This window comes from Fringilla coelebs (genome assembly GCF_963513975.1).
Source record: "Fringilla coelebs genome assembly, chromosome: 2".
Taxonomy (NCBI): Eukaryota; Metazoa; Chordata; class Aves; order Passeriformes; family Fringillidae; genus Fringilla; species Fringilla coelebs.
The window spans coordinates 89,679,379-89,748,155 of NC_140029.1; the positions used below are offsets into that span (position 1 = coordinate 89,679,379).

General features: G+C 51.1%; 4 protein-coding genes across 6 annotated transcripts; 1 reads left to right on the top strand and 3 right to left on the bottom strand.

Annotated features, from left to right (window-relative positions):
* Positions 1-14,061: 14,061 nt before the first annotated feature.
* On the bottom strand, positions 14,062-19,262 carry LAG3 (lymphocyte activating 3; the record flags this gene model as incomplete). Its single annotated transcript, XM_084226754.1, has 7 exons — positions 14,062-14,169; positions 16,639-16,754; positions 17,017-17,307; positions 17,630-17,923; positions 18,075-18,332; positions 18,599-18,825; positions 19,021-19,262. 7 exons carry the CDS (start codon positions 19,260-19,262, stop codon positions 14,062-14,064), a joined length of 1,536 nt encoding a protein of 511 aa, XP_084082880.1.
* Positions 19,263-35,771: 16,509 nt separating this feature from the next.
* Positions 35,772-39,711, bottom strand: PTMS (parathymosin). 2 transcript variants are annotated; one of them, XM_084226395.1, is made up of 5 exons: positions 39,207-39,711; positions 38,342-38,413; positions 37,543-37,624; positions 37,335-37,399; positions 36,522-36,716 (listed from the first exon to the last, which is right to left on the bottom strand). In XM_084226395.1, the coding sequence occupies exons 1-5, from the start codon at positions 39,252-39,254 to the stop codon at positions 36,666-36,668; spliced, it is 318 nt and encodes a 105-aa protein (XP_084082521.1). In that variant the 5' UTR covers positions 39,255-39,711; the 3' UTR covers positions 36,522-36,665. The 2 variants fall into 2 exon arrangements, with proteins under 2 accessions (XP_084082522.1, XP_084082521.1); XM_084226396.1 differs by lacking the exons at positions 38,342-38,413; positions 39,207-39,711 and having other exon boundaries at positions 35,772-36,716; positions 37,543-37,611.
* A 6,865-nt stretch (positions 39,712-46,576) lies between these two features.
* MLF2 (myeloid leukemia factor 2) lies at positions 46,577-53,265 on the top strand. The gene is made up of 9 exons (XM_084223802.1): positions 46,577-46,690; positions 46,874-46,947; positions 48,668-48,794; positions 49,265-49,300; positions 50,736-50,789; positions 51,188-51,313; positions 51,650-51,809; positions 51,893-52,133; positions 52,683-53,265. The coding sequence occupies exons 2-8, from the start codon at positions 46,898-46,900 to the stop codon at positions 52,069-52,071; spliced, it is 732 nt and encodes a 243-aa protein (XP_084079928.1). The 5' UTR covers positions 46,577-46,690; positions 46,874-46,897; the 3' UTR covers positions 52,072-52,133; positions 52,683-53,265.
* A 10,858-nt stretch (positions 53,266-64,123) lies between these two features.
* On the bottom strand, positions 64,124-67,259 carry COPS7A (COP9 signalosome subunit 7A). Of its 2 annotated transcripts, none has more exons than XM_084226800.1 (8): positions 66,998-67,259; positions 66,843-66,918; positions 66,245-66,333; positions 65,968-66,170; positions 65,441-65,546; positions 64,936-65,087; positions 64,739-64,804; positions 64,124-64,460 (listed from the first exon to the last, which is right to left on the bottom strand). In XM_084226800.1, the coding sequence occupies exons 1-7, from the start codon at positions 67,157-67,159 to the stop codon at positions 64,765-64,767; spliced, it is 828 nt and encodes a 275-aa protein (XP_084082926.1). In that variant the 5' UTR covers positions 67,160-67,259; the 3' UTR covers positions 64,124-64,460; positions 64,739-64,764. The 2 variants fall into 2 exon arrangements, with proteins under 2 accessions (XP_084082926.1, XP_084082925.1); XM_084226799.1 differs by having other exon boundaries at positions 64,130-64,598.
* Between the last annotated feature and the right edge of the window lie 1,518 nt (positions 67,260-68,777).

Below are 68,777 nucleotides of genomic sequence, written 5' to 3' on the forward strand. Positions count from 1 at the left end.
ATGGGGAGAAGGGAGGAATGAGGTCCAAAAGAAGAAGTCGTGTTAATGGTAGCAAAACCTTAAGTGGGAACTGGAAGCTAATGGTCATGCTAAGGTGAGTTACCAAATCAGATGCAGTTTCTGAGTGTAGCAAAGACCAAGTGCTGCTGACAGCTGCAGCTGGGTTGGGGGACAAGGTGAAAGGGACCATGGCTGCTGGTGCAAGGACACTACTGAGCTCTCCATCCCTAAACCAAGGCATGTACCACAGAAGGGAAGCCAAGCAGCTTAAATGCCCTGGGGAGTGAGCAAGCCAGTGAGGTGACCTCACTTCTCTGAAAGCAGGCAGTCCCCATGTCAGGTGTGTGACAGACTGAAGGCTGGAGCCTTAATGGGATTAAACTCAAAAGAAATGCATGAATAATTTTCCACAGTATTTATATGTATGATGTGCAATATTCAGTGTAATATATTCTATTAGAGGATAATTTAATACTGAAATTAATTTAATGATCAGAGCATGTGAAGTTAGTGAAGAGTAGATGAAAACATCAGCACTACATTTAAATGGAGATCAGGTCAGCACAACATCTGACATCCAGACTGATGTACAGACATGCACAGATGAAAAATATGTGTGCAAGAACAAGACAGCACCCATATGCACCATCAGAAGAGAAACAGGTGGCAAAGACACAGTCAGAGGAGACTTGTGGCTTGCCTCGTGCAAAACAAAAAACCCACCCCAGGCCAGGAAACATTTGCATGAGCTGTTTTCTGTGAAAATTGTAAAACAAAGGAGCAAGTGTGGATGATTGGAGATCACTCCTAACAAGATGCAGAGGCAGTGATGAAGCATTTTGCTGGGTGAAGCTACAGAATAAAGAAAGGGGCACTAACAAGGCATCTGTATGCATCTCACTCCAAAGGAACATCGATAACTGAGAACTGGCACAGGGCCCTGAGTAAGATCCATTCCTGAGGTGGCAGGAGAAACCTCATCCCTGCTGTGAAATCTCACATCACCTGTTCCTGTGGGATGAAAAAGTCAGCCCCCACTCTAAAGTAATATCTGTGAATTAACAGTTCAGTGATGGCTTTCAAATTTTTTAAGTCATTAAACTTCATATAAAACTTGAAGGTAATGGAACAAGTAAAAATTAATGAAATCGCTGAGTCACACCTCATAATTTTGTTTTGACTGGGAATCTCTATTCTCCTGTCATATGGCTTCAGTTTATTCATTGTCTTCTTGCTTCCTGGTTATTGAGCAAAACCACACAACCAGAGCACTGTGGGACTGGTGAACTGCTGACCTTGTGCATCTTGGTAGATGCAGATTGATGCATCTTTGTTCTTCTGTTTCTTCTCTTGGTTTCACCTCTTCTGCATTCCCACTTTGTTCACACTAATCTTTGTATTTCTGTGGCAGATCTCCACAGTGTGATGTTACCACCCACATGCTACTAATCAGTGGGGAAAATGGGTTGCCTTCAGCTAGGATTTCTTTTACACACTTTCCTTCTCTCCCCGCTTATTTCTGCTTCTCATGCATGCCACTTCCTATTCCCCCCTGCCTTTCGATCTCCTTCTGCATCCCTCCAGGCCAGATCCCAGGCAAGGCTGCTCCGGAGTTTACAGATCTCAGAGAGCCAAGGCTCCGCTGTGTTAGCCGAGCAAGCTGCTCTCATTAGCGGATGCTTGTAGCAGACCCACAGCCTCCTTACAGGCAGCCCAGCTGCATCTTACGGTGGTACTCATAAATTAAGCGGTGTCACAGAATGTCCCCAGGCACTGGAACATACTCATCAGTCCTGTTAAATTGCTAGTACATTTCCTGACACATTTTTGGCCGGGGACAACTCTCCCTCTCCCGAGCAACTCTTGGGATGCATTTAGGTGTTAGCATGGGCCAGGGACCTCTCCCATTAGGTGGCTGGCATGTGGCCAGTTCATTTTGGAGGTTAAGTGAGTTTAATAGCCCAGACCATCTCATGCCAGCTGGCCTCTGTGCCAGAAACAGTCCAGGCATACTTGATTTATTAGCACATCTAGCAACGGAGGAGCAGGGCTCCCTCCCAAGTGAACATTGATTTCCTTTTCATTTTAACTTCCCCCTCTTATTAAACTGGTTTAATTTCCTTCTTGACTTATTTTAATGATCCTTGCCTCTCTGAGGGATAGGAAAAGGAGAGCTGAGGTAGTGAGTGGGCTTGCTTCAGAGAATGATGCCTGCAGGACCAAGTCACGCCTGGAGAACATCTGCTAGAGAGCAGGGCCGGCAGCCCCTCGGTCCCTCCAGTACGGAACCCCAGTGGCTGATGGCTACAGAGACCTCTCCACAGGCTGCCACTGGCATGACACAGGAGGAAACTTGAATTAAAAAAACCCCAACAAATAAAAACTGAGCAACCGCTCCTGATGCAGAGCAGGCCATCTCCTTTTCTCAGTGTTTTCCTGAGCCTCTTTCTTGCAGTGTGGTTTTGGTTTCTCCTCTCGCTCTTGTTTGTGGCTGTGCTTTTGATCTGCCAGCAGCTCGTTCCGTCAGGGTGGGGGGCCCCCCAGCCCTTCCTCCCCACTGGGGCTCCACACCTCAGCTTCCGCTGCGGCATTTCCCCTTGCGCTGCCTGCCGGGCCGGGGCTCAGGGACGCAGCTGCATCTTGCCCAGCTCGAGAGTTGGGCTCAGCTGTGGGGCTCTGGGCTAAAGGGCTTCACCTCTCTTCTTCTCGGTTTAAAAATCTGAAACAAAGCTGACTTGGCTCTTTTACCAAATAGTGGTTTCTTTGAATTCACTCCTTAATGTTAAAGCAAATGTCAGGCGAGCAGCGGGCAGGGTAAGAGACGAAGTGCAATGAAAATAGCCAGCAGAGAGCAAAGTTATGACAGCAGTGAAGGTCATTTCATGGTCCCTACTGTCCCCCTGGACTGTTTGACCCTCCCTCCATTTCCTCCTGAGCATCTCTGCTCATCCAAGAGCAGACGCCACCGTCCCACTGGAGCGCCTGGGAGGGGGTGGAACTGGAGCAGGATCCATAGGGTCACACGGGTGAAACCAGCTGATCCTCCCCGGGAGAGGTCCCACCAGCAGGACAAGGAGGGTGTCACTGTGTCAGCACCAGCTTACTGCCCTCAGCCATGAAGTACCCCAATGCCAGTGACATGCCTGGAACCACGTAGAGGACACAAGAAGTGGCTCCATCTCTGCAGCCCAGGCTGCTCCCTTCTGGCCAGAGGGAAGCTGAGACCTGCCTTTCTAAAGCCACCAGAGGCTGTGACTAATCAAGGCACCGTGATACACTCTGAAATCAGCTCCTTCATCAGCCTTCCAAGCACTCTATGTGCTTGGGATGACATTTGGGTATCATCCCTCCTTAATTTTGCTCTGGTGAATAGAGGGTCCCCACGAGAGGCTGTGGCAGATCAGGCGGGCACCGTCCCCGGGTGCTCAAGAACCTCTAGTGGGGATGAGGTGGATGCTCAGTTTGGATGAGCCAAGCCCTGCTGTGCTGCAGGCAGACATGTTTGTGAGACACTGGGGAGGACAAAGGAAAAGCCAGGGAGACCTCATCACAGCCTTTCAGTACTTAAAGGGATCTTAGAAAAAAGAGGAAGAGCGACGTTGTAGATGGTCAGATAGTGATAAGAGAAGGAGGAACGGTTTTAAACTGAAAGGGGGTTAGTTTAGATCAAATGGTCAAATATGTTAGGAAGAAATCTCTTACTCAGAGACTGATGAGGCACTGGAGCAGGTTGCCCAGAGAAGCTGTGGCTGCTCCATCCCTGGAAGTGTTCAAGGCCAGGCTGGAAGGGGCTTAGAGTGACCTGGTCTAGTGGAAGGCCTGCGGCAGGGGTGTTGGAATGACATGTTTTCTAAAGGTCCCTTCCAACACAAGCCATCCTGTGATCCTGTGATTCTAACCTGCACCAGGGAGTGTTGAGTTCACTGAGCAGTAACCTGAGCTCAACCCTCATGTGGAGGAATGAGCTGATGGAGGCTGAGCAGGATATGCCACCTGAAAGTTGAAAAATTCAACCAGAAATGAAACTCCTGCTTTCAACAGCACAGCAGCCCGTGTAAGAGGAAAACAAATCCCTTTTCTGTTGTCCTGAAATTGCAAGAATCCCTCTTTTTCCAAGAAATCCTGCTCACTCAGCCCTGAGCTAATGGATCAGGCTGCATTGGCAGCTAGTGTCAGGCACTGAGCCAGTCAGCCTGGATTAGCAGAACAGACCCCTCCAGTCTCAGCACGTACAGATGTAAGTAGACATCCTTACTTAGCTAGAGACTGGCATCTTCTTATTTTTGCAGGCTTTTTTTAGAATAAAGTTCCCCTTCCTGCAGGGTACGTGGAGAAGGTGATAGCAAGTGGCAGCTGGTAGAGGGCTGCTTCCCAATGCATTTGCAGCCCTTGGGGATATGCAGTCACCAGTGACAGGTCCTCATATGGGACACATTTCCCTATATATGGGTTTAAAAGATCCATGAGATCCCCAGGCTCCGAGCTTTTCGTAACTCCCTTTTTTTATGCCCCTTTCAGCGAAAATTCCAGGGAGTCAAACAGTTTTTAGTTAAAATTAAAAGGCCTTGGAGAATTGCACAGCCAGAAGTATTACCAAGTCAAAGGTTTAAGATGGTTTTACAACAGACCTTTAAGTGGGGCAAAACCAATCCATCCGTGCCGAAACAGTGACTTGAGCAGAGTAATAAAGTTCATGGCATTAAAAAACCCGAAAACAGGCTGGCCTCTTAGCAGAAGAAAGAGTTTCCTTACCTCTTTTCTCTCAGCCTCTGTGTTTCTGTCTCCTTGTGTTTGTCACCTGCCGTAGTTGATCTCACCCAACTACAGCTGAAACAAAAGAGGAGCGAAGTTGATGTTCAGCGAGCAGATGTAGGGCTGGCCTTGATGTCTCCTCCTCTCCAGCCGGAGCGACAGCAGGAAGGACTTGCTGCCTGTCCAGGCTCTGCTGACATCCGCTGACTTCTCTGGGCAGAAGGTGGTTTTCCAAAGGCACGTGATTTCCACTCTGGGTGTGGGCAGAAATGGACCTGAGCGGAAGGCGAGCGATGGCAGCGGCGGGGAGAATGAGTATGCGGAACAGAGAGAGCCTGTTGGCCACAGGGCACCTGATGGAGGCCCTGACGGGGCTAGAACTTCCTCATGGACGGCTGGGAGCTGGTTCTGCTCCGCTGAGGAGGAGAGCTGACGAACAACAGGTTAGCTGAGCAGATCCACACCCAGCCCATGCCTCTCGCACTCCGTAAGAGCAATCTGAGCTCCATTTCCCGGCCTGTCTCCCGCACCTCCACTAAGAGCAGGCACCTCTGAGCGCTGACCCCAGCCCCAGCTGTCTGTGCAGTTTGTCTGAGATTTAGGGTGAGATGAGAGAATATTTTCTTTATAGCAGTGGTGGCTTTTCCATGGCTGTCGGCCAGCACCCACCCAGCTGCTCTTTCATTCCCCCTCCTCAGCAGGGCAGGGGGAGAAGATGTGAAAAACCCTCTCAGGTCAGGATAAGGACAAGGAGATCTCCCCCCAGCTACTGTCATGGGCAAAACTGACTTAACTTGGGGAAAGGTTAATTTAATTTATGGCAAATTAAAAACAAACAAATAGATAACATAGTGATAAATTTTAAAAAAACCCAACAACTTTAAAAAGCTTCTCCCACCTCTCTTTTCTCCTCAGGCTGAACTTCACCCTGACTCTTCAACCCCCCCTTCCTCCCACAAAGTGTCACAGGGGACAGGTCATAGGAGTCGTGGTCGGTCCATAGCACTTCATCTCTGCTGCTTCTTCCTGATTATGCTGTTCCTCTGCTGCACTGTGGGGTCCTTCAAGAAATGCTCTGATGTGGATTCCTCCCATGGACTGCAGTTCTTCATGTTGACCTTGACATTAGAAAGACCTTTTTTACAGTGAAAACAATCAGTCACCAGAACAACCTCCCCAGGGATGTGGCAGAGTTGCCATTGCTGAAGGCTTTCAAGGTGTGATTGGGCAGGGTGCTAGATAATCTCATCCAGGACCCCAGTGTGGGTCCCCCATAGGCCACAGCTCCTGCCAGCAAACCCACTCCAGTGCAGACTCTCCCTGGGCTGCAGGGGAATCTCGGCTTGGCACCTGGAGTACCTCATGCCCCTCCTTCTCCCGTCATCTTGGTGTCTGCAGGGCTGTTTCTCCCACGTATTGTCCTTCCTGTCTCCCACAGCTGCTGTGCACAGCTTTTTACCCTTTGTTAAACACACTGTCACAAAGGTGCCACCAGCCTTGAGCTCGGCCTTGGTCTGCAGTGGGTCTGCTCTGGGGCTGTCTGGAGGTGGCTCTGACTGACATGGGGACAGCTCCTTGTCACACCTCACAGAAGCCATGGATGCAGCCCCTCCAGTACCAAAACCTTGCCCTGTAAAGCCAGTCTAAGGTTACTCTTCAGTACCATGTACAACCTGCACCACTACTGAATCTCAGCTGTTTCCCTTCTCTGTAGGGTGGAGGAGGGGGCTTTTGTGGTTTCCCACCCACATTTGGTCTCTCTCTCTCTCTCTCTGAATCCCAGCCTCAGCCAAGGTGGCGGAAACCCACTGAGCCCCAGACATGGCTGAGATTTCATCTCTGCGCCACCCACTCTCCTCCTTTTGGCAGTGCCTTGCCCCTTTGTGTGAGGATGGGGCTGTGAGGTGCAACCAGGCTTTGGGGGCAGCAGGGACAGACAGCCACAGCAGCGAGGCTCACAACGTGCCACCAGCTGTGACAGGAGCAGCCGTGATCGGGCCTGCAGCACAAGGGCTTCTCCATTGATTGGGACTTGGGAGAAAGATGATGTCCTGCTCCAGAGAGGAAGCCACCAGCACGAGACAGGAGCTTCCCAGTGTGGGACACAAACTGGGATGGGATGGGATGGGATGGGATGGGATGGGATGGGATGGGATGGGATGGGACGGGCATTCTGCCAGTGTCCAGAATTTGGGAAAGCTCTTTTCTGAGACACAGCTCTCTGGCAAGAACCTGACATATGCCATCAGCATCTTCCAAACTCTCTCGCACGTGTCAAATAGAAATGTCCTTTTGGTCCCCAGCTGCCAGAGAGGGGATGTCCTGGGGGAAAAAAAACAGCATTAAGAAAACTCAGGTTGGGATTGTAAGGCTTTGGCATTTCAGTGCTTGGGGATCCGAGGCACTGAGCTGATGCTTCAGTTTGTACAGATTCTGGCTCGCGTTTTGTCTCCCCAGCACGCTGTAATGCAGAAACACTGGCTTGTTTTTAAACAGTTGGTTTATGTCACTGCAAATATCTACCAGAAATAGCATTCCCTGAAGGGGTAAAGCTTGCAAAATGCACTTGAACTTGCTGCAGAGTTGCAAGGAGAAACAGGACTGTGGTCTGAGGTGACAGAGCCTCAGGCTTGTCACGTTGTGAGAATGCCTGTTGTGGATCCACTGTCACCCTAGGGTGGGGATCCATCTCTTGGAGCTGCTGCAGTTGTGCGGGGAACAGGTGCCTCTGGGACCAAGGGTCACAGCGTGCAGTGACGTGTTTGTATCTCTTTCATCCAAGCATCTCAAAGCACTTTGCAAGCATTAATTAAACATCAGAATCCAGAAGGGATGAATAATATTAGCCAGTCAGTCTCTCTTCTGAATGTAATATTCCTCATAAATATTTAACTGGTTTTTAGGTTCCTGGCAAGTCTGGTTCTCACCTCACTGGGGCAGTTGCTGTACAGTTGCACCTCTGGGGAACGGGGGCTCATCCAGCATCACACAGTGACCCCACGGCACAGAGAGAACAGCCTGAGCACTGCACACAGCTCTGCCCCCAGAAATCAGTGGCTGTCATGTTTCCCTGCTTTATCCCCTGCAGAGACACTCTGCGCTGTCTCTCTTTGCTCTAATCCCATCACCAGCAATATTTTTGCGTGTTTGAGAAAAACAGAATCCTCTCAGAGGAGAGAAGAAGCTTCCAGGCTGTGCTGGATGATGGTCACAGTCTGCACTGCACTGAGTGTCCCCAAGCAAGTGAGAGATAAAGGGAGAAAAGGGCCTCAGAAATCAGATGTTGAGAAAGACCTTTTAACTGGCTTCACTGGAAAGCCAAGATGCCTCCAGAGATCATCTCCTTAAAACCAAGTTCCCTGCACACCAGTGGGGGCTCTCAGGGCGCCTCTGTAGACTGAAAGATGAAAGATACCCAGATGTGTTGGAAAATTAGCGATTGCCAAGTGGCATTGGAGAGAAGGAAGGACAAGTGTTTGATGCAGCATAAAAAACAGATCTTCAGGCACCTGACTGTCAGCAGCTTCAAAGGCCAGGAGCGTTCTCTTTGCAACAGAACAGCTGACACCTGGTGAGCCTCTCGAGGGGCATTTATGGTGCCTGATGTGGGAGCTAGAAACAACAAGCTGGCTGCTGAGGGGGCCCAGTGATTCGCCCCAGCACAGCTGTGTTCCTCAGAAATGGGGAGAACTGGGGAGAGATACCTCTCTGCAGGAACTTGGAAGCCGAACTGGGAAGAAAAGGCTCTCTAAGCAGATATCATAAAGGTTCATTCGCCGATCACAGTGGAAAAACAGGAACCCTCCAGAGAGGTCCTTCCTGAGCAAGGGGTCCCCTGTCTTTAGTCAGGAGGGGTGGAGCCTGATGGAGCAAGACATGCCGGGTGTGCTGGGAAATCAGGGACTGCTTGGAGGGCGCTGGACAGAGGAGTCAAGAACCACTACCTGCAGAAGCGTGTCACCAAAGTGACAGGGGGTAAAGCGAGCCTCACCAAAAGCAAGCCCATGTTAAGGACGTGTGAGAAATGCAAGAGGCAGGAGGGAAGTGGCTGGAGGAGTTTTCAGGAACCTATATAGGATGCATATTGCTTTACTATCTCACTACTGCTGGCCTCGGCAAAAGCTAGGGGGAGAAGCTGGCGACAGGGCTGGTTTTGACGCGCAGCTGGAGGCGTGTCAGCAGCTCAGAGTGCCGCCGCACCGTGCGCTAGATGGCGGCATCGGCTCGGCACAAGGAGCTGGGAGGGACCGCGGAGCAGAGCTCTGCCGGCCGTGCGAGCCCGGGGCATCACAGAGGGGTTTGTGTCGGGAGGAAGATCATCCACTCCGACATCCTGCCGTGGGCAGCATCAGCTTCCAACAGACCAGGATCCAACCCGGCCTTGAACAATGCCGGGGATGGGGCATCCAGGGCTTCTCTGGGTAACCCGTGCCAGTGCCTCACCATCCTCACAGTACAGAATTTCTTCCTAATATCTCGTTTGGGATTTTGGAGGGCTGGGGAGTGCCTGAGCAGAGGGTCCTAACTGAGCTCCTGATAGCCGCCAAAGCCTGTTAGGGAGTTTGCTGGTGTGTCCTCCTTGGTCCAAAACCTGTGTCATTTTACATACAAAAGGGGGAATGCTGACCTGGTGACAAGAAAGAAGACACACAGTGCTTGTAAAAGAAGAGGAACCTCAGTAAGAATGAGAATTACCAAATCCTTGCAAAATCTGCCCTCGTGTGTGACTTCCTGTGTTTCTGGGCTCCAGGAGAGTCCCATGTCCTCCTGCCAGGGACCCTCTGAGACCCCTCCGTTCAGGTGGGAGTGACACCCTTTTCAGAGCACGTCATATGAGGGAGTGGCATTGAACCGGCAGGCCAGAGGGATGGAAACCCAGGAGAGAAACTCTTGGGCATGATGGAACCCAGAACTATGAAAAGACTGTCCCAGATGCTTTGGAGCTTAGTGGGAGGCACAAGATGCGCTACCCACAACAACAGCATTCCCGTAAGGAGCTTGGTTGGACACTTTTGCCTTTAGAAGGCAAAAGTAAAACCCTGCATATTTTGAGTTTATTCACCAAAGTGTTCAAACAACAGAAGCAGAGTACTAAGTGGTGGGATTTTTTGCAGGATTGGTGCTGATATTGTTCCCATAAATTTGCCAAGCAAATCTAAAACTCAGTGTGCCTGAGTAGCTTCCATAATTTGATATCTTTTTTAAAACATTTTATTGTTTTTAAAAGGCTGTGCAGAATGCACAAAGACCACAATAGATCTATTTTTATTGTTGCTCTTTTGTCAGATTATGCTATTTGCTAGAATTTAGCCTCTCACTGTAAATCCCTCAGAAGTCTGAGTTGCAGAACATCTGGACCTAGTTATGATTTTTTCTAATGATGCTGATCTTTCTTACTGAAAAAGATTAGTTTGGGATTAAAGGTTGTCTTCCTATTCCTTTTGGAGGAGTCCTACGCAAAGGAATTTGCATGCATAACATTTTCTTTGCATTCCTTAAGCCCTCCTCTCTGCTGAAAGGGAATCCACTGGATTTCCTTGGGTTTTTTAAAAGTTTCCATCCACTGTGCAATGAGTTTTCATGGCAAGGTTTAGATAGCTGGGAAGCTACAGAGTTGGCTTCTGAGAGAAGCTGCCAGAAGCTTCCCCCATATCTGATACAGCCAAAGCCAGCTGGCTCCAAGACACTGATGGCCGAGGCTGAGCCACCAGTGATGGTGGTAGAGCCTCCGGGACACTGTTAAGTGGGATGAAAAGAATATGAACAACTGCAGCCAGAGAGAGGAGTGAGGATCTGTGGTAGGAACAGCCCTGCAGACACCAAGGTCAGTGCAGAAGGAAGGGCAGGAGGTGCTCCAGGTGCCAGAGCACAGACTGCCCTGCAGCCCCGTGCTGCAGACCATGCTGAGGCAGGACACTCTCCTGCAGCCCATGAGGTCCATGGTGTAGCAGAGATGCCCCTGCAGCCCATGGAGAATCTCACGCTGAAGCAGGTGGATGCCTGATGGAGTCTGTGACCCCATGGGAAGCCCATGCTGGAGCAGAGTCCTGGAAGGACCTGTGGCCCCTTGGAGAGAGAAGTCCACACTGGAGCAGGTTTGCTGGTGGGACTGGTGACCCCAGAGGGTACCCATGCTGGAGCAGTTTGTGAAAAACTGCAGCCTATGGGATGGACTCAAATTTGAGAAGTTCGTGGAGGGCTCTCTCCTGTGGGAGGACCCCCACACTGGAGCAGGGGAGAGTGTGAGAAGTCCTTCCTCTGAGGAGGAAGGAGTGGCAGAGATAACCCATGATGAACTGACTGCAACCCCCATTCTCTGTCCCCCTGTGCTGCTGTGGGGAAGAAGGTACAGAAAATTGGGAGTGAAGTTAAGCCTTGGAAGAATGGAGTGGTGGGATGGAGGTCTTTTAAGATTTGAGTTTATTTTCTCAATATCCTGCTTTGATTTGATTTGATTTGATTTGATTGGTAATAAATTCAGATAATTTCCCCATGGTGAGTCTGTTTTGATATGATGATAATCAGTAAGAGATCTCTCCCTGCCCTTATCTGGACCAATGAGCCTCTTGTTATACTTTCTGTCTCCCATCCAGTTAGAGAAAGGAGTGATGGACCCAGCCAGGGTCAAACCACCACATTCTGGTATATTGAAAATATTTGAGTTTTGCACCTGTAGCTGTATCCTTATGGAAAAGCATCAGGTCTCTCTCCTTCATATGTCATTTGCTTTATTTCCTCTTTCTGTTTATTGACTCCACTTGAAACAGGTTCCCAGATTTGTTTGCTTTACTGTGCAGACTCTTGGTCCTTCCACCTCAACTCCACCAACTTGCCTTGTGCCATCTTGATTTGGAAATATTTTCCTACATGCAGAAATAGTTTCTAGGAAGGAAAATCTAAAGTGCATAAACACTTCCAGGCTTTTGCTCACTGTAACTGCACCATGTCAGGCATCTGCCTGTCACGACAGGCACAGTGAACAGCTGGGTACCAGCTCGGTGTTGTTGAACTTCTTTCAGAGAGGCAGACAAAACACGGAAAGCCTGGATGGAAATGGTGCAGAGAAAGGCTCTGTGTCTCCATGTAAACCAGCACTGCTCCCCTGCTGGGCTGCTGCCTCCTCTTCCAGAGCAAAGGGCCTGAGCAGAGCTGACCATGCACAGAGATGAGCCTGTCCAAACTGCCAGAGAGAATGTCCCAAAATCTGGGATTTGTACCTGAAAGGCAGTGGGTCAGGAGGGGATGGGGAAATAACAAAAAAGGGGATGTGATAAAACCTGGTAAAATAATGGTCATCCAAGGTATGATAGATTTGGGAGTCCCTCTTTTCCCAGCCTTTGTGATGGGAGAAAAGAAAACAGTGAAAGTGGAAAGCTTTTAGTTCAAAACTGAGAGAGGAACCATTTTCAAACAGCGAATAAGCAGATCCGAGGACGGATTGCTAGAGGAAGTCGGAGAGTACAAGGAAACAGGGAGGTTTAAAGACAGACCAGGCACACATCTGAGCAATGAGAACATCCAGGCTGGCAACAGGCAGTGCTGCAAGTGTTACCCACCGGAGGAGAGAGCATCCCACTGTGTGTGAGAAGAGAGAGCAAACCACTGTCAGGCACTAAGGGAATATTATGTGATCCTGGTGGATATTGGATTGCCCCTCAGCCCCATGGGGGTTAACCAGCCTTTTCTCTACCTCCAAAGCATCTGGCAGAGAGAGGTCATTGAGCTAGATGGATCACTCCCACCTGAAAAAAAATGGCAGCATTATCATTTGCCTAGGAAGATGCTGGTACCATGCTGGACTGTCTGGCCTTAGTTCTGCTCTAGGCTCTGCCTGAAATTGCACAGGGTGCTTGAAGCAGACCAGTCTACCTCCCAGCTCTGCTGCACTTCTCTAGGATTCAGTGGAGAAAGAGGTGTCATTTTCAGTAAAATACACGGACAGCTGAGTGGCTAAAGAGCTGTGGAGCCCAGATGTGCTCCCTGGAGTGGGCTAGTTGTGACTTTTGGGTGTTGCTGTGCTACCTGCAGTCTAAGGATACCTGAGTGCACTCACTACTTAATTGCTGAACCTTTTGGGGAGGGAAGGTGGGAGCTGCACAGTCAGAAGGTCTGTTCATGTGCCTGCTGAAATAATAAAAAGCTGTTCTGGCCGTGGTGACCTTCTCTCAAGTCAAGAGAATCTTCCATCCTGAACAGGGAGCAGCCTCAGCGTGGGGACCCATCTGGGAGAAATCCCATGTGTGACTCTCATTACCAAGTGTTTCTTCTGGGGCTGCATTCAGTGCCTGCTCAAGAGCAGCACCACAGTCCTCCATGGCTGTTCAGAGGGGACGTGAAGAGCATTCTCTGACTGCATGAAACCTAAACACACTGAAGGTCTTGAGAGGTGGGGCCTGGCAGGCTCGTGCTTACATTGCTAAGTACATCCTTAAAAGAGCCATAATGCATCTTGTGGATCTTTCAGGAAAATGTGAGGACTAAAGGAATAAATGAATGAATGAACAAGGACAGTCAGATGGGAGGAAAAAAAAAAAAAAATAAGGCTCTGAAATGCATCAAAAAGAAAGACCGAATCTGTGATTCTTCCTTCTCTAGTGGCATTTAATTTCCCCTTCCTCACTGTGAAAATGTCAGAAATGAACAGGCAACTTCAGTAAAACAGAACTGAAAGAGAAAGAGAAGGCAGCAAGAGCCTTAGAAATGGCTTCACACAGGCAGAGGTGCAGAGACCCAGCTCTGTCAAATAGGCACACTCCTCCACAAGCACACACAGGGGTCAGTGGGCTTTTTCATCACGTGTGTTTATTTTAAGTTCTAAAATGAGTTTCTAATAAGTTAAAATGCTCAAAATGTGCAACAGGGCAGTGAGCAGGGCAGTGCAGGGAGAGGGAGAGGAGAGGAGGGTGAGCATGGGGGGGAAACATTGTCAGACTGCAGGGGAGATGGATTCCAGCCATGTCCTGCATCCAAGTGTCCCGCCAGGGAAAGCCTGAGAGAGAGGCCGTGAAGGAGGGGCAAAGAGTGGCACAGGGATGTGGCACTGAAGCAGGCAGTGGCTCCTGGCTCAAATACTCCCAACAGCTCCAAAGCATCTCTGCTGCTGGCCACCTGACTGCAGTGGTGAGTCCGCCTTGCCCTGGCTGAAGCTTCCAGCCCCTCTGCAGGTACAGAGCTCCCGAGGTCCCCTGCACTGCTCGTGCCATGCCTGGCCCCTCCTGCAGAGAGAGGTCTGCACGGCGCCCATCTCTCTCTCTGTGGCACACAGAGTTTCATCCTGCCATGCAGACCAGCCCCATGCCCCTGCTTCCATCAGCACTCCATTTGCTGGATCTTCCCTTTCTGCTTCTCCTCCATGGACTTCCACGGCACAGTGGCTGCAAACATCCCTTCCAGTGCTGGGAAGGCAGGAGCCCGTGCCTGAAAGGGAAGCAAGAGGCTACATCAGACACGGGAGAGAGACTGAAGGGCACGAGTCTGGGCTTCTCCCTGCCATGGAAGACAGTCCTCCTGCTTGCAACCACAAGGCTCCCGTTCCCTGCCAGAGCCAGGGAAGAAGACACTCTCTGCGACATGCAATTTCTTCTGGGGAAGGCTGGCTCAGCACAATCCTCTGTGGTGTGATGGACATAAGGAATGACAAAGACAGGACCTGGCTAAGGGAGAGCAATCACCGATCTGGGCAATGGTCAGGCCACTGTCAGGTTTGATGTGTGTCAGATGGTACAACACCTTTTTGGAGAGATACTAAAGGCATGAAGGCTTGCAAACTGAGATAAGAACAAATTAAAGACAGAACCACTACCACAAGTGATTTTCTAGGCAGTGAAAAAGAGGTGGATCTCAGGGCTCCTGATAGCAGTATAGGGTTACACACAGGCAGTACAGCAAGAAGGATGAGATTAGTTAGAGAATGGCATGGTAGGTGTGATCTCAGCTAAGAGGAAGGGACTGGGGTTTGCTGACAGGTTTCTGCCAGGCTGAAGGGAAATGAAAAGCACAAGTCTTCAAAGACCAGTCATTATTGGCGCAGAGAGTGTGAAAGTGCTAATGAGTTAGGCAGCTGATAAAGTTGAGGAGCCTCATTTGGAAGAAAGAGGATGAAAATATCATGCAAGACACAGATATTTTAGGGGAAGGCAGCACTAACCTGAGTGACAGGATCAATGAAATGCAACAGTACCGATCAGACATTGATAGGATCAGGGGATTGGAATGGGAATTCCTAATGTGTGGGCAACAGCCCCTCGGGTGTGTACGATACACCACGGGGAGCATCCAGTTTCCAATGGGCGCAGGAACAGCAAATGCAGTCTCAGAGGATGCCAGCAGAGAGAGAGAGAGAACCAGAGAAGAGCTGATATCTCCGCTCCAGGCACCACCTCATCTGCGCTCCCAGGGAGGGCGAGCCCAGCGGGAGCCTGTGCAGAGACGGGTGTGAATCACAGAACCAGAGGGTGGGTGGGGTTGGAAGGACCTCTGGAGATGATCCAGTCCTGCTAAATCAGGGCCATCCAGAGCCGGTCGAGGAATACCCATGGATAGAGGAGCCGTGGCTTGCTCAGTACAGCAGGGCCTTGGGGGCATATGCAAATGCTTTGGGGCGCTGAATATCCTGGTGGGATGAGAGCTGTTTAAGCAAACAGCTGGACAGGCATTTCCTGCTAGCTGAGGCTTTACAGGTACACTGTCAAGGGGTTCCAGTGCAAGGATTTGGGCCAGAGAGGTTGGTTCTGATCACCTTGCACACTTTAGAGAGTCTCACAGAAAGCGTAAATTTCTGCCTCATATTATCCTTTACCATCAGTGCTGATTAAGGACGGATGACGAAGAACCTTTCACGAGCTGCTCTTGCACTACCCACAGTGGTTTCTTTAAAATTTCCACCTTGCTTCTTTTATGATGCTGTCTGCCTTCAGTCTCCAGCCACTGGGACTAGCTAAGACTTTTCATCAATTTTGTCACATCCCTCATCCTCAGCTCGAGGCAGTTTCAAGGCTCCCAGCTCTTTCACCAGGGTAAGCTCTTCCAAACTTATCTCGCTCTGATCGCTCAGCCCCTTCCCCACTAGAATTGTCATCATGGGCCCTTTCCATGAGGCTAAGTAGGAGGCAGCTGCATCACAGCTACTCCCAAAAGGTGGCCCTTGTCTGCAAAAGGAAACCCTGAAAGATGATTTTGCCACGTTATTAATTTGCAGAGTAATAATATGAAAACTTCAGAGAAACGGTCTGACTTGTTTGCACAGTTTTTTCCACTGACGTGCTGGGGAAGCATTAGTCCTGGTCTGGTCTTGGGGGATGATAAAGGCGAGGTACAAGGCATAGTTTTCAGAGGACAAGATACTGGAGGAAGCTGAGCAAATAAGGGCATTAAGTTGCAGGAAGCTGAGAGCTGAGGTGTGAGGGCTGAGCCAGAAACAGCAGCCCTGCGTCAATATCGGTGTCTGGGCACCAGCAGGCATTGGTACAGGACAGGAGATGGTTACATGAAAACATCCAGCTAAGGAATGAGAGAGAGCACATCTACAAAAGCCTGGCAGCTAGCTCTCCTCTACTGCAGCATGGCTTCATCTCTGGGGGGATAAACACGAAGATTTTCAAGGCTGTGATTGTGCCTTTGGAGGTTTTCTTCCTTCTCTGAGGTGTCTGACCTGCCCCTGAGGAATGCCATGGTTAGCCAGACCTGCCAGTGCCCAGGTCCCATGTGCCAATGCCACAGCTTTCCCTGTGTGTCTGTGACACCGCCAGCAGGCTGCTCCAGCCTCAAACCTCCTCTGGCCGCTGTGTCCCCAGGACCTCTCACCGCTGTCTCTGGAGTAATCTGGGGAAGGTCAAATCAGGGTGGATGTACAGGAGAAATAACAGAAGTGGGGTGATGGACACTTACCCTTTTTTGTAGGGCCAGAGCCACAGCACAAATGGCAAGCAGGAAGAAGAGGGTGAGTGTGAGCCCAAATGTAACCTGCCCACTTAAGATAGAGGGAGCGCTGGAGACCTGGGCACCTGTGAGGAGGAACCACAGTTAGGAAGGAAGGGATGGCTGATTCTGCACCGAGGAAAGGGTGGGACTGCACAGCAACAGGCAAAGCTGGAAAGAGGTAGGCATGGAAGGAGCAGCATGAGGAACTGGTGATAGCTAAGAAGATGGGATCCAAGTGGTCCAAGGGGAGAAGGACAGGATGAGGTTGAGAGAGGAAAGGGCACCAGAGTGCTAAGTAGGAGGAGGAGAAGAAGAGATTGCTTGCAGAGCCATGGGGGACAGTACCTACGATCTGCAGGTGATACTCCACTGCTCCCAGTCTGCCTTCTGGGCCATGCACGCTGCATTCCCAGGTGCCCGTGTCCTTTTGTGACACCTGGGGTATTTCCAAGGTCTGTCCCATTCGGGAGCTGTGGCCCTCCAAGCCACGGGGAGCAGCCACAGCCAGCTTGCTCTTAGTGGGGGCTGAGTCCAGGTGTGTCCACTGGAAACGCTCATGGCCCTGGGAGTGAGTGAGGCTGCAGATGAGCAGCAAACGAGTCCCCTCAGAAACTGGTCCTTGGATGCTCGGAGTCACTGCGGCAAAGGGAGAAAAGTAACCTCAGGAAAGCCTCCAGGCGTGCCCACACCTCTTCCTCGTCCACCCTTCTGCTATTACATCTTTTCTTTATTACTTCCTCTACATTGTTTTCTTTGTCTTTCTCATTATTAAGAGGAATAATCAAGTCACCCAGGAGCACCCCTGATTCCAGCAGAGTCTAATGCTGTACAATGCCCTGAACAGAGATCTTGCTTCCTGCCCCGGGGTGGAAACCCATGACCAGGAGCTACCCGTGCCCATGGCACAGACACATGGGGATGTTTATCTGCAGCGAGGCACCCCAGGCTCTCCTCTCACCTGTGACCACGGCCAAGGTCACGTCCCTGCTGATTGTCCTGTGTCCCACCGAGACAGCGCAGCGGTACTGCCCTGCATCACCCGGCCCCACCACGGGGAGATGCAGGGGGAAGCTTCTGCTGCTCAGGCTCTGGGAGATGCGCCTCTCTTCCAAATGTCCTCCTGCAAGACGGCTCCAGTGGGCTGCCACCACCCTCATCCCAAAGGCTCTGGGAAGGTAGCTCAGACTGCACGGTAGATCGGCTGCAGAGCCCGCTGCCGCATAGACCACAGGGCTGGTTGGGCCATCAAAACCTGAGCCGGGGAAAGAAGGCAATGTGGGGTGGTGCCTGGAAAGAGCTCTGCAGGGACGTGACTGACCTGGGAAGTGAGGACAAGGTGGGAGCTGGGGCCGTGGGGGTAGTCAGTCACATCAAGGGATCAGCCTGGAGATGCTGGAGCTCACCTAGAATTTTCAGGTTGAACGTGGCAGAGATGATCTCCTTATCAGAGTACCGAAGCTGGCAGCGCCAGGAGCCCGTGTCCCTCATGGCTGGATGGAGGATGGAGAGAGTCCCAGACGAGGAGCAGAAGGTCCTGGAGGTGGGGCCCAGGTGCTCGTGGTGGAACCAGCATGTCTCCACAAGGCTGGCCCGGTGGCTGGAGTTGCAGCTCATCAAGAGCAGCTCACTTTCTATCACAGGATTGGGTGGACTGAGGGTGACTGCAAAAAGAAGGGTTTGGGTTGGGGGAGAGCTAAAGTCATAGGGGAGCTACCAAAGCAGCCCTTTGTGTCTGCACTGCCCTAACTTTATCTCCCAGGCAGCTCTCCCTTCAGAGCTGAGGGCAGACAGCAGGAAACTGCATTTCCAGAGGGTGCTGCCCGTGCTCTCACCTGCCCTGCCAAACACGGCATCCCCACCCTATGCCACCTTCACAACCTCCCCAGCCCTAAAACCACCATTCCCCAGGTTTTCCATCCTCTCCTACCTGTGATCACCCCCAGCTCCAGGTGGCAGCTGTGCACCTCTGTCTTGTATTCCACCTGAGCCTCGTACAGCCCAGCGTCCTCGCTCCGGACGGGGGCGATCCGCAGGGAGAAGTTGCCGTTGCGTAAGGCGGAGTCCTGCAGCGACACCCGGGGCTTCATCAGCTGTGCTGTCTTCTGCAGGCCCGAGTACCCCACTTCCAGCACCACGTGGGGCTCCTGGTGCAAGCTGGAAGCAGGACAAGTGAGCAGCTCGTGCCAGAGGCAAACATGAGATCAAGGGAGGGGGGCAGGAAGAAGGGAATATGGGGAAGGAAGTAATATGGGGAAGGAGGGAACATGGGGAAGGAGAAAAGGGGCTCAAAGGGGCTCCAACCCCCCCATTCCCCCAGAAGGACTCGTATCTCTTGTGGCCCTGGCATACCTTCCCCCATGCCTCTTCCACAGCACAGATATCTTGTCAGGCAGCTGCTTTGAGCTCTCCCTTGTCTTTCTGGGGCTCAAGTGGCAGGGCAGCACGGCTGAACTCCCCTCTCTGACCCACACTTTCTTCTCCCTGCTTCTCCTCTCCAATAATCTTGATAGGATGTGTCCAGCTGTAAGAAGATGGAGAGTTGAGCAGAGAGTGGGATGCAGTATTATCCCACTCTGGGGTGGGGATGCCATCTTTGCCAGGCTGGGTTAGGATACAGCAGGATATCTGGCCACCTTCTGTGGAGCTGGAAGGGCAGAAATTCTCCCTTCCAGCCTTCCCAAGGATCAAGGAACACCCAGACTCAGATTTCTGATCTGCTCTGCCCTCCCCAGTGTGTTCAGCCCCTCTTACCAGTGAAAGGCAGCAGAGTGAAGACGAGGAACAGCACCAGGGACACTGGCCTCATGGTGGCATCCAGGAGAGGGGCTGCTCCTCACTCAGCTCTGTGCTCAAGGAGTTCCAAAGCTTGAAGAGATCAGCAAAAATGAGGCATGGGCAAAGAAGGCTGTCAGAAGGGGTGGGTGAGCGCAGAGGGGTCAGTGGCACGTGCTTGCTGTCATGCTCTCCTCTCTGCCTCCGATCAAAGCATTTCCCTCAATGCCTTTATAGTGCAGGTGGGCAGCCAGTTTCCTCATATCACTAAGAGGATGCGTCACGACCAAGAAACCAGCAGGAGCCCGAGGCACGTGAGGGCAGAGGAGGGAGGGACCAGAGACACTGCTCTAAGCATCTTTTAGTGGAAATTCTTTGGGTCGCTGTTGTTTTTCTTACACGTTTCGCTTCTATACAGCCAGTGGAAAAAGTGTAGAAGACACTTCCCAGCAAGTACCCTTCATGTTTTTCTTTCATCTCTTGCCTTTTTTGGTTTGATCTTCCCGTCTCTTACAGATTCTCTCTAATTCTTTCAGGGCTTTTGAGAACATGTTGGTCTTTTTTTTCTGCGGTTCTTTCTTTTGTTGGTTTTCTTATTATTATAATTTTTTTTCCCCTTCTTTAATCTTTCAAATGTGCTGACTCCTTGGCTTTTTCTCATTGGTCAGTTCACAGGCACCATGAGGAAAGGCTAATGCCCCATGCTAAGCTCCAGCCAGGACACATGTGACTCATCAATCTAGAGTCCAGCGATAGTATGGGACACACCTGAGGTGATCCAAGGAGACAGAGGGGAGCATCCAGAGGGAAAAAATGAGCACTGAAAAGATGATCTGCGTGCTGTGGCACTCTGAGGAGTGTGAGGAAGGAAGCCTTCTGCTCCAGCAGCTCTGGGGGAAACCCACTCGAGCTCATGTGCTGAGGGGGCTCATTCTAGCCCCCGTGCAGCTGCTGATACATTTCCATCCACCTGCCTCATCCTGGGCCCACTTTTTGTCTCAGAGAACCCCCACTGTTGTGGTTCACAGTTTCCAGCTACCCACTGACTCTTTCAGATTATCAGCCCTTTGTGATGAGTGTCAGACACCCAAGCCCCTCGGTGGCTCATCCACCAAGGACTTGGGCTTTTTCTGAGGCTGAGGGAAGGGAGGTGACTCATAGTGGCTGCTTCTTGACTGTAGAAGGAATTCTTATTTGCTCTCTAGTTTTCCTCAGCTGTGTGGTGGAGGTGGAGGATAAAAGAGAGCCAGTGCTTTGCTTCTCCTCAGCAGAGCTCTGTTGTAGGGACAGCTCTCAGGTCTTTCATCCCACGTGGCTCCTCAGCCTCCTGAGAAGTGGGACTGGTGTTCAGGTGTAGCCTTGTGTGCCTCCATGTCCCTGAGGGGCTGCTCTGCAGTGGCCCTTCGTGCCCTCTGGTGTGACACAGCCCAGGGGACTGCACGAGAGGAGACAAGTGAAGATGGGGGAGAACTTGTGACAGTTGTCAGGAGGTGTTTTTTTCCTCCTGTTCAAGAAAAACAGTTTGTGGTGACCAGTTCAAGCAGAAAACATCAAGCTCTCTTTCCCTTGAATCAGCAGCGCAAGAATGGTGTGAGTGTGTGGGTGCAGACGAGAAAGAGAGAGAGAGAGAGAGAGAGAGAAGGGAGGGAACTGTGGTGGGGAGACATGCAGGGCTCCACAGTCCAGCACCCCCTGCTCCCCTTCTCCTGGCTTTTCTCAGGGGACACACCGAGCTGGCTGCTCTCCCCCTTCATTTCCACCCTCCCTTCACTCCTAGCCTCGGCGCCCTGGCCCTGTCCCCCTCTCGCCCCCCAGACCATCCCTAGTGGGATCTGTACCCTGGGAAAAGCTCGTCTCTCGTAAGGAGCGGCAAAGGACAGGATGCGCTTCCATCCTCTGGGGGAAGCGGCAGTCCCGAGGGACTGACGGACAGCCCTGGGAAGTGACGGGCACTGCCTGGCACCGGGGGGACATCTGGGGCTCATTGTGCTGAGCGAGCACCTTGTGAAATGAAGGTTTGGAGGCGCCGTTTTACTCAGCACCGGGCTATCTTTAGCAAAGACACGGTGACGTTTCTGCCCGACGACCCACTTTAAATGCTGACTCCTCGGGCGGCATTGTCGTCATCTCCCAGAACAGGACCCCGGCGCAGAGATAACAGTGACCGGAGGGAGATCAGCATGGGAACCTCTTCCCAGAAGCGCCCGTGTGCGTCCCCTGGGCGGAGAGGCTGCCAGGCACCTGTGGGACTGCGGCAGAGCCGTGGGAAATGACAGGCAGGCCACACGGGAGTGGCCGGGGCAGGGGACAGGAGCCCAGCTCACCAAATGCTCCTTGGTCTGTGCCAGGCCTTAGGAGCTCCAGCCGGGTTCCAGACGCAGCCACAGCACCTCTCCCGACTCTAGCTGGTCAGAGTGACCTCGAGATGAGTTAGAAAATCTCTTTTCCCTGCCCAGCGGTGGAAGAAGGAGTCAGAACTCTTCAGTTCTCGGTCTCAAGGTTGTTGATTGTGTTTTATCTATAAAATTCTTTCTCCTGTCCAGCTGAGGTCTGCTGAGCAAGACAGTCAGAGGCACTCTGGCCGCCCCCGGGGCAATGTTATCTTTACACACTAAAAACTACGAGTACAATATTTACCATAACTTTCCAATACCTATCACCTGTGTTAGACAGTGAGCTTCTACTTTAAACCATCTAAAAGTGCCACCATCACAGCAGAAGATGGAGGCCAAGAAGAAGAAGGAGAAAGGCTGGACACAGCGAGATTCCTCCATCTTGTCCCCTGAACCCCCATTCTAAAAACCCCAAAAATCTATTTTTCACCCCATGACAAACTAATTATTATTCTACATAGACTTTTGTGGCTTGCAGATCTTCATATAAGGTTGGTAATTTGCTCCATGGGTCATAATCAGAGTCACAAAGGCATCCTGGGCTCTGTGCCAGGGTCTCTGAGCCCCCTGGCAGGGGTCTTGGCAGTCCAGGACAGCCAGAGGGATGTCCTGAATTCTGACAAGCAGACACCTTGTGCACAACCTTAATACATGGCTTTTCTTGTCTGTCTTGGCATGTCTTACAGATGCAAACCACCCTGACCAAGAAAAATAGGAGCAGAAAACACTGTTCTGCAGTACCATAGAGTTAGTGTCGCTGAAGGGACTTTTGGTTGTGTTTCCAGATTGCTGTGATACCATATTTTCCTCTGAGACATTCCACTTTCTCATTTTGGTCCTTGCAGCATCAAGTGTGAAGCTGGTCACAATATTCTGCTTTATGCTGACTTTCTGAGGCGCTGCAGAATTTATTTGCAGACTATAGCTGATCTAAGGAACCACGCCGTGGCTCGTAGCCTGGCTTATCAGCTGGTCTGGGTGTTCCTGAGATAGAGAGCTCCACAGAAGGACCTCATGTAAAACATCCTGACTGCTGTTTGCCCAGCACAAAAGCAAACACAGCGAGCAAAAACAAGTTACTCACTAATAAGAGATAACTAATAACTCCATGGCAAGGGACTGTAAACAAAAAGCAGCCACACCTGGGGAAACAGAAGGGAAAGTCTGGCAGGGATGTGGGGTGAGCAAGAGCTGCTGGGCAGGTTGGTACTCAACAGGCGCCTGGATCAGGCTGGGATTAACTGCAAGACTTCTGGCACCAGCTGGAAGTTTAGGGAGCTAAAAGACACCTAAGGCCAGCTGCAGAGAGGAAGGAGTGGGGCTGCCCCTCTCTGGGCACGTGGGACAGAGGCAGTGGTCCCCAAGCCACAGTGCAGCAGGGCCAGACAGCAGAACACTGAAGGAGAAAGAGGAGAAAGAGACTTTGCAGTGGCCACGTCTTTGTGTGAAATGCAGAGCGGGGAAACACCTCAAGACAGCAGCCCTGGGGTAGAGGAGCATCGAAATAGCAGCCCTGGGTAGAGGGATGCAAGCCCTCTATCCACACAGAGAGCCACGGTGGTTTCTGCCAAGGCACCAAGCCAAGATGCATTCTGTGTATGAAATTAAGCTGAGGGTGGGCACAGACTTCCTTTTTTGAGGGAGGAAGTGGCTGCTCCTGTCTTCTTTCTGTCCCTCCGTGATGGCTGGAAGCAGCAAATTATCCCCCTAGGGGCGGGATATACCGCATGTCAGAGGGACCCATTCACCCGAGGTGAGGGGCCCAAAAAGGATTGGAAAGGAGAAAGTTCACATCACTCAGCAGATCTGGGTGAAACCAAAATGTGCCCCTGCAAAAGTTCTTGGAGTAGGAAGAGTGACTGGATGCCTGACTGGGAGGCTTTTCTGAAAAGGGTTTTTCCCCCAGGTTTTTAGGGGTTTTTAGAGGGTTTGCTGGATGGGCAGTGCCTGAGTCAACACAGCTCTCTGATATGGTGCTGCAGAGAGTCTAGCAGTGGCCTGCTTCCCAGAATCCCATAGGAACACCTTTAGGAAAGCATAGCTTTATGGGGCTTTGGGGCAAATCTGCAGCCTCCTTCTACAGTGCTATAAGGCAAACACCCTTTGCATGACAATCCTCAGCAGAATATCCCAGAGAAACCTGAATTAGAAAGTCAGGAACAGCACTGGGAGGTGCTGGCTGAAGCCGTGGGCTGCATTTCTGCTAAAAAAAAAACCAAACCTGGTGATTTAATAACTAAAGAGAATCTGCAGCATTCATGGGCATGTTTGGCAGCTGGCAACTTGTATCTGGGCAGCATTCGCTGTGGAGAAGTGTGAAACTATTCTCTTCCAAAAGACCCTTCCTGCAGGAAAGATGGGGTGCTGCAGGATCCCTCCAGCTGTCCAAAATTACCTGTGGAGATGGCAATGGCTCATCAGTACCTTGGCCAGTATCTAGTTAAGTGATGTCTTTGATGCCACAGCCCCTGTGTTTTGCAACACAGAGGGTGAGGTGGATTAACTACAAAAATCCATGCAGCAGGCTGGGTTACATTTTGACTCATCTGTCATTGCAGCATTCATGCTTTTAATGCAATGGAAAAACATGCAATAGCCTCCCAAACACCCCAGGGCTGCAGTGGGTTTTCTCAAGGGCAAAGAGGTACCCAGGAGCTCAGCACGTGGTGGCAAGGTGGTGTCAGGACAGGCTCTGAGGATGATGCTGGACATGCAGGGAAACCAGGGCACCCAGGTTCCCCCAGCAGACTGCAAAAAAGTCCCTTCTTAGGTGTGGCTCCTTTGGTTTTCAGTCTCTTCACAGTTTTGCAGGGAGACTGCACGACTGCTTTTCCTGGAGATTTTTTGGCCTGTGGGACCTCCAGAACAGATGTGGGTTGTGTCTGCTGGTCTTAAGACCCAGCAGCAGATCTGGGGGACCGATAATATTTCTCGTGATGCCAAGAGAGAAGGTTTGATCCACATATTTCCGGCTCATATCGCCACTGCTGCTGTTTCTCTCAACTGAGAGTATAGACTTCCCTCAGAGAAAAATCACCACAAAAGGATGTGCCTTCTGCTCCTGGGGCCCAAATCCTTTCTGTGCCCTACTCTGGGCAGTACCATGGGTCTCTCCAACAGAGAAGAGGCACCTTGGTCACGTCAGGGCACAGAGGGGTCTGGCTCTAGGCTTAGTTGCATGTGTCCAGAGGAGCTGTGAAAAGCAGCTGTGATCCATTTGCTGTGTTTTCATGGTGCATGGTGGCAGGAGAACGGGAGCCCATGTCTCACGGTGCACTGCATCTCTGGAAGCTGCAGGCAAGCACTTTGTAAATAGTGCATGGGTTGTTTCTTTCTTAGTGGGAAAGCTAGATATGGAAAATGTAGGGTAACTAAAGGAGCATGTGATGCTATGAGAAATCATTTGCAGAAGAGCACAGCCACAGGGAAGGTTGCTGTGGGTGATGGCACAGCAAGGAAGAGCGCAGCGGTGCTCCAGAATAGTCCTGAAGAGAACAAAGTCTCTGATTTGGTGATCCCCAGCCATTTGGCTCTGAACAAAAAATTGCTAGGGAAGGAGATGGTGCATTTTTAAACTCAAAGGGTTCATTGTAAATCAAAATGGATTTATTCCTTTATAGTTTAGTTTTCAGCTGGATCAATTCTCCGCTGCTCATCAGTGTTGACAAAAGAGAGGCAGCAGGAGAGATGAAAGGGAGGATGGGATTGCCCCTCTCTGCAACACTACACGTTTGTGCTGGGTTAACAGGATTGTGTGCCAGACTGCAATTCAGAGGGTGCTGGCAGCTGAGCTGTTCTTTCAGTTTCCTCTCCACTCGGCACCTCATGGCAGGTAGCACCCTGCAGACTTCTGTAAGAGGTCTCCTACTGCCCCACTAAGAAAAAGGCCCACAAAACCAAACAAACCCTCTTGCTTGTTAGTCTCAGCATCCCAGGAAGGTTCAGGTGGGAAGGCACCTCTGGGTCTCTGCTCCACCCCTCTGCTCCAGCAGGGGATTCTCAGACCAGACTGGGTTGCTCAGGGCCTGGCCCAGGTGAATCCTGAGCACTCCAATTGTGGATAATCACTGCTTGCTGAGCTCTTGCCCTTAGCACTGCAAAGAGACCTGGCTGGCTCTGAGTACCCTGCTGTCATCACGCTGGGAGAGGACTGGCACCTACAACAGGCTTTCCTGGTGCAGGGGCTGGCCCTTACTCACCCTCAGAGGAGGCTGGGACCAAAGAGGGGGAACTATGAATGGACTTCAGAATTCCCAGGGAGGAGTGGGGACTCCTGTGTCACTTTGGGGGCTGGGCTGCCAAAATGGAGAGCAAACTAAATATTAGAAAGTTGGTCACTGGGGTGTAACTGGGGCGACAGGGACTAAACATGGGTTTAAGCTTGATTTCTTTTTTTTTTTTTTTTGGTGCCATTTATAATTTTCCTGGTTCTAAGAAGTTTCTGTTTGCAAACATCAGATGCCATTCTCCAGGAGGAGCACGCTCTGAGCAGCAGCTCTCTCCCCTGTGACAGGTTTCTTTGCCAGATTTTCCTCTGAAAGCCACAAAAGACCCGAGGACTCTCTTTAGCTGCACAGCGTGTGAGAGAGGAGAAGATAAAACAGCTAATGCTTTTGTGGCCTGTGTAAATACTTCAGACCCTTTGCTGAGGAGATGAAAGTGTCCTGGAAATTCAGACTATGTGAGCTTCCAGTGCTAGGCTGCCACAGGATTTGTTCAACATCCAAACGCCCATGGATGTCTTATACTGCCAAGAGATGGTTGGGAGGCTCCAGAGCTCTGCAGGTGTGACTGTCTCTCCTGGCAGGGTGCATCTATTTGGCAAGGTTCATGTGAAGCCACTGCCTCCCAAGACCCCTGGAAAAGTCACACTTGGAATTCAAACATAAGGTTCTGTGTTGGGGAACAAAGTATGTGGATCACACTTCCAGAACAGAATACAGTATCCTGGGAAGACAAGACTCCGGGGAGGGAGATGGATGATACATGCCGTATAAAATGGGATCTCAAAGAGTGAACAGATTGTGTTACCTCTGTTTACAGCACAAGTTACTGGAATGTGTCCATATATCGAAAAAGGATGTGGAAAAATGGAATAGGATTTAGAAGATTGGTAGGGAAAAAAAATCTCACTTGAGAGCCTGGGGATCTTGCTTTGAAATGAATGAACTTGAGGTGTTTGATTTCTTCCAGCTAATCTGAAGAAAACCGTGGTGAACTCAGGCAGCAGCTTTACTGCAAGCAAAAGAAAATTCATTTTATGTGTCACAAAGACTGTATAATTCTTGTTAGAGGATGATGTGGAGGCCAGGAGTACAAATGAGTTCAAATCCAGATTGGGTTTTTGGGGAGGATCAGTTCCTCTCTGGCTTTCAAATGTGCTGACCTGGTATGAGTGGCAGCTTAGGATGTCCCTGACTCTTGCACAATCCATCTTTGATATTTTTTTCCCATGAGCAGAAGATGTGAGCTAGAGGCAGGCCCTCCACTCCAACAGAGGAGCACACAGATGACCAGGGACTCTAAATTAAACCCACAATCTGTCTGGAAAGGAGGTGCACGCTTCTCACAGAAAAGGACTAACATGGGAAGAACTCCTGTCACCACCTGCAGACTGCTCACATGAAACGTGGTCGATGGCATCCCCTTGCTCAGCCCCAGGATGTGGGACTCTGCAGGATTAAGGAAATTGAGCCAGACAATCACCACCACAAGAACAAAACAGCATCTACTCAGATTTCTCCAGGATTTTCCCTTACTCACAGCCCTGACTGGAAGGGCTCCCAGAGAGTTGGTGTGTGCCCTTTTCAAGACTCAGAAGTAAAAGCCAGCTTGTCTTGCTCTGCAAGAAAACCCCAGTGGAGGGAAGCCATGGATGAGCACGACTGCTGAGCTGAGGCACACAGGCCACAGGGAAAAGGAAGGAAAAAGCTCCTGGACTCAAATGAAGTGAGGTGCTGGTGGCATGTGGGTGTGGGGACTTTCCCCTGAGTTTGGCAGGGCCTGCCTGTTTTTTCCCTACCTACAGGTGCTCAGAGGGCTCATTTGTTCCAGCCCTGAAGGAGATACAGGGGTTTCTATGTTTTTTTTTTTTTTTTTTTTTTCAATTGCTATAATTTTCTTCAGTGTGTTGCTTATTAAGTCAAAATAAAAGTCACTCTGAAGGACTGCTAACCCCAAGGGCTCTGGGTGTCCCCTGTCTGAACTGTAAAACCAGATCAGCTTGTGCAGAGGAGGAAATACAGGCAAAACGGTCCAGCCATGAGCCAAGGTAAAGCTCAGAAGCCTTAATAATGGAAAAGGAGGCTACAGTCATAGTGGCACAAGAGTATTTATTCAAAATAGGGGAAAAAAAATTAAACCAAGCCAAGAGCAACAGCATTTCCTCGTCTGTGAAAAACAAAGGTTTGGGGTCAATATAAAAAACCAGAAGTTCTCAGAGTGAAGTGGCATGCTCGTTCAATGGTCAGAAGATGATCTGGAAACCTTCCCAGGTTCTTGAGGGTGGGATTCCACCTTACAGCTGTTTTCATGAGGAAACAGATCCAAGAGATGCTCTTTCAAGCTTGCCTTCCTGTCTCAATGCCACAGGGAGTGACAGCCCCTGGCTACATACTCACTGCCACTGGCACGATTTCTGATCATTTGGTCCTTCATGGGCTTCTTAGAGAGACCAATGTAAAATTTTGGTTTAAAAGGAGGAGGAGAAGGAAAAAATGTGAATGTGTAACTAGAATAGGGAATAACTAAAAAGACTTCCATGGCATGTTCCTACAGACTGGACACAGCTGAGTGGATGATAAACTGTGCTGAGAATGGAAAGGACAGAAAAATTTAAAAATGTTATTGCTGCCATGTAGAACTGAAGCTGTGGACAGTGAGAAAAACGAGCCCTACCTCCTAAGGGTGGGACAGTCAGACTCCAGTGCTCTAGCCAGGGGATCCAGTAAGGGAAGGAACACTTCTGGGAAAGGGTCCAAAATCCACATGTGTCTTTCTAGTGGAGGTCCCTTGGGCTTGCCTCGGACTGTCTAGGCAAAGGACTGTGCCTCCCGAAGCCAGAGAGACACCTGTGTGCATTCAAACCATCCTGTGCACAGCAGCCAAGACCAATCTGACCTCTCAGCTCTCCGGCATCACCGCTGGTGAGCGAGCAGAGCCATTCCCAGCTCCAGCCTGCCCTGTGCCCCGCATTTTGGGCACAGGGACACTGGGAGGAAGCCTGCTCCAGGGGTGTGCTCAGGGACACGTCGGGCTGGGTGCCGCCAGGGGGCCCTTGGCAGGCGGGAAAGCTGCGCTCCCAGGGCTCCAGCCGTGCCTCTCCCTGGGATAAATCTGTCCCAGAGGATCAAGAAAAGCAACATAAGGTGCGCCCTCCGCGCTGAGAGGTGCCGCTCTGAGGCACGTCTGGTTGTGCTGCCTGCTCTACCAGGGTGCTGCTCTGTTTCAGCGTGGTATAAATGAGAAGCTTGACTGGGCCAATATTCCAACAGTAATCAATTTATTAATTAATATGGTAAAGTGTGAGCAACACAGCGCTGGGTGCAGTGGGGGAAGTTTTCCCTTCAACTGCACACCGATGGTTGGGGCTTACAGGTATTTCTAGGGGTACTCATAAGCTTTCTCAGCAGTTTCTATTCCCAATTTTTACTCATCAGCAGTTTCTATTCCCAACTTTTACGTCACAATTCTATACACTCTTGTGATTTAGTTTTTATCAGGATGTATCCCAGAAAAGGAGTATCCCAGATGGTGGGGGTCTAGCTTCTGAAAGAAGGAAGAAGTCTCCCAGCTGGTGAAGTCCAGATTCCAGATGTGGGTCCACCTTTTAATTGCAAGGACTATAAATCTCATAACAGTGATGTCCAGCTTCCCTTGGTCGAACCTATTAGTCCTTGAGTTGATGTCCATCTTCCTTTCTCAAGCTGCATGTTTCCTTTTTATATAATCTAAAGCTATAGTTTCAAAGATCCTTACTACAAGCAATATTCTAAAATTATGCTTCAAAAGGTTATTATTGCAAAACTCTTTAAGGCTTAGCTACAAGCAGAAAGTTCCTGTCAAAAAGCAACATCCTTAAAGCTTTCATTCAAATGCTCCTAAATCAACTTAAGGCTTATAAAGGTTAATTGCAAACAAAGGATAGGTTCAAAGGCCTTCTTCCATGCTTTACTTTCCTCAGTTATTATTAGAATTCATCTTTATAACTGTCCCATGGTCGGTCTCCACACATATCACAATCACAAATACACACCTTGCCTGTATGTACCTGACATGAAACACAGCTCTGTATTTCACAAGCACACACAGAGGGCTTGGGAAAAGAGACTGGGGCTCAGCCTTTGTGCCCTGAGTTGAGGCAGGAGGACTTGGTCCTGCTGGAGGTCACCCCGGAGTCCTCAGGGACAAGCACATGGGCAGCACTGAGTGTCGGGCTGTGCAGCAGCTGGGACACCACAGGTGTCCCCACAGGTGTCCCCACAGGTGTCACCACTCCGTCCCAACTCCGTGACACCCCATCCTCCTTCCTGTCCGCAGTCTGCAATCCCATCTGCAGGCTTTTCACACTTGGAAGTAAAAGCATAAACAGCCCTGGGGGATACTGAGGACACCTATAGGGATCCTGCCACAGATGGGAGATTTCATCTGGAGTCAGGATTTGATCTGAAAGTCTTTTAAAGCATAGAGAAACTGAGGCAGAACAGGATCCTCTCCCAGCGAGGAACTAGAGCCAGCAAGGCACACCATTAGCAATGCCATACCGGAATGCTTATTTCCACAGCTATGGAAAGGGATTCACAGACCCTGAAGCAGTCTGTATTTCTTTAGTTATGAGAAAAACCTCCTGACTCATTTGAATTACAAGGCTGGCTTTTCCAAACATCCCCACTGAATCTTCTGTGAAATTTACCTTGTGAAGAAACATCAAATTCCCAGCTCAAAGCTGGGTCCATATTTACCATGCTGCTGTCCTGGAAGCTCAGGAGGTTTGTTGGAGCCATATTCAACAGCTTCAGCTCTTTTCAAAACTGGATCTGACACAGGAAAATATTTATAAGTACCAAGAAACCTCCCAAAAGAGAACAGCAACCAGCTATAAGTTTTCTGGTGTGCTTATGGACAAGCCTACCTGGGGTCGTGCTGGGCTTATGCTGGGAAGTGCTGTCCAGCAAAGACCTTTTGTGCTGCCGAAGGATGCTTCAGGCAAGGGGCTTTGAAAGTTTTCATTACAAACCGTGCAGCCTAGTAAATGCATCCTAAAATGATGCATGAATTGTTGTAAGACCAGGGAAAGTCTAAGCCATGACTCTACCTGAGCTGCCAGCGAGGTATTGGCAGACACAGGTAGTCACAGGGCTCTGGAAACCGGCTATTTTTGATTCATCCTACACCTTTTACCGGCTGCAGGATCTTCTGTCTTGGATGCAGGGAGCCCTGGTAACATTTTGTACTTAGGGACAGGATCCTTCACTGCAGGGCATGTAGCCAAACACCCTGCTGACATGACACCACTGCGTGGCTGGAGGGACTGAACTGAGAATGAAGCACCTTGTACCCAGACAGGACACTGGAAAAGCTGACCTGGATGCTTTGAGGTGCAGAGTTTAAGATACCTGGTAGAGAAAGGGAGCAATAAACATCATTTCAAAAACCACCAGAGGTCTGCAGAATGTGCAGCTCTTACAGCCCCCTGGTGACAAGCAGCATCAGTCAGATGTCACCCACAGCACAGACAGGAGTTGTGTGCCCTTCTGAGAGAGTGAAGCCCCTTCTCCTGTGTCTAACAGGATCTGCCTCCCCTGAGAGCAAAGCTGTGCTTGGTGGCACCACGCTGGCCCGTGAGCCACGCTCTGTGGCTGAGACCCTTGAACATTTAAGAGACCTCAGGTCTCTCCTCACCCCTGTGACTGTCCAGGCTTTGCTAAAACCATAAAAGCTCACCAGGAAATAGTACTGGGTTTGCATGGTGAGGTTTTAGTCACAGAGGGGCTTCAGGGGTGGTTTCTGTGAGAAATTGTGTGTGATGAACTGGCTGTAAATCCCTGCACTGCTGGAGGGGAGGAGACAGAAAATTGGGAGTTAAAGCGAGCCCAGGAAGAAAGGAGGGGTGAGAGGAAGGTCTTTTAAGATTTGGCTTTATTTTCTCATTATCTTGTTCTGATCTGATTATTAATAAATTAAATTAAATTTTCCCTAAGTCAGGTCTGGTTTGCCTGTGACAGTAATTGGTGAATGATCTCTCCCTATTGTTATCTTGACCCATGAACCTTTCTTGACATGAGCCTTTACTGTATTTTCTCTCCCCCACCCTGCTGAGAAGGGGATAATTAGAGCAGCTTTGGTGGAATTCTGGGGCCCAGCTGGGGTCAGCTGAGCACAGAAGGAAACCCCTGATGAGGCGTCCCGTCCATCTGCAATCTGTCCTGAGCCTGAGCCCACACATGTAAGCACAGACTCCTTCCCTGAGACAGCAGACTGGAGCAGCCACGAGCACGGCTGTCTTTGACTCCGTGTCTGAAATAAGGGAGAGAGGTGGGAGGGAAAAGTACACGGGCTTCCTAAGGATCTGGGAAGGCGAGTGCTTTCAGTTTCCCATATGGCATAAGGGACCTGGCAGAGCAATGTGTCTCCTAGCCAGAGGCACTAAAGAAGCCCTGATCCCAGGGGGAGAGGAGGAATAATCGGTCTCCACTGTTTTTTTTTAAAGCTAGTGCAACAAGGTGATTATGGACTTTCCTGAAGCAAGAAGGGGTTTCCTCCCAGACCAGCAGTGGCTGGAGAGCTCACTTTTTCCAGGTCTGAAGGAGGATTCAAACCCATGTGGTGGTTTTGATTATTCCAGTCTTGTATCATCTATTGAGATAAAACTGTTGTGAAAGACAAGAAGCTGGGCAGAGGGGATCATTTGCCTAAGGGGAAATGAGAAAGTGGCAGCTATAAGATACAAAGAGCATTCATTTCTGGGCTCGGCACATCAAAATATCTTCGGACTCAGCTCACATTTTCAATGGCAAGCCTCTATTTCTTCATATATTGCAGAAATTGGTAGGTGGAAAGGGACATCTCAAGATCCCTACCCAACTCTCTTGGTCACATCAGAGCTGATTTCAGAGCTACATCTGGTTTTATTCACCCAACAAGGCAGAGTTGTTGGTCACCTGCAGCAGCCAGAGCTGTCCCCAGAGGTCTGGCACCCCTTTCACAGCCACAGCCCTGAGGAGGTTTGCTCATCACCCTGGTGGGCCCAGGTCCCACCTGTCCAGTGACCCCTGCCAAGGAGCAAGGCTCATCCAAGCTAGGACAGGGACCCAGCTCAGACCTCACAGGTGGCTCTACCTGCTCTCTGCACTGCGGTCAGCATTCGCTTTTCCAGACCACACAAAAGCAGAAATTGTCAGTCTGGAGGGAAGTTTAGCAGAGCCTGCAAGAGCACGACTGCAACACCTCCACAATTCCCTCAAAGCAAGCAGACCTGGAGGAGGAGGAGAAAGAAGGAAATCTCCAGCGCTGCTTGGCTGGCAGGAGCAGATCTGCTGTGAGCTCGCAGCAGGTTCCATGGGAAGCAAGGAGGGACAGCTGAGGGAGTTCTGCCCCCAGCTGATGAGGTTAACAGATGGCCACAGGAATTAAATGAAATGAGCAGAGAATTAGCACAGAGACGAGGAAGGCGAATAAGGCCTCGAAAAGGCATCCTCATTTCTGAGGAATCACTGGTGAACACAGGCTTTGTTCTTACCCTAATGACACCAGCACGACACGACTGATCTCATTGTGGGAGAAGACTTAGGCTGGAAGATGGATAAACCTGCAGGCTCGGACACAAACCTAGCACACAGGCAGGCTCAAAATGAGGCGCAGTGCAAAGCCTTGCATCCTCAACTTTTTCTGGAAACCTATGCCACTACTTGCTGAGCTCACCCTGTCAGTCAAAATACCACTGGATTCAGCATGGAGCTTCATAGATCTACAGGAAAGGAAGAAACGGTGTGATTTTCTATTGTGTCATCTGTAGCCCTCACCTCAAGTCAGAGATGATGCCCTGCAGGTCACCAACGTGGAAAAAAACCCAAAGCAGATATTTTTCTATTTCTGTATCTCTAGCTGTATCTTCTAACTATCCACAGACAATGACAAAGGTGTTCAATAAAAATGAGTTAGGCAGAAGAAATAGTAGAAACTGGGGGATCAAGGGGCCCATAGAGACATGGAGAAACTGTCTGGCAGCCCTTTGTCACTTCCCTCTGTCCTGCATTATTTCCCTCAGAGGAAAGGAAGGGTGGCTGCTCACATTTCTAGTGCTGGCCTAACAATCAGCTGCTGCCCCACTTCCTTCTGGATGACTGCCTGCATAGAGCCAGTGGTACTGCTGCTGCATCCACATAAGAAGCAGAGATGGAATTATGCTTCTATAACTTCTCATTAGCAAACACACTTCTCACTACCCCCAGCCAGGCACTGCACGGGTGGGGAGGAAGTATGAAAACTCTAATCTGCCTGTGCAGAGATGGTATCATCTGCTGATAATTCGTCTTCAGTACCGAGCAGTAAAAGCTGGCTGCCAAGCAGAAAGTTTGGGGAAATCCTGAGGACTTGCCCAAATCAGGAGCAGAGACTACAATCTGTAATTTTTTTTTTTTTTTTTTTTTAATGGAGGAACGCTGGGCATACCAAATGGCACCAGCGCGGCTCCGAGGTACGAGTGGGCTGGAGCAGCCATCGATCCCAGGCGGGAGCAGGCGGGGGCGGTGCGGGTCGCTCCTGGGCTGGAGCAGCCCACTGATCCCGGCAGGAGCAGGCAGGGGCGGTGCGGGTCGCTCCTGGGCTGGAGCAGCCCACTGATCCCGGCAGGAGCAGGCAGGGGCGGTGCGGGTCGCTCCTGGGCTGGAGCAGCCCACTGATCCCGGCAGGAGCAGGCAGGGGCGGTGCGGGTCATTCCTGGGCTGGAGCAGCCCACTGATCCCGGGGGGAGCAGGCAGGGGCGGTGCGGGTCATTCCTGGGCTGGAGAAGCCCACTGATCCCGGCAGGAGCAGGCAGGGGCGGTGCGGGTCACTGCAGGCAGCAGGACCGGCTCTCGGACCGCGGCTCCCGGGGCAAGGATCCCCCGCTGGCTGCGGCTCCAGCTGCCGGCAGCTCCGCCAGGAACGGGGCGAGGTGCGGCGTGACCCCGCCCGGGAGGCACCGCGGGCAGCGGGGGCTTGGCAGCAGCTTTGTCCCTGTGCGCAGCCCCGCAGCGCGACACCGGCACCGGCAGAGAATGCCAGCGGATGCTTTGCCCCTCTGGAGACGAGTAATTGTTGGCGCTTCCAGAGGCCGATACGCCGCTGCAGCCGGAGCAGCACAAAGCCGCTGACGCTCACACAAAAGTTGGTATTATTTACAGCTCCCGGTGGCTCCTTGCGCGGCTGCCAAAGCACGAGTTCAAAAAGAAGAAACACGAACGGCAGCTTTAAAGGTCTGCTCAGATAAAAAGACAAACGCTTGACAGCTCTCCCCAAGGCAGCTGGTGGGACAAAGAACCGAAGCTCCTGCCTCTCCGAGCGCTCGCCGGTCGCTGCCACTGGAGCCGTGTGAGTCACGCCTGAAGGCGGCCAGGGCAGGGGCCACGGGGCAGCAACGCCGGGCTGCAGCCAGCAGCTACAGCTTGCTTTCCCTTCCCAAACCCCTTCTGCCCAACAGCAGTTTCAAGAGACTCAGGACAGCCCTGGAGCTTCGTCCTGCGTTTGTGCCGTGCCCTCGCCGTCACCGCAGCGTGACAGGGCGAGCAGGAGCCGAACACGCGGCCGCAAGAGGCCCCTAAATACCCAACCCGTGCCCTTTGATCAACCTCCGGCTCCCCTCTCCACCCACTGCCGGGCAGGCCACCCCCTCTGCCCACAACTCCTACCGACCCCTGCAGGATGTCAAGACACAGCCATCCACACCGGCGGTTTGAAACATTTTTAAACGCTTTTATTTACAGTGCTTGTTGAAAACAATATATATATTTATATCTATCATCCTCGTGATGTCTGTGCCATAGAAAACGCTGTGGCTATATTGCCTTTAATTTACAAAAAATGGTCACAAGAAAATCTGAAGGGAAAAAATGGAAATCAAAGTTTGGTCCCCAATTGTGTCTCTCTTGATTTGTTTTAAAAAAGCCTCCAAATTAAAAAAATACACAGCTCAGATGAAATTCATATATAAAAGCAACCCTTATCTTCCGAAAAATTCACGAGGGCCAGCTTGCTGTCATGTAAACTTGGAAAAAAAAAAATGAAAAGCTTAAAATAAATCCTGTCTCCGTGTGTCGCTTAATAGAACCATTATTTGCTTGTAATATTCTTTGTCTCTCAGGGTTCAGCGGGAAAGCTGCAGGATGAGAAGAGGCCTGGGACTGGGGAACGCACCATGAGATCTGTGCCCGCACCTCCTGGCTCAGGGAGGAGCTCTGGCAGCAGGGCTGGGGAGCGGGAACTCTCAAGAATCTCACACCAGTGACAAAAACAGGCGGGCAGGTGACAAGGGGACGGGAGGTGCTTTGCCACGTGAAGCGCCTGGCCAGGTTGTGTGCCGAGGAAACCATGAGATTCTTGAGGGAAGAGGAGCACTGGGAAGTGGGGCGCAGTGAAGGGATGCAGGGACAGGGAAAATTTCAGCTGGGGCATGATGTCATGGAAGGGCTAGGTCTTTGGGTGAGAAGGGAACTGCTGTCTTCCCTGTTTGAGAGCATTTCTAATGTTTCCTCATCTGAGATTGTGTGAAGCCAGAGGCTAACGGGCAGTGCAAGCACAGGCTGGAATGGAGGAGGAGAGATGGACGGAACAGGGGAGATGGGAGGGGAGGACTCAAGCTGAAGAGCCGTTTTCTGTCTTCTGTCTCTTTGGATCCACTTCATCCTGCATCAGCCATGGGGAGGAAAAAGAAGGAGTTGCCATCAAACAGTCACCACCCTGAGGTACATAATTTCTCCACAAAATTCTTAACTGCTGCTCTTTCCTCCATATGGAAATCTCTGTTAGGCCCACCCCAAATCCACTCCCCTCTAAAGCACCCTGGAGTGCCTGACACAAGATGCAGACAGTTCCATCCAGAGGGACACCACACCCATGCTGTTACTTCCAGGACATATAAGAAGCCAAGCCTCACACCACTCCAGACAGACATCAGGGTCTGCCCTTAATGTCAAATATCAGACCCTTCAATCACCACACCATTACAAGTCCACCTCCTGGCCTGAAGCCCAGAAGACACAGGTAGTTCAGAGGTGATTGCCACCTCGACTCTCTCTCACCTAGCACCACAACTGCTGGTCGAAGGACCTGGATCCCACAAGGAGCATCCAGTGATTTACAATCCCCTCACCACATCAGATTTATCTATCTGTCTGCTCCTGAAGCAGTGAGACGCGAGGCCTACTGGAGATTCTCAGCAGCAGTATCCACATGGATTTGATCAACAAACAGCAAGCAGCCCCCATTCCCTCTCCCCTCCATTATTCTCACACTACTACTCACCTCCTCCTCCTCTGCAGATCGTTTCTCTGCGTGGCCATCCTGCTCCTGCCCGTTCTCATCTGCTTCTAAGCACAAGCAAGAAGGGAAAATCACAGGTTAAACTGAAGCCACGTTTAAGGGAATGTAATCTCAGTCAAGAGGGATCAAAGAGCTTCCCTCCACAATCCTCTATTCCTCTGCAGCTTCCTATTCCTTTAATTTTCCCTACCTTCATCCTCATCACCACCTTCTTCTTCATCCACATCATCAGGATTCTCTTCATCATCCTCGTCAGCTCCATTCTCCTCATCCTGAATGAAACAAACCAGTCAGAGCAGAAATTGGTGCCAGGATGTCATTTCCACGTGCTCTTTGCTACAAGCACAAGTTCCAGAGCTCCAGCCACTCCAGGTATGCATTTGAGTGTATTGTTACTCCGACACCGTTATTCCCACCGCCCCTGCTGCACACTCCTCCCAACCAGCCCTCCTTCACAAAGCCCATCCTTCCAGTCCATCCCCAACAACACGAAGCTCCTCATCTCCCACGAGCTTACGTCCTGATGAGCTGCTGCCATCCCTCCCAACAACCACAGCATCTCTCTGATTACAGGCTAATGACTTAGCCGAGGCTCACGCTACATCTGTTTCCAGATCCCTCCCGACCTCCATCAATCTGTGCATTTCCTCGCTGCTCCTCCCCCCACCTTCTCCAACACATGCTCCCTGTGCGCCTCAGGATACCCCAGTGAGCGCAGGACCACATCTCCCGTGCCACATTCTCCCACTTGTTCTCGGCTCCACTCCCTTCTCTGACCTTTTTCCTCCCTGATGGGCAGTGCTGACTACACTGAGTCCTTCAAGGATCATTCTCCACAATTACCCAAGAGCTCACTACTCTACCTCTGTGTGGAGCTCCCATGGCCTGCCCTCTTTCTTCATCTCCCATATTCCCTTCGTATTTGCTACCCACAGCGGGCACAAAAACCTCCCCGACGTCACCAAACCTGTCCCTCAGAAGAGCCTCACCTCTACTATCTCCTTCTTCTTTTCTTTGTGGACCGCTTTCTCCTCCAGTTTTTCCTTCTTTTCTTTCCTTTCCTAGATATGAAACGAGGTGCGGGGGGGAGGGGGGGGGGGGGGAACCAACAACATTCCGGCGGTCAGCGGCAATAAAAGACGGGGATGCCTAAACAAAGAATGCTCGGAGGAGAGGCGGCATAGCGGGCGAGGAGACATATTAGGCGTTAAATCCGCCCGCCTGACAAAGGAAAACAGCAGCGAACGCGCGTCACAGCTACTTTTAGCCCGCACACGCGTGTGGAAACCAGAAGCGGCACGGAAGAGTTTCAACGATTTATTAAAAAAAAAAAAAAAAAAAGGCAACCTTGTCCGTAGGATCGAGGCGTTTCCGGACCTCTCTCTCTCTCTCTCTCCATTCCACCCCTCCCTCCTCCTTCCCCCGCCAGCCGAGGGCCCGCGCTTTGCTTTGTGTCCACACAACTTTCCCCCTGCTCCGCCGTGACACCGCTTCCCGGCATCCCCCACCCCCCCCAACCTCCCGCCGACCCGGCTCCGAACGGAGCCGAGCGGAGCCGAACCCAGCGCGCGCTCGCGCCGCCCGGCCAATGGGGGGCGGGGGCGGGGCGGGGGGCGCGAGGGCCCTCGGGGCCCCCCCCCCCCTCCTGCCCCGCCCCCGCCCCCCCATTGGCCGGGCGGCGCGCGAGGGGCCGCGCGCGCCCCCCGCCGCCAGGGCACCTCACGGAACCCTCGCCGCCCCCCCCCCCCCCCCCGCCCCCTTCCCCCGCCGAGCCCGTTCCCTCCCCTCCCGCCGGGAGCGCGGCCGGTTGCGAGGGTGGGAAGAGGGGAGCGGGAGGGGAGGGAGGTGTCTCACCTTAGCGCTCAGCTCCGCCGGTGCCTCCTCAACGCGTTTTTCCGACATCCTGGCCCCCCGGTTGCGAAGGGAAGAGGCCGGTGGGAACCGTGCGAGGGAGGGAGAGCGAGAGCGAGAAGGGGTCAGCGGCGGGAGCGCAAAGTCCCAGCGGTTCGCAGGCGGCGGCAGGATCCCGCCCCGGGGGCCAAAGTACCAGGGTCTCCCGCGGTGGGGGGATCCGCCGGGGCAGGGGATTTATACAGCGCCGGTGACGAGGGAAGGAGGGACCTGGGGAGGGAGGAGAGAGGGACGGGAGGCGGAGGAGGGAGGGGAGAGGGACGGGCCGCTAGAACAATGTGCGCTCAGCCGCGGCCGCCCGGCAGCGGGGGCGCACCGCGGGTCCCCGCAAGGCGCCGCACGGCCCCGTCGAGGCCAGTCGAAAGCCCCGCTCCGCGGTGCTGCGGCTCCGACGGCGAGTGTCTGGGGAGGGGAGGAAAGCCGAGCCCTCTGCCCGCAGCACGCCCGGGGAGCCGCCCGTACAGGCGGGCTGGCTCTCCAGGAGGAATCCGGGGGAGGCGAGAAGCGGCGCTGCGGGGCCGTGTGGGAGGGCAGCGCTGGCGACACGCGGCCTCCTGCCTGGAATTTTCCACTCCAGCTGCCCGCCCTTCCTCCGCTGGAAGCGCTCCCGGCGGCGGGGCTCATCCCGCCCCTCCCCTTCTCCCCCCGCCCGCCCAGCGCCGGGCGCTTTTCCCGCGCTCTGCGCGCGGCTGAGGGAGTGGGCGGGGCCTCGCGGAGGGGGTGGGCGGTGCTTCGCTGAGAGAGTGGGCGGGGCAGCCGTCCGTGGCGGGGGGGCGGATTAGCGATCGCATCCCCCGGTCCCCATATAAGGAGGGACTGGGGCTGGGACGCCTGATTGGGCCATTCAAATGAGCTCTCTGCCTGGCAACAGGTTTCCCATTGGCTGGCGGCGGGCGGCGCGCCGGTGGGGCGGGGGCGCGGGGCCCTTTGGTGCAGTGCGAGGCGGGAGGGGCCGCTGGCACGTGGGGCGGCGGGAAGGCGCGCGAGGGCGCGGGCATTGTCCCGCTGGGCTCGGCTCCGGCTCGCCCGGTACCGACGTCCCACTCCCGGCCACCGGCCGGGCAGCGCACGGCGTGCAGCACTGACCCCTGCCGCCCGCCCGCCCGCCTCGGACCCGGACTCTGGCAGACATTCTGTCGGCGCCCCTCTCCGGGCTGGGAAGGATCATCGCCCACTCCGGGTCTCCCTTTAGCCAAGGGTCCTTCCTGCGGAACCGCAGGTGGTGACTTGAAACTGCAGGGATTTGTTGCTAATGAAACAGATGTTCCTGTAGCCACTTTTCAGCCCTTGGTTACCAACTTGAGCAGACTGGGATGACTAAATTCCCTTTACCTTTTCCAGAAGGTTTATATTGTCCTGCTATTAGTCACAGGCTCGTACAAAAGAAAAGAAAATTAATCTGCATGCATTTGCAGGCCTACCTACATACAGAACTGAGCGTGCACATGAGTGCATGCAGTCATTCTTGCAGGTGCCCGGCAAGGTTATTAGTCCATCTGGTTGGAAAATGTATTGAGGTACACAAGCCCTTCTTGTCCTCCAGATACAAACTCAGCCTCTGTGCAAAGTCAGGATTTAGAGCTGGTGATCTTGAGTTTAATCAAATGTGTCTCAGTTTGAGCGTTTAACGGCAAAAGCCATTGGTATTCATGGAACATGGGGCACTGAGTACATATGTCCTGAAGGAAAATATAAAAGACATTGGATAAATTATGATTTCTGTGACAGGGAGGTAGAAGGTCCCCACCTTGCCATCTTGTCTCCTCCACAGCTACAGCTGCTTCTCTCATGATCTAATTGACGTTCTTTCCAGCTACAGACAGTGCCTGCCTCAAAAAACAGTCCTGTAACTCTAGACACACACATCTAGACTAGTACCAAAATAAACCAAATTATGAAAATGCATGCACTAATTTTTTTTTTCCTACTGTTTCACAAACCCCATCTGGCCAATTTCTCAGGTCTAGCTGCTATCAGCATTCCAGCCCTGGTTTGGCTCAAGTACCCCTCTTTTATCCTTCTCTTTTGCATGAAGAAAATCTTAATTTCTAATATACACCTAAAAATAGGACCCAAAATAATCCATGAGAGTGGCCAGATATTGTTCCTCTCTGCTTCTGCTTGTCAGAAGGTGCGTGGCTCATTGCTGTGCTGTTCTCCTCACCGATCCAGGATTTTTTTTCCAGGATCCTTTTCCTTTACACCCTCAACCACTGAAAACACAAAATTACATTGACACATATCCCTTGGCAAAGACATCTTCACATTAATGCACAAACAGGCCTTGACACAACATCCTAGAGGGGAGAAAGCAAAGGATTATGTTCAGAGATGTTCCCGTGCCCAAAGCTCCGTGTTGACACAGACTGCGCACCCACGGATGCAAACAGACAAACACCTGTTTGTGCAAGGGGAGCTTGTTTCCAGCAAGCTGTGGGATGGAGCTGTGGGGTCAGCACTACAAGCAGGCACGGCAGCAGCAAGCTCTCCTTTCCTCCCCAGCACCTGCAGTCTGCAACCTCACGTTGTCCCTTCCATGTTCCCCACCCCATCCCCTTTGCAATTTTTCCCTCATCTGCTGCTTCTTGGCATCTGTCTCCTACCTGTGTTCTTGGCAGCACTCTTCCCATGGCCCTCTCCCTGGCTTCTCTTTCTGACATCCTGTATCTTATGTACAAAATTAATCTCACATCCCCTCCTTCGTTTTTCTCATGTCCCATTTTGCCCTGCATGATTGTATCAACTATGCTTTCCCCCTTAAATCCAACGTGAAATTCTTCTTCATTCCTTGTGACCTGCCTGTTTCTGCATTCTGACTCTTCCTGCCCTTTGGATCCCGGTGGTGAGATTCCCTGGGCTTCTAGTGTGCAGCTGCTTCCCTCAAGCCCTGAGGGTATCCATTGACTGTCTCACCTAGCTCTTCCCTGTGACTCCTGCTCCTCCACCTGATCTGTGCCGCTCTGCATTTCGCCTGCCAGATCGATCTGCAGCTTTTCTCCGCTCCTCTCTCCCATCTGTGCTTTCCCCTTTGTTGCAAACGCAAGTACGCTCATTGTGCGCTCTGCAGATGCCAGTTCCTGCTCAGTGTGTTCTCTAGTCTTTGTCTGCAGTTGCTTTGCCAACTCAGCAGAATATATTCCATCCTTTTTGGGGACTTACATCCTTAGACAGAACAAGGGAGGTGCAGAAGTTACGTGACAGATCATTGTGTGCAACAGACACTCTCTGCAGCCCAGACAACAATGGGAACGTCATTTTCTCCGTCCAGTGTCACAATTTTGGTGCTGTGCCCTGTTTGTGCTTGGTGTTTACGTAGGTGTGTGCATGTGTTTAGGTGCAGCTCATACCTGTTTGTGTGCGGAGGGGATATTTTCCCTCTGTTACATTCTCTTACTCCTGTGAGTGTAGAAAGCGTGGTACTTTTCTACTGAGGCGTGCGTTGAGCTCGCCGGCGTGTGCCATCATAGGTGAGCACGTGGTTGAGATGTGTTTGGGCTTTCATGCGTGGTGTCTATTTTTCTGCTCCCAGCAAATGCGGGGTGAATGCACCTAGAAGCAATTATTTATGCATTTTGGTCTATTACCTTGCTAGTCATGGCACTGTGTTCTGATGGGGGGCAGAGGGGACGGTGACTTTTGTGTTTATTTTGAAGGCTGAACTAACTAACTGTGAGCCATTTTCTGAGCAAAAGCAAAACACAATAACTGGGTATTTTAAGAATTATATTTACTGAGCTAACTCTTAAGTGGTTCCAAACCTCTACCAAACTGTTTGCTGAATAACAAAAGAGCGGGAGGATGTGTATTTGCATTAAATTTTCTTAGATTTACATAAATACAAAATATCTGTCCTTCCACTTACAGCAAAAGTAGCAAAATCTCAGTGTGCAGAGGGAATGTGTTTGAATGCATTTATGTATTTAACCCACGCTGTTCATCTTTCTGTACTGTGGCCATTAAAAATCCCGGCAGATAATCTGCTTTGTTCTTCTTTCACGATGCCATATACCGAATTTAAGAGGAAATACCCAAGAATTCAACCACCGGCCAACTTTGCATTGGGAAATGGCTTCCTGAGAGGCAGCATATTTAAATAAGCCCTGCAGGAGGGCTGGGAAGCAGGGTAGGTAACACAAGGAAAAGAAGCAAGAGGAGGAGAAGGGAATGACGAGGGGTGACACAGCCTGTCAGAAGACTGGAAAGAGGAGGGATGTTTTCAATCGTGATTTTTTGTGAGCCTCTCTTTGCTAACGCAGCACAGATGGAGGTCGTGGTTCTCACTCACAGTGTGACAGACACACTCTTAACACGAGCAAAATATTCTGAAAGTAATCGCTGCCACACAACGCAAGCTGCAGCCACCACAAGCCGGCTGTAGCATCCCAAATATGAATTTTCACATTTGAGGATCAAATCAGAGCTGTCCTTCACTCGGGGTGCCCTTCATCTGAGGTCAGAGTTAGTTGTTGGGGGAGGATTACGTAAGAGGCACAGATGAAGGGAACCAATGAGGAGATGGCTGTGGCTAGCTCCGACTTCTGCGAACGAGCATTTCTTTGTCTGCCAGGCGGCCACGGGGCCCCCGCAGCTGTTTCTGCCTCCCCGGCCCGAATGCTCGGTCCGTGCCGGCAGCAGGTAACAAGGCACGCTGTCTCACCCTGCCTTTATTTGCCTTCCCCACGTGATGCTCCGTTGGCTCTCCCGGGCCGGCCGTGCCGCCGGGGGGGCGGCGGGCGGCGGCGAGGCGGAGTCGAGGGCAGCGGCGCCATTCATCGCTGCCCGCTCTGCCCTTCGCTCACCTCCGGCCCTTCCCCCGCTCCCCGCCGTCCCCTGCACAACCTGGGCAGCTCCAAGGGATAAAAGGGAAAGAAGGGAAACGGAGAGACATAATGGTTTTTATTCACGGTGAAAAGAGAAGCGGGCTGAATAGAGGGTGTGAGAGGAGCAAGATGGGAGCCTTGCTTCTCATTCACACCCCCGCGTCGCTCCTTATTCAGTGGCCATCCCCTTGGAGCACATCGGGCATAACGCGGTGAGTGCTGGGCAGAAACCTCTCCTAGGAACACTGCAGCGACAGATCCTGCATTCCTCAGACCTGTGGCCTTGCCCACCTTCCACGAAAAGGTTGCCGTTCTAATTCCTCCTTCCAGGGTTTCACGCGGCGTTTGCCACCAGCATGACTCTCTGCAAGCAAGGCTCCCTCGAGGTTTGCTGAACTGGCAATGGCCCCCGAAATGCAGCCTTTGGTAAGGTGTACCTCAGGGGTAAGGACCGCCTGTAAGGCTGCAGAAGTACCCAGGGAGAGGCACAGCCTCAGCCCCCACTCTCACAAACTCAGCCCTTGGGTTGCACTTGCAGAGGAGCAGCATTAGGGACAGAAGAGGGATCTGCAGAGCGGTGTTTGTTCCAGACTCTCTTCTGTTCCTTTCCCCTCTGCGTTTGAAGGCAGCAATGCCTGACTTATAATTTGGAAAAACTGAGAGAGCCCTACAATCTCTGGGACATTGCAGGAGTGGGAGGATCATCAGTATCCAGGGGACAGCAATTTATTTTATCCCAGATCTCAGGAAAAGAAGAAAGAAAGAAAAAAAAAGAAAATTGAAAGAGATGTTTACATTTCTGCCCTAGAAGATCTTTACCTCCCTTTGCATCCTGACACTTGAGGTCAACTCCACACTCCAATCAAACACCAAGAGCGCCTCAGAGCAAAAAGAAAACACAACAGACAGGAAAGGCTTTCCAGACTGGAGGTCTCTGAAGGATGATTCAGGTTTGCAGAAACAGCATCAGAGAGGTTGAGGCAGCTCCAACAAGGGCTTTGTGTGAACTTCAGCACTCGGGATTGAGCTCTGAGCCGGTGACAGGAGCTGTTTCAGCAGCTCACTTGTGAACAACCTCCCTCCAAGAGGTTTGGCCTTGCTTAACCCGTGCCCTGCCCACAGGACTTGTGTCCACCTCATGATCCTGCACCATTGCGCCGTCAACAGTTCCCCTATTGTGGATGTTTTGGTTTCAGCCTCTGCAGAATGCAATTACTGTGCACAGAAGGGACTTCTGAAGAGCCTTCTGCATGCACACAGGCAGGGGCCTCCTGTGAGAGGTTTTTTCTCAGTACCAAGCAGTTTTGAGACTTGCTGGAGCAAGAAGTGTTGCCAAGTCCTCTATGCATTCCACACATGAACCGTGCTACTGGGTCATTTTCCTCTGTTAGACTCCGAAATCCAAGGACATGGCTCCTGCCACAACTCAGGAGCTCCATTTCTCAACCACTTCTTGCAACCTGCTATTTCCAGTCCTCTGGCACGGGTCCAGCCTGGCTCCCGCACATGGTGGGCCGGATGCAACAGTCAACAGAAGCAGCACTGAGGAAGCGTGCCCTGGGCTGGAGCTGGGATGAGTCACTCAGCTCTCTTCCCTGTAATCCAGTGGGGCTGGCGGGAGCTGAAGGCGGCCAGCATTCCCCAGAGATGGTGACAGAGGTGTCATCCCCCTGCTTTTTGGAGATTCCCACAGGCTGCAACACCCCACCACTGCTGTGGGTGCACACAAGTACCTACTCTTTGCCTGTGATTCCCAGTGGTTTTCCAGGATCCGTGATGACCCACAGCTGGCTTACAAAGTATCCTCCCTGCTTCCGCCAGCAGAGCACTGCGTGCACTCGCTGTCCATGTGCTCAGCACAGCCCAGCAGCTCTGTGGGTGCCTCCTACGTGCCCGTGCCGTGCAGGAAGCCTGGGATAAGTGCTGCCTCTGCAGCAGCCAGGCAACGCTGTGGACTCTGGCTGGGAACCAGCTGGCCAAGAGCCACAGGGGTTACTACAGAATCACAGAATATTCTGAGTTGGAAGAGACCCATCAGGATCCTGGAGCCCAGCTCCTGGCCCTGCACAGGACCATTACCAAGGGTCACACCATGTGCCTGAGGGTGTTGTCCAAAAACATCTTGAACTCTGTCAGTCTTGGTGCTCTGGCTACTTTCCTGGGGAGCCTGGGTGAAAAACCTTTGCCTGATATCCAGCCTAGACCTCCTCTTACACATCTTCAGGCCATTCCCATGGGTCCTATCACTGGTCCGCAGAGAGAAGAGATCAGTGCCTGCCCCGGCGCTGCCCCTGCTGGGGAAGCTGTGCGGAGCGATGGGGCCTGCCTCTGTTACCTCCGCATCTTCCCGTTCCTATTCTCGTTCCCGTTCCCATTCCCATTCCTGGGCTGCCCGGCGGGAGCTGCGGCCCGGGGGCGCCGCCCGCGGGGGGCGCCAGGGGGCGCTGTGCCGCGCGGCCCCGCCTCGCCCGCGCCCTCCCCCGGGGCGGGCGCGCATGCGCGGCGCGGGCGGGGCGGAGGCAGCGCGGTCCGGGGCGCGATGGGCGCGGAGGCGTGAGCGGCCCGGGGGCTCGGGCTGCGCCGAACCGGGACCGCCGACACCGGCAGGCACGGCGGGGCAGGGGCGCGGCGGGCGGGCCGGGAGCGGGGGCGGGCGGGAGCGCTGCCATCACCTGCCCGGGCTGGCGGCGGGGCGGGGCGGGGCGGGATGGGATGGGGGGGCCGGTTCCGCCGCTCCGCCCCTCCCCGCCCTCAGCCCCGGCTGCGCTCACCGCCCTGTCCCCTCCGCAGAGGCCGCCCCCGAGCGAGGGAAGCATGTTCCGGCTGATGAGGGATGGCGAGCCGGAGGACCCCATGTTTGCCATGTGAGTCGGGGTGGGCACCCTGCGGGGGGATCGGCGGGCGGAGGAGGGAGGGCTGCGGCACGGATCGTCCCCGGGGAAGTGTGCGCTGCCCCCGCGTCCCACCGGGCGGGCAGAGGCCGGGCGGGCCCGGGGAGCGCCGCGGCAGCGCAGCTGGCTGGGGACAAACACGGACATCCTCCGGAGGGGCAGCGCGGCGAGTATCAGGGGTCGCGTCGGTCTCGTTCCTGCGATATTGGAGCTTGGTCCTGGAGGAAAGCGTAATAAAGTAGGCCAAAAGGCATCGCAGCTGTCTGAGAGGAAGAGAGGGCTGGAATGATAACTAATCTTTTTTTTTTTGCGCAAGGATTTTTTTTTTCTCATTATGCAAAGTAGGGTTGCAGTTGAGATAGATAAAATCTGCTGCTCTGTCCAGTGTTTGTTGCTGTTCTGCACAGGAAGTCATTAATGGAGCTGGAGAAGGCTGCTGAAGCAGTTGTCAAGTTGTGAGGAACAAAGTAAAGAGAAAACAACGAGTAGTTTTGAAACACGAGTATTGAAATCAAACAAAGGTCCCAAGAACTCTTCCTGGGATTCCTTTCACTGAATGTTTTTGTTTCCGTCCTCAGTACAGAAATTGGATGCTATTGATAAATTTTGGCAGTGACACCAAGTTGGCAGCCCTTGCCAAAGTGGATGAGGAATAGACTGTAATACAGGAAGAATTTGATTATGTTAAACAAGACACTAGTAGAAATTTGGTGAAATTTATGTATGTAGAAGAATAGTCAAATTTTTGCTTATGAAATCAATAGTAAGGCAGAATTTTATCAGCTGTGAGCAAATTAGCAGGAGAGGAGACCTTGATGTCCCAGTTAGTCACCGAATGACAGCGTGTTCTCATTAACATGGCAGGTATGAGTCTAGCTTTTATTATGGGAAGCATTTCCAGTAGAGACAGAAAAGTATTGGTTTTAAGTAGTGGGTACTTCTGTCATCTCAGGAATAGCCTGTGCTATTAATGCTGAAGAGGGATAATTGCAGGCTACAAGATGTGCAGGAAAAAAGCTATGGTATTTCCCAGAAGTTTCTTATTGTGGCCACCCTATTTTGTGGCTCTTTTTCCTTACCCTCCTTTTCCTCCTCTTGCTTCACCAACCTGTGTGAGTGCGTGCAGCTCTCAAAGTGGAGGCTGCAAAAGAAGGGAAAACCAGTTAGGGATCCCGGTTATTGTCCCCTTTCTCCCTCAAATCTGGAAAATCTGTATATGGTCTCAACCCCTGGTGGGCAGAGGGATGTCAGGCCATGCAGTCTACTGTTTGTGTCCGTGTACATGGAGGGGTGGGAGGATGATATGTAGGATCTCCTGCTCACTGGTGCCAGGGAAGTCTTTGTGCACCTCCCTACAAAAGATGTTAGAGCAGTGAGGTTCTGGAGTGGCCTTGGCCTTGGCCAGTACTGCTCCAGAGCAGTACTGAAGCAGAACACCAATCTGCTTCTGAGCAGACAGAACTAAGTACCTGAGAGAACTTCTGTGGTATGAAACCTTCTCTCACAAGAAACGTGATGGGATCCAGAGATCCCTTCCAGCCCCAGTAATCACCATAGACAACACAGGCCTCTCAGGATTCTGAATTTTCAGCTTGGGAAGGGACGCAGAGTTGTGTAAGAATAACACAAAGCTGGGAGGAGCGGATTAGACGGGGCTTTGTCCTCACCCTTGTTCTCTGCACCTCTCCCAAAGGGATCCTTTTGCCATCCACCGGCAGCACATGAACCGCATGCTCTCTGGGAGTTTCGGGTTCGGGCCGCTCCTCGGCATCACCGATGGCACCACCCCTGGGGCTCGCCAGGCTGGCCGCAGGATGCAGGTAACACAGGGGCTGAGTACAGCCCAGGATTTCTGCCACTGGACTGCCAGTTTCTGTCTCCCACCCTTCCTGGGCTGGGCACCCCCCTCTCCTCCACACAGGTGGTTTTATCACTGCCTGAATCTCTTAGGCAGTGGTGTTCTGGTCCTTCTCTTTGTTCCACCTTTATTAAGGTGTTGAATGCAGCTGTGTTCTAGGTTGGACGGGAGGAAGGGAATAAATATGTGTTGTTTATCAAGGATGTGAATTTGTATAATGGGGAAAAATGTAGGAGCATCACCTCATGTCTGGTTTGTTAGGGGTGACATGGCTTGAACCCCCAGGAATCCGTGGGGCGCTGTCTTGATCTGTTTGTAGAGCCTGAGTGTTCCCAGTTCTGTTTCTGAGAAGGATTAGTGTGTTCTGATGAGGATCTAGTGTTTGGCTGCTGCAAAGTCATTCTCTGTTCTGTTTTTCTGTTCTCCTGGCAGGCAGGAGCTGTTTCACCCTTTGGGATGCTCGGCATGGTAAGTTTTCTGTTTTTCTGGGTCAGATTAGAGGCTTTCCAAGTAGTGGCTCCATACTGAGATTCATCAGCACTGTGTTCAACCAGTGCTAAAATGTAGCCATCTGTGAGCGTGACCAGCTATCCTACCAGGTAGGGAGGATGGGAATGTCTGAGGAGACCAGGATGAGCTTTAGATTTATAGTAAGTGGAATAGGGAAGAAGGTATTGAACTGGAACTGGAAGCATCTGGTTTCTCCTGGACCTCTCCTTGAGTTGTTTTATGACTGCAGGCCTTTACCTTGTTTCCCCTCTAATGTTTTAATCCTGTCTGCGAGCTGTTTTTGAAGAGAGGGTCTAACTCTGTGTGTATGGGGAAGTTGTATTTGCACCTTGACCAGAGAAAAGTCATAAAGCTGTTATAGCACAATATTTCATGGGAATTGGGACAGTTAATATCTGGGAAGAGCAGGTAGTCCCTTAATAACCTCATATGTCTGAAAAGAAACTGCAGATCTGGAGCTAATGGAGGAGCAGTGAGGATGCAAGGAAAGGACTTGGCCATCAGTAGGCAGAGGGATTATTGCACCTCCTTTGCCTGTGGTGGCAGCTGGAGAAGCCAGCAGAATACTTCAGGTAAACAGGGCTGGAATGAGAATGGCTGTGTGTACGTGAGAACACCGCGCTCGGAGCGTGCTGATCTCCGTCTTCCACCAGAATAATACAGTGGAAATAGGTTATTCCAGATCCAGCAACTTTAGCTGTCTTGCTCTGCAGAATTGCCTCAATGAAAGAGACTCCAGCGTCCCGGAATTTTTGTAGCTCAGAGGAGGATTAATAAGACTACAAACACATAGACTTCAAAGCATAATAACGTTGTGTGTGAGTACTGCTCTGCTGGAAACGAGAACAAGAGGCTACTCGAGGAAACAAAAAAAAAAAGAAATCAGCAAGTTTGAACTGACATTGTAATTTTGTTTACATATTGCACAATTAACCTGCGAGACCTGCTGGCCCAGGGTGTTACTGCAGCATTCAGGTTTACAGGATGGAAAAGGCAGGTGTTTGTAGGGGAAAGTAAGCAAATTTGTTGTTAGGGTAGAAAGAAAACAATCAGTGGAATTTTTTGTAAGATCACTGTTAGTGCACGTGCTGAGATTTCTTCTAACTTTAGTGACTCCCCAAGCTCTCAACCCCAGTGCATTGGCAGTTGGATCCAAATTCAGAGAACAGCCTTTGCCAGAACATTGGGCAATGCAACCTGAGAGAATGGAGAGAGCAGCAACCCCAAATTCTGTTTTGGTTTTGTTTTCTGTGCTACTGAAAGAACGTGAAAAAAAAACCCCAAGGTTTTTCTTCTTAGGGAGCAGGTTTTTTTGCAGCAGACAGTTTGTGGTTCTTTCCTCATGTCTCTTCCCAGACTGACTACTCTTGTGTTCTCTTTTCCTTTTTTTCAGGCAGGTGGCTTTATAGATATGTTTGGGATGATGAATGACATGATTGGAAACATGGTAAGAACCCTCCATGAACCATTCTGTACTGAGGGGAGTGCTGAGGGTGCTTCTGCCATCCCTCTAATGTCTCTTGCTGTACTGTGCTGCTTGGGATGGACTGAGCCACACCTGCCAAGGTGGCAGAGGCTGTAAGCTTTGCTTCATCACTGGGAGTCAGTGACAGAGCTTGTTCCTGAGTGTAGGGAGAGGAGAGGGGTGAGGAAGTGTGTGGGTGGACATGTTTAGCAAGAAATAAGTATTAATTTAACAGGAAGGTGTATTCTCCAGAAAAAGGGACCCATGGGGATTATGTTCATCCTTTTGTAACTTCTTACTTCATTGTAGAGAAGGAATTAAATGCTATCTCTTCCTCCCTCCCATCCCTTCTTTCCACCATTCCCCATTCCTTCTTGCAGGAGCATATGACAAGTGGTGCTAACTGCCAGACATTTACCTCCTCAACTGTCATCTCTTATTCCAACCTGGGTGACGGGCCCAAAGTCTATCAGGAGACCTCAGAGATGCGTTCAGCACCTGGCGGGGTAAGGAGGAGGCTGCAGGCTTTGCTGTGAGAGGGGAGGCTTCGTTTGGTGGCTTTGTGGGTGGCCACCTACAGCACTGTGGCTTCGCAGTCAGCTGCAGTTTGAGGAGCACATTGTGCTCTTGTGACTCACTGAACCGTGCCAAGGGCCCCTGGGAGGAAATGGGAAGAGCTGGCAGTGGGGAATCCATTCTTCCCTCTTTGTAACCTTGCGTCTGACATCCTGGGAGTGATGGCAGTGCTAATTGGCTGAAGTACTGGAGGCAGGGATCAGGGTGCCATAGGGGGCTGGGAGAAGGAATGAAATTGTTGATTCCACTTGGGAACCTGTCCCCAGATCCGTGAGACAAGACGAACCGTAAGGGACTCGGACAGTGGCTTGGAACAGATGTCGATCGGACACCACATCAGGGAGAGGGCCCACATCATGCAGCGCTCCCGGAACCATCGCACAGGCGACCAGGAGGAGAGGCAGGACTACATCAACATGGACGAAAGTGAGTAGTGCCCGTGTCCTCCTCCTCCTCCCAGCAAAGCCAGGCGCTGCTCCCCCAGCTGAGCCGGCTGTCTCCCTGCGCAGGCGACGCGGCCGCGTTTGACGACGAGTGGCGGCGAGAGACGTCGCGGTTCCGGCCGCAGCGGGGCCTGGATTACCGGCGCCACGACGGCAGCGGCGGCCGGCGGGCCGAAGGGACTCGTCTCGCCATCCAGGGCCCTGAGGATTCTCCCTCCAGACAGTCCCGCCGGTATGACTGGTGAACTCGGAGCAGACCTTGTGGGGGGTGCGGCGTGGCCACCCCCAAACCTGCCTACGCGCTCTTGTAAGTCTTCACGAGTCTCTTGCGAGTTTTCCTTCCTTGTCTTCTGCTGTGTGATTTCCTCTTTAGCCATGGGGTTATTTTTTTCTTTGCACTAATCTTAGGTTATTTTGAAGTCTCGGTTGCAAAGGAGTTTTCCCGCTTTGAGAGAGCAGGGGAAGGTGTGAGTTTGGAGAAGATGCTGTGCTGAACGGGAAGATGGAAGCTGTTTAAGTTAGCTTTGTCATGAACAAAAGACCTGTGGTGTCATCCTTAACTGATGGCTGGAATAGTATGATGTGATGTAGGATTGCAATCTGTGGAGTGTTTATATTGTCAGTGTGTAGAACTTAGAGACCATTTGCTGTCCATCCAGTTTGAAATATAAGTAAATGCTGGTGTCTGCTCTCCTGTGCTTTCAATAGGGCTCACTAGGATGTGATCTAGTGCTTGAAAAGGGACATTTTCCGCTTTTTTGATGTCTAGACATCAGGTTTAAACATGTCTTTATCTGTCTTCTGCTTTCTAGGCACCACTTACTATGTTTATGTCTTCTGTTTCCTTTCCTCCCAGGTACAGACAGTGAAACTCTGAAGTCCCTTCAAAGCACCACTTGGACCCTCCTCAAATTTAGTATTAACCTTCCTCCCACTTAAGAATTGAAACAAAGCAACTAATCTTCTGCATTGCTCTATTTCACCCCATTTGGGTGCTGCAGTGGGGCATGGGGAATCTCACTGATGTGCAAGGAACACATGAATTGCCCATTCCCTCTCTGCTGTCCCTTGGCTCTGTTCTTTCTGCCAGTAGTGCTGGGCATGAGGAGCTGCCACCTTGCCTCTTCCATCCTTTCCACTCTTTCTGTGCTGGGTTGGGCTGGTTCTGAAGTTTGTGTTTAGTCCCCTGTGAAAGGAATATGAGGGAATTCTGCTAGAACCCCCTGTCAGTCCCCTCACCGGGACAGAGGCTTCGATTCCCCTGCTGCTCCTTGGTGCATCTGTAGAGAAGCAGAAGGATGTGTGCGTTGGAGAAGGGAGGAGCAGAACAAAAGCTGGATCAGCCTGTGGGCCCCCCGACCCCTCTTCAGTCAGCTCCCCCACTTTTTTAATTTGTGAAACTTGTAACTAGATGTTTACTGAATAAAGAAACAAACTGTAAAGAATTGGTGGATCAGTCTCTACCTTCAGCTGTCCTAATTGTGCTTGCTGCGGAATTAAGTAACCTCTTTCACATCCTTGGAAAATTGCTGAGGAGGAACTTGGTGTGAAATTCTCAGGCTTTGTTTTCTTATAGAAAATAGCCTAACAGCCTTCCCATGTAGTCACAGAGTGAGATGATGCTCAACATGGAAATTGTGAAAGAAGACCCAAGAGCTCACCATTTGCAAAAAAATGCCCTCTAATTGCTGTAGTTTTGCTGTGCACTCAAGGGAAATTGGTTGGTCTTTCTTGCTGCCTGGTCAGCTGTGCAGCCCTGAATTGGGCCTCTGGGGTTCCTGCACAGACAGGGAATATTTCCATTATTTTCTTATTATATCACTGCAACCGTGGCTGATGGTATGAATGACCTTTCCTTAACTTCTTCAGTATTAGGTGAAAATTGAGAGGCATTAGGAATGTAGGACCAGGGAAGATCTCCTGGGTTCTTGGCCAGTTTTGTGCTCTGGCACACACCCTTACACAAACCTATTCATCAGTTTACTTGGAACAGAAAGCAGGAAATCAGTTAATGACTTACACTTGGAAGTGGTGTGCTGGGATCTTGCAGTGTATCCCTCTGTTGTACATGTGGGCACTAACAGAGACACTGGCTGGGCACTGACTGCCCTGCCCTGCCCTGAGAAAAGGATGAAGCATCCTCTGGAAGCTCAGGGCAGAGTTTGTGTGTGTTCCACCCTTCAAGGAAGTGCAGAACAGAGCCGTGGCTGGAGCCCACTTCCCTATGCTGTTTTGTCCCATGGCAAATCCCAGTAGGAGTCATTGAATAGTTTGGTTTGGAAGGGACTTCAAAGACAGCAGCCTGCTGTCCCTGGCAGTGCAGTGACTTTCTGGAGGTGTCATCAGCAAGCCCTGAAGAGAGCAAGGCTGAAGGAGGAGCTACACAGAAAAAAGCAAGGCTTGGGAGAGGTTTTGTGGAAATCATCTTGGGGTTGCCAGACTGTGCAAGAAGGGACTGCAACAACAGCAGCCCTCATCCATGGCAGTCTTGAGCCAGTGCAAGATGTGGCACCTGGTGCTTTGATCCAGTGAAGAACCAGCTGAGCTCACAAAGGTGTCACAGCACGGAGATGGTGGCAGTAACCAGCTGCCAGGTCCTGGCCAGATTTTGAGGTGATGCTTGAGATGGAGAACAGATGTTGCATTAATAAGCAGAGAGGACTCAGTTTCTTCATGCAGAATAGCCAAATCTTTATTGTATAGGTCATATTTTGTATGGATTTATTGTATAGGTCATATTTTATAGGATTATCAGAAGGCAGTGTGTCAGATCTTAGTGGTGGACAATACATTCACACTTAGTTCATTGGTCAGTACATGGTATTTTGCATGTCTGTCAAACTTTATAGTTAGTTTACATATTTTTTCTACTGATTCTCATGAGACAGATCTTATTGTTTATGCAGGTGCTAGTTGTTTTTCACTCAAGAATAAGTTGTTGTGTTAACGAGCTCTCATACCAAGATTGTTTTCACATGGGAACTTGTAAATTACTTAGCTGCACTTAGAAGAAATGGAAGGCTAGCTATTAATTTAAGAGAGCAGGCCTGATTTTATGAGTCCTTTCTTTTATAATTCTTCTACCTGTCTGCAGCAAACAGAAGGTGGCTGTGGTGGTGGTGGGGATTAACATTGACCTTTGATCGTGAGGATCCATTCCTCTTTGGGCATGGATTTCCTAACCTTGATCTAATCCCAAATCCCTTTATCTGGATTCAGCCTTTGCTCCCTGTTGGGTGCTGTCCTGATTACAGATTTAGGTAGGACCCTATTGTGCTCTTCCCCTCGGCAGTGGGAGGGTGATTTACCTGGCTGCCTGAGCCTTGCTAACTGCTGCACAGTCATTCCCAAGGCCTCAGCCTCCTCCAGGGCCAGCAGGGCACTGGTGGTCTAGGAATTTGGAAGAGGCTTCAGTGAGAGGAGAACTTTGTGTTAAGGCAGGAGCCCAGGGGAGAGTTTTAGAGATCCCAAACCAGAAGGAGGGGAAGTATATTGAGAGGGTGAGCCCTTTGCCTGTCCCAGGCTGACATGGTACATGCGCTTCTGGCTTCAGGAAGCAGGAGGGTTTTCTCCAAAGAAGGGAGCACACCTACTTGGAGTTACTTTTTTCCTATGAGTTACAGTTTCTAGTGAAATGTTTTGCCCTTAAAAGCAATCTACCTCCTGTATTCAGGGCACAGGAAAGGCTGGGATGAGACTCTTCCATTTCTGAAATGTCTCTGACAGCTGTGCCAGCAAGATGGAGAAAGAAAAGGCTGGATGTTCTCAACATGAAAATCAAACAGTATTTATTTCAGATGGGCAGGACGTGGTTCCAAGTCATCCTTATCCATCCAAGGGAGACAAAGTCCCTTCTTGCTCCTTCTCCCATAGCTGTCACCTTCAAATTGGATGAATTGAAGCACCAAATCAGGGCAGTTCAGTGGTACTACTGCATCTTCTAAGGAGCAAGTAGGACACCTGAAGTGAGACAGAGGGGCCTGACATGCTTTAAAGAGACAGAGGGAAGGGGAGGGGAGATAGAATGAGGTGAAGATAGGCTGGAAACACTAGTAGGAAGATGGATAGTATAACCTTGGATGAGAATGCACTGGCTACACACAAATAAACCAGAAACTTAGGTGGTTTTGTTTGTTGTATATTCAGTTTTCCATAATTGAAAATATATCTTGAATATAAAACCCATTAGGGCTAGGAGGAACTTTGTCCTTACATGTTTTTGTGGGTAGCCCTGAAGGTCTGTGCCTCTTTCACTGTACTTTTCGAGGTATTGTAAAATACTGGGGGAATTGTAGAATACTAGGGAGAAAGAAGTCTGGGAAAGTTAACCTGGTGTCAATACTTGTAAATAAAAAATCAGATGAAATCCACTCCTGTAAACCAAGATAAATCAAGATAAGAGATGCAAAATGCATTAAATTTAAAAATAATCATTTATGTCTCACTGTTTATAATATGTGATCTTACTTCTCAAAATTGTTCCTGTCCAACAACTGTGATAATTTCTGATTAAATTATGGGTTGGGTTAACAAAGGCACTACAGCAACCCAGAGTCAGAGGTTGCAACAGCTCGAGGCATTTTATCTGGCCACACAAGACTGTGTTCTGAAGTAAAACAAGTTAGTAATTATTAAAACAACAAAAAGGCCAATATTATAAATTTTAGTTCACTGATAGATTTCAAGTAATGAGGGGGAAAAGAAAGTGTACAATATGAAATTATTTCCAGTAGGATGTTGTTCTGAAACTAATGCTCATTAGTAACTTGATTAATGATCTGAAAGAAGGTATTAAACCAGTGCTGATGAAGCTTTCAGAGGATCCAAAGAACAATGAAAGTAATAAATGTTGGAAAAAGATGAGATGTACTGAACAGTCAGTAACTATTGGTGTGTTTATTTATAAACAGTAGGTATTTTTGGCTGCAATGAATGCAGAAAAGACATTCACCCAGGGACATAAACATAGTCTGTGCTCTTTCAAGATGGAGAACTCCAAAAGGAATTGGGATTGGAAGACAACCAAGGAAATGAATGGTACTTGCATAATTCTTCCTCTGTGCAGATGGTTTGCACTGGGACGCATTAGCCTGTGTTCACCAAGCACAGAGGTAAAAATTCTCCCCTTTGAAGAATCACAGAATGGTTTGGGTTGGAGGGGACCTTAAAGATCATCCAGTCCCATCCCCCCTGCCATGGGCAGGAAACCTTCCTCTAGACCAGGTGGCTCAGAGCTCGATCCAACCTGGCCTTGAACACTGCCAGGGATGGGGCAGCCACAGCTTCTCTGGGCAACCTGTGCCAGTGCCTCACCACCCTCACAGGAAAGGATTTCATCCCCATATCCAACACAAACATGCCCTCTTTCAGTTTGAAACCATTCCCCTTCTCCTGTCACTACATGGTCTTGTAAATAGTCTTTCTCCATCTTTCTTGTAGGCTCCCTTCAGGTACTGGAAGGCTGCAATTAGGTCACCCCAAAACTGTCTCTTCTCCAGACTGAACAATCCAAATTCTCTTTCATTTTCTCAGCCTTTCTTTGTAGGAGAGGTGCTCCATCCCTCTGATCAATTTGGTACATCAGAGTGGTGAACCAGTTGTGAGAAATCTGGGTATTGGACACTAAAAAGGAAACCAAAGAAGACTCAAGAAGGGTGAAACGAGGATGACTTGAAGCCTGGAAATACTGCCCAGCACTACAGGTTAGCATGAACTGAACTCCTGTGTCTGAGTTCACTCCACTGGAGCACAGGCTGGCGTTACCTAAATGGGAACGAGGTTTCTGACAGCAGAGGGCTCTTCAGCCCAGCAGAAAACCTGCAGCGACCTCTCCATGGAACTGGGAATGAATGCAGACCTTGTCTGAGCAGTAGAGCACACCTCCGTTTCCCAGCTCCCCCTACTCCAAACCCCATGGGGTGGCCTAAAAAGAATTTGGGGAGTGGGCACAGGAATGGGGTGAGGGAGTTGTTGGCCACTTGAGAAGCCAAGTGTGACTGGCTTGTGATTATACCAGTCTCTTTGGGCTTCAAAAATCTGTGAGTAGGAGAGGGAAACAGACTGGCACAGGGCTAGACTGAAGGGAAAGGTGGGAAGGGCAAAAAGAGACCTTTTGACTTGACAAGGGCTTCAAAGCAGGTGGGACCACAAAGAACTGCAGGAAACAGAGCTCTCTCTGGGCACAGTGGTTTGCTCAGGACACAAACAGGCACTGCCATGGGGCTGGAATGTAAAATCCTACAGGCTCCAGTGCTAAAGAACAAAAGAATTTAAAATAGACCTCAATCCAGTGTATAACTTAAAACTGATTTGTTTGATTTGCAGTATTTTTTTACTTTCCATAACACTTTGAAAAATGGACTTGATTTTATATTTCAGCCCTGTCTTAAATGTAACTGGGATTTTTTCCCCTCCTGGGAATTTTCCTTTTTGAAGACAACACTTCAAAAACTGTTTCCATGGGGAAACTTCACTTTGGTTATTATTACTTCCACCATCTCCTCACATCTGGATGGCTTTTTAAATCCTGAGGGCACTTAATGCAAACTTAGCATGGGGGGAAAAGGTAATAAAAGGAAGGGAAATAGAACAGACACTACCTATCTCCAACTGCTGGTGATGTAATGTCCAGAAGTAAGCTCGAAGATTAGACACTAGCCTCACCATTTCCATCCCTTACTAATGACAGAAAAGGAGAACAAAGATTGCAAAAGAATAAATGCTTGAGTAAATAAATAAACCCCAGCAACATTGCCAGATTGGATGAGGGGGTCACACAGGAGGACACAGGTGGCCTTGAAGGTGTCAGTAAAACAGCAAAAGGGCTAAAGTTTGTAGCACAAAGTGAAAGGGAAAAGGAGCCTAGGGCCTAAAATCAAAATTTTGGCTATAAACTGGAGCTTTTCTGATGATAACTATCAGAAAAGAAGAAATACTCTGGATCACCAGAGGAGAAGACATGCAATCTGGGAGGCATTGCTGGTAGCTATAGGTGTATGTTACTGTGCCTGTGAGAGATGCTGATCAGACTTCACCTGTGGAAGAGAACTGTGCTCATTTCTAGCCAAGAAAGCCTAATTTGAAGTGCAGGTAAGAGAGCACTTTTGCACTCTATTTGAAGAGCAAGTGAGAGAGTAAGGAGAGCTCACAGTGCACAAGGGGGCTGATTTGGTTAGTTAAGCAAAGTGAAGTCTGTACTCAAGGGAAATAAACACCAGGGAGAAAGAACAGCTTCAGCTAGAGCCAGGCTGGCACAGGCACAAGAGAATATCAACTAGCTGAGAATTCACTTAAGCTGGAAATTAAAAAACTTTAACCACTACAGCAGTTGGGTTCTGGAGCAGCCTGCCAAGGGCACTAGTGGGGACTATCAAATTTACCAGTTTGGGGTGGGCACCCGAGAAGCTTTTGCAAGGGATTGTGAGACCATAGTGGTGAGAGATCACACTCGGTCACCAGGAGCCTCATTGCATTTGCTCCCACCAAAGAGATCTTCCATCTTCCCACATCTTGAAACCAGTGCTAAATGCCTCAGAGGCAGATACAGGCAAGGCCTCCCCAGAAACATTTTCTCCTGATCTGAAGGGGGTGGGTCTTTACTTGTCCTCAGAACAGGAGGGTGCAGGGCAGTTTTTAACATGTGCACAAGTGCTACAGGAATTCTGAACATTCTTGCTACTGTAAAAGGGTCACAGCTCTCAAATCCAGCTGACATTTTGCTGCCTATTGAATTCATCACAACAGGAATATAATTGCACACTGCACAAAGAATTTTTGCAAATGAACTCCTTTCCTTGGCAGGAGAAGAGCCTGCCACCAGCAGAGGAGGCAGACAATAGTCCAGCCTAGTTCCACACTGGATCAAGAGGGATGCTCCTGGAAAACTGCAGAAGATGAGAGAAAAGCGCCCAAAAGATGGGGTGCCTGTGGAACCAGTAGTGAAAACAGGTGGTTTTTATAAGAGTATTTCAGCTCAGCAGTGACTAGTACTAGGAAAAGGGATGAGGAAAGAAGAGCCCTGCAGGTGGGAACACAGACAGACTCCCATGGAGAGGATGGCGAAAAGGGAAAGGGGTCACAGAAGGAAAATGAGCAGCTATTCCAGGGCATACAAAGGAGACAAGAAGGATGTCAGAGATCTGAGAGACACATTTGCAGCAGCTGACATGAACTGTGAGATTCTTCTGACTACTCTACCTTGCTCTGCATCAGAATCCTGCAGAGGCAGGGCCTCATCCCAGGAAGGATGGCTCAGCTGTGGCAAGCAGCAGGCACAGCCCTCAGTGGCTGCTGTTAGGGGTCTTTGCAGCCCCACGGGCACAGAGGGGGACACACATCATCTGTGCCAGCTCTGCCAGCAGCGCAGACTGCGGGCACCCACCTGGCACAAAAGGCCTTCAGAGGAACACTCAGCCACCACCCTGGTGGGGGAGAGGCAAGGCATCCCTGCATGGAGCTCTGGGGACCACCCAGATGCATCATCACCCTGCAGACCAGCAGATGCAATCTGGCTGGCATGGCCACGGGCCCTGCAGCACCACTCCTCAGCTGGCACCGGGCGCTCCCAGGAGGATGCAGGTGGTGGGCACATGTCCTGCTGCTGGGCATCCATCCTGCTGCACACCATCCTCCCTGCTGCCCCAGACAGGCCTGAGGAAACCTGCTGTCCAGAGATGTGCCCCCCAGCCAGTGTCAGTGGTGCAAAGGAGGCTTGGTAATGTGTAACAGCACTTGGGTACACCCCAGCCCATCATTCTTCAGGAAACAAACCACCCTGCCAAAGGTCTCCTCTGGAGAACAGAGGCAAGGGCAGCCTCAGCAAACCCAGTAAATAAAATATTGACTCCTTTTGAGCACACAAAGACCATCTCTGACTCCAGAGGCACCTCAGCACAGAGCAGTGCAGGATGGGCAGTACCTTAGAGAAGTCCTGCAGGGTGTCTGCCCGGCTGTGACACTTCTCCCCACCCTCCAGGTATGGATGGGCACTGCTGCAGAAGCCAAGCTGCTGGCAGCAGCTGCCCAGCACCTTCACAACCTTCAAGAAGGCGAGCAGCAACCTCCCCAGAGGAAATTGTGTCCCAAGAGTGCAATAATTACCAACATAAACCCCAATCCCTGGTTATCTCTTGCCATGAGGCAGCTGGAGGTGGCTGGCAAAAGTTGGACATCAGTGATAGAGCAGTCCAGGTCCTCTCCTGCCTTCTCCCTTTTCTGAACCCATGTGAAAGCCCCATGCAGGTACCCAAAAAGGGGTATGCAATGAATCACTGTGCAAGAGCTGTTAGACTTTCTGTGCTGGGGATGGCAGATCTTCTGCTCCTCATTTTGGGATGGACATTTCCCTGTACCCTCTTCTACAGCCCCCTAAACCTGATTCCTTTGCAGGGCTTAAAGTGTCCAGGTATTTCTGTTCTTCTCTACTCAGGTCTTTTCTTTGGAAAAAAATGGGTTAAAACATAAAGACATTTTAAAATGAAAACTTATAATGCTCAGTACTTATTACTCACTCTTGCCATCTTCAAAGTGATTTATAAATGTTAACTAATTAATTAATCTTCACATCTTCTCCAACTGAAATTCAAAGTCACGGCTGAAGCAAGCAGAAAAATAAAAACCGTGGTTTTCAGGTGAAGGGCAAAGGCAAACCTCTGCTCCTGCCCTCTGTTTGCCATCCAGCAAGGCAATTTGCAGCAATACTTTCATTCTGCACTGCAACCCTCTCATTTATTTTTCAGTCCTACCAAAGGTCTGAAGTAATTTTATGTGCTACCTCCAGCTTTCCTTTTCTTAATGGAGGTCTTAAAAGGTGCTCCCTTTGAAAAGTAAACAAAATGGAAGACTTTCAGAGCTGTGTTTAATTCCAAACTCTCCTAAAATCCATAACACAGCCAGCCTTGAGAGGGGGACATGGGCAAACGGGAAGGGGGAGCAAAGCCAATCTATGGCAAATGCTGCTCCCAGAGGGATGAGCTGACCCTGGGACATGTTACATGACACGGCTGTCATGTACCAAAGTTACGGCACAAGGACACGGCCGCACTTGTGCCAGCTGGGACTGAGCTGTAAGGATGCAAGCATAGGGCTTCAGCACAGCCTGGGGCTGGAGTGGCAAGCCCCACCGGTCCCATGCTGGTCCACAGGCTGGCTGCTGTCACCCACGTGGGGGATTGGTGCTCCCAAGGCTGGTGGCAGTGCGTGGCACAGAGCTCAGGCACTGCTCTGCCCAGCCTTTACTGCACAGGGTGTCACACGAGCACTATCACACACAGCCGGCCTGCAGCTCACAGTGCTGGCTTCCAACCCCACTCCTGGGATCTGCAGCCTGCACTTAAACTGTGGATTCAGGGCATTAAAACAGACCCTTTGTGTCTAAAAGCCACAGTTTGGTTAAAGATAGCAAAGCCCAACAGACCAGAGAGGAGATGAGACACTCGGGGCAAGGAGCTGTTACAGCCGCTCCTCCTAAGCAGCAGGTTCTTGTGGGACACAAATATCCTCCTGCAGTACTGGTAACTTCAGCTGTCCCTGGAGGTGACACTGCTCCAGCCCAGCTCCTGCTGGACATCAGCCAGTGGCTGTTAGGACACGTGCTGTGTCGAGCTGCTCAGCTCCATCCCAAGCCCATTCTCCCCAGTCTTTCTCATCACACCCCAATGGCTTTGCAAGCAGCAAATCTTTCAAAGGGTGTGAGGTGCCAGACATCTGGCAGGTGCTTGACAGGTATCTCCTCCCCTGTTGGCACCTCGGCTCCAGACCAGCCCTTCCCAGGGAGCTGAAGATCTGATACATATGGGCATTGTTGTTCCTGCAGACAATCACAAACACAGCGAGCGCAGTGCTTCTGCTCCCTGACAGGGACAGATGAAGGTGATGTGACGCAGGAGGAAGAAGGCTCAGGTGATTTAAACAAAAGCTGGAAGCTTTGTCACAATCCCTCCCAACAATTTATGGAGAACAGGATTCATCAGGGAGACTCCCAAATTAGTTAGGCCTCTCTAGGTGGGCATACACAACCCAGGCCCAGCTATCCCCTCACGTGCTCCAGCAGTCAGATTTGTCTCACATCTGGACAACTTCATACCAAAACTCTCCCACTTGGCACTTCTGGGCCAGGCAACTACAGCCAAGGTGCTCGATGCCTCGTGCAACAGAAGGGAGGAAGCTGTGGGGCTGCCTGATCTCTTGGGAGACACCAGCCAGTGAGAGCCATCATCCCAGGAGAGCTGGCATATCCCTGTCCCCAGCAGAGCCAGCTGGTACGACCAGCCCTGTGACCACACACAGAGGAACAAACAAAGCTGCTGGGAAGTTCCAGGAGTTTATGGGTTCGGGTGACAGGGCTTTCCTGCTGACAGTCAGTGCTGTATTACAGCAGCCTGGAATTAGCAAAGCAGGGATATTGCATTGAAGCTGCATTTTGTGGGGTTTGAGATCTGAGATGGCACCTTGTTACCACCAAAACAGGCACAGACTCACCCCCCTCCCCTTCACAAGACTTGCTCGCACCTACATGGCCTCGGCTCCAACTCTCACCTGTCTGCACAGGGGCTGACCCAGGAGAGAACCCACCCCAGCCAGTGAACCCAACAAGGCCCCATAGAGACAAAGCTCCCAGCTTTCCTTCACTGGATTATTTTTTCCTGTGGTTTGCTCGCACACAGAAACACAGGTTCAGGGAATCAAATTTTAGTCTTGGCACAAGGTGCAGAACCAAGCGGGGGTGGGAGTCATGGTGTCAATTTACATTTACATCAGCTACATGTCATGGAGAGGCAGTGTGACACTGACACCCGTCTGACTCGGCTCCAAGCCAGCCTCGAGGAGGCATCCTTTGAAGAATCCGAGTTAGTTTTTTCCTGGGCATCTCACAGGAGTCACTCTCACTGATTTGAATCTTTTTTTCCAACCAGATATCACCACCACCCGAGAACAGCTTGTGCAGCATCTATCCTGTGAGAACTCACACATGTGGGCATTGACTCTGTTACCTCCACCTGTCAGGCAAGTCCCCACATCACTTTCCATTCTGTCCAGGATCACAAGACACACAGTAATGACACAAATAAGGTCTTTTTCTTCAGTCTCTGCACCCTCCTCTGAGACTACCTGAAAATCACCTTTTGAAGAGTCTAGAGGAAAATCAACCACACAAGAAACACTTTGAATAAGATATATGATTAATTTCTGTTTTATGGACTCTCATCCCAATAGAGATACTGTGGCACTACCTTTGAGAAGGGAACCTTTGAGAGGATATTCCACCCCCAAATGGGACAAAGGGTCTTAATATCACAGCTTATTTTGGAACCTCCAGAATTGGCGTACAATGCAAAGACATGTCACCCACAGGAGCGCAGGTTAGAAGAGATATGTCCATAGATCTATATTTTTATTGTTTTATATATATTTATAATATATTTATATATTTTTTAAAAGAATCCCTTCAAAAACTACCCTCCCACCTAGCAAAACAAAGATTAAACAATCAAAGACGGTGTCCTGGAGCAAAGTATCCCAGGGGGTCTCATAGAGCCAGAACAACTGCTGCACACCAGCACCCTCTTTCCAAGCTTTTGTGATGCCCTGGGGGTGCCAAGGTGACTGTCACACCTTTATGGCTCCTGAAAATGACCTGTCAAAAGACAGGGAGAGAGAAAGAGAGAAAAACGTGGCCGTGGTGACGGGGGCTTGAGCGGTTGGGGAAACAGCAACGCGTACAACCTGAAGCTCAGAGTGTGAAATGCTGCGATGAAAAGGAGGGAGACGCTGCCTGAAGGTCGGTAAAGGAGAAAGAAAAGAGAACAAACATGCAGGAGAGTTAGTTGGCAAGATGGATCTTGGAGAAGAGCTCAGAAGCATCACACTTGGGACCCCTGCTACCCCTCCATCCCCCAGATCTCTTCCTCTCACCCTCCCAGTTGTGAAGGGAGATCCAACTAGTTTGACTTAGACCAAATCTTCGTGCTACCCCGGAGCCTGCGGGCACAGGGAAAAAAAAAGAAAAATAAAAGTTCAAAGTGGTTCATATCTCACTCCCTTCCTAAGTGCACAGAGAAAAGTGCACTGATATTCCACACACACACGCTCTGTCTGCCTGCACTGCTCACCCTTTGGCTTTGGAGGTTTTCTTGCTCGCCTGGCGCTGGTTGGTGCCAGGGGCCGGCTCCCTGAGCTCCGTGAGGTGCTGCTCTGGGTCCTGGGACGTGGCTGCTGCAGCGGCTGCTGTTGTCACTTTAATGGTCTTCTTCAGGTTTGCCACCTGCAGCAGCAGCAAAGCAAGAGCTAATGGTATTCCCAAAGCTGGAGATTTTTTAGCAATGCATTTTTTTAGTTGCACTTTGAGTTTTTATAAAAATTTGTTTCTAAAGGAAGCCCTGGAGCTAAGAGCTGCAAGCTCACATCAAGCAAAAGGGCCAACATCTGTCCAGGCCCCTGCACTGCAGAGGAGTATTAAGCTGATTTAGGACTCTTCTTTGGGCACAAGTCCCTGGGGGGTCTGGCCTAGGGAAAAGGCAATGCCTCACTTCAACAAAGACTGTAACAAGCACAGCATAGTGGCTCTAGTTGTTTTAAGGCGAGGGCCTTTGGCTGCTCCCTGCTGCACCCACTCACCTCGCTCTCGATCTGCTGCTTCAGGGCCAGCTGCTGCTCTTTGTGCTGGTTGGCCCGGCTGACCTGCTCCTCAATGCCCGACAGCACAACCTCACAGCCCTGGCACCTGGAGAGGAGACCCACAACTGAACAGGCCAGGGAATTGGCACAGCACAGAGACAAATGTGATTTCAACTCCAAAAACACTGGGAAGAGACAGCTATGCCAGGCAGGGAAGAAACAGGGGCAGGAGTCTGATGTTATAATGCAGGGAATTATGTTATTATCTGGGAGGGGGACAGGTAACAAAGGAAGCCTCCTGCCAGCAGCCAGCACTGAGCAAAGGCTGCTGCGTCCCCATCACCCCTCTAGACACAAACAGGGGAATTATTTTTGGAAAACTACTTTCCACTGGAGTATGGGAAAGGGGATCGAGTAGGTCACCTCCCAACACCACCCACCCTTAGCAACACACAAAGGATCCAGGGCAGCCACTGGCCACTCCTGTAATCTTTTTTGGGTGTTAGTACTGGGGGCTGCCTCCTCACCACTCCTGCAATGTGCGGGTGATGGTGCTAAGCTCCTCCCTCCGGATGTCCCTCCCAATGCTGTAATCCACCTCCAGGCGCTGGTTCCGTTGATCCAAGCTCCCTCGCAGCACATCTGCATACACAGCCTCAATCACCAGGTCCTCCAGCTGCCGGACATTCTTCAGCTGCAACTGCTCCAGCAGCACTGAGTAGGGGATGCACTGTGGAAACATGATGGTAACTAGCACCAGACAACCCCAGTGGGAGGAGAACTCAGGAAAAACAGGGCCACTACCTTGATCTTGGCAGCCAGAGTGACGACTGACAGGTGCCTCAGTTTGTTCTTCTGGGCCTCTGTCAAGGGAGGGAGGTTTGCTGCTTCAGCTGTTGTCAGGGGAAAAAATGGGATATTAAAATTTATGCCTCGTTTCCCAGTTCTGCACAGAAGCATCTGTACCACACCCGTCTCTTAAGACGTCTGCACACCAATCCCCCAAGTGGTGCTTCGTCTTGCCAAGCCATCCCCATCAATTCTCAGCTCAAAAGACCTTTTCTGAGCAACCTTTCTTCCTGCCACCCTCAACTCAGCCTTTCTAGCCGTCCCATGGTTATTTATGCGGGTCTGCACATCCCAATGGCTATCCTAGTCTCTCCCCGGCCCCTCAAAACTGTCTCTGTCAGGATGCTCTTTGGCAGGTGGCAAATGGCAGCGTTAATCTCTGCCAGGTACCCCGCTACTCTGGGGCCCACAGCACAACCGGGCGTGTGTCGGGCCGGGGGCTCAGCCCTGGCTGCACGGGGGTGCTGAGACCCCCTGCGCCCCGGGTCTCCGCCGCGTTTCCCGCCCCGCGGGATCCCCACCACCGGGCCGGGGGGCTCGGGGCCGGCCTCACCCAGGTAGTCCGCGTAGGTGCCGTAGGCGAAGATGGTGAGGAGGCGGAACACGGGGGAGAACTCGCTGTCGGCCAGCTGCGGGGACACAGGGTCAGGCGGCGCCGCCGGGCCGCGGGCAGGGCCCGGCGGGGCCGCGGGGCCGGGCGGCTCTCACCTCGCGGACGGCGGGCATGTCCAGCAGCTCCCCGAACACGTAGATGCCCGGGGCCTCTAGCACCTGGTGGATCAGGCTGGCGAGCGCGGCGCCGCGGGCCGCCTTGGCCAGCAGCAGGAACTGCTCCTGGCTCTGCCCCGTCACCTTCCCCTCGGCCGCCATGGCGGGGCCCGGCCCGGCCCAGCCCGGCCCGCCCGGCCCGGCCGCTCGCTCGCCCCCCGCAGCCCCGGCCCGGCCGCTCCCGGCCGGCCCCGCGCACCCGCCCGACACCGCCGGCGCACAGCGACCGCTTCCGCGTGTGACGCGCACCCGCCGCCCATTGGCGGAGCCGGCAGCTTGTCCCGCCCCCGCCGCTTCCCCATTGGCCGAGCCGAGCGCCGCGCGGCGGCGCAGTCCCGCCGCCAGGGCGCCCCCCGCTGGCGGGGCTGAGCGCTGCCGGCCGCGCGGCGCTTCGTCCGTCCCGCGGCCGCGTTGTCCCTCCGCCGCGTCCTCCGGCCAGCCCCGGCCACTCCCGGCCACCCTTGTCACTCTGCCATAGCAGCGTTCATGTCCCCGGGCCAGCACAGGATGCGGTCTGCCTGGGGCGCAGCCTCCGCGGCCACCGGCTGGTCCCCCGCCTTGGCCCTGCCGGTCACAGCCAGCCCTCAACTCCATTCTGCACTGTTCTCATGCCCTGCCCTGCTCACCAGCAACGTCTGCTCACTGTTCTCTTATTTTTCATGAACCATCCTCTGTCAAAACTCCCCCAAGCTGTTCAGCCACAGTGAGATGTGTCCCAGCAAGGCAATCAATGCCAGATGAACATCCACGTATTTATGGGTCTTGCTAGTCTGGTGAATATCTGCTCTTCAACCCCACACCTGGAAATGTTCAAGGCCAGGATTGATGGTGCTCTGAGCAGCGTGGTCTAATAGCACACCTCCCTGCCTCCAGCAGGGGTGTTGGAACAAGATGATTTTTAAGGTCCCTTCCAACCCAAACCATTCTGTGATTCTATGATTAATGTTGAAATAACTGGTGAGGAGACAGATGCACTACTACATGGCATGGTGTTTTTCACATCTCAATGATCTATTCTATAAGCACCACACCAGAATTAAAAGAGGTGCATGGAATACCTTGTGTGTGCCCACACATTGCTCTCGTTTTTGCTTTCACACCATTAAGATCTCACTATTTTGGGGATATGTAAATGTAAAAAATCTTATGTTGCAAACCACCGTACTTATGTATTTAAGCTGTACATTTCTTAAATCCCTGCATGCCTCCCCTCCTCTACTGCATTAATTTTTACAAAAAAATGACTTTACTATCTGCTGAATCATTAACCATCGCACTTGTCAAGAAATGCATCCCTGATGCAGGCAGGGTATGGCCATAAAAAGATAGTTTAAACGCTCCACAAGGATAGAAATGTTTATAGTGCACCTTAAGTACCTCTTCGTGGGTGTATGAGTTACAGCAATGCGGTCATTGCTGAGGGCACGGTTCCCTGTGCCAGGTGAGAGAGAATAGAAACTGGGGGTCATTTGGGGAAAAAAACACCCACACCTTCAGAGCTCTTCTCATCTTGTATAAATCACATGGTAGGCAGAGGTGAGTTGTGAGGGGACTGGGAGGAGTGCAGTCAGCGTGCATTTCAATGAGCAGCATTAAGCTGTTTGGCCAAGAGTTTCCAGTGCATCACCAATTTCCTCATGGCTGGCTCCTTCAGAAACCCACCATGATTTTCCATGAAAGAAAAAGAGGCAACAAATTGATGGGAGCCTGATACAATCTA

Coding starts and splice junctions, on each gene's coding strand:
- PTMS (XM_084226396.1), bottom strand. CDS start 37,599: ATGATGAAGAGAATCCTGATGATGTGGATGAAGAAGAAGGTGGTGATG. Junction 37,400..37,542: donor AGGTGGTGATGAGGATGAAG/GTAGGGAAAATT, acceptor GCTTGTGCTTAG/AAGCAGATGAGAACGGGCAG. Junction 36,717..37,334: donor GATCTGCAGAGGAGGAGGAG/GTGAGTAGTAGT, acceptor TGGCTGATGCAG/GATGAAGTGGATCCAAAGAG.
- MLF2 (XM_084223802.1), top strand. CDS start 46,898: ATGTTCCGGCTGATGAGGGATGGCGAGCCGGAGGACCCCATGTTTGCC. Junction 49,301..50,735: donor CCTTTGGGATGCTCGGCATG/GTAAGTTTTCTG, acceptor CCTTTTTTTCAG/GCAGGTGGCTTTATAGATAT. Junction 51,314..51,649: donor TGCGTTCAGCACCTGGCGGG/GTAAGGAGGAGG, acceptor ACCTGTCCCCAG/ATCCGTGAGACAAGACGAAC.
- COPS7A (XM_084226800.1), bottom strand. CDS start 67,159: ATGGCGGCCGAGGGGAAGGTGACGGGGCAGAGCCAGGAGCAGTTCCTG. Junction 66,171..66,244: donor CTCTGGCTGCCAAGATCAAG/GTAGTGGCCCTG, acceptor ATGTTTCCACAG/TGCATCCCCTACTCAGTGCT. Junction 64,805..64,935: donor AAAACCTCCAAAGCCAAAGG/GTGAGCAGTGCA, acceptor CTGTGCCCGCAG/GCTCCGGGGTAGCACGAAGA.